This window comes from Arachis hypogaea, chromosome 3 (assembly GCF_003086295.3).
Source record: "Arachis hypogaea cultivar Tifrunner chromosome 3, arahy.Tifrunner.gnm2.J5K5, whole genome shotgun sequence".
Classification (NCBI taxonomy): Eukaryota; Viridiplantae; Streptophyta; class Magnoliopsida; order Fabales; family Fabaceae; genus Arachis; species Arachis hypogaea.
Genome location: NC_092038.1, coordinates 39,150,630 through 39,222,718, shown reverse-complemented (window position 1 = coordinate 39,222,718; position 72,089 = coordinate 39,150,630). Strand labels below are relative to the sequence as shown.

Genomic DNA, 72,089 nt, shown 5'->3' with positions numbered 1-72,089 from the left:
CGCCATTATCAAACAGACAAACACATTGTTAAAAAAAAGGCCCAAATGCCGAAAAGCAAGGAAAACCCAAATATGTTAAATTGAATGTGTTCCCCAACAACGAAAACCCTAACACGCGTTGCCACCACCGTCAAATCCAAAAACGACGATCTGTACTCTGCTCCGGCAACGTTCTGCACCAGCGACTGCTCCGGCAACGATCTGCTCCAGCGAATGCTCCGGCGACGATTTTCTCGGCGTTCTCCTCCGACGAGATTGTGTGTTGTGAACTGAAATGCTGTCTCCAGTGACGATCTCCTCTAGCGGCGCGTTCTCCTCCTTCAGCGAGCTTCTATGATTTGGATTTGATATGAAGATTGCCGCTCATCTCATCGCCGTCATTCATCTCTGTGCCATCGCAAGCAACACCGTTTTCAATCTGGCTCATCTCCTCGACGTGGCAAGCAACGCCGTTGTTGCTGCCTTCAGCAAGCTTCTACAGTTTGGTTTCGCGATCTCTATCACTTCTAATAGGTAACTCTTCGTTCTTTAGATCTACTTCATGCTCTAGTAGGAAGAAACAAAGAATGCTGGTTCTGTTTTTATTATTGTGTTTTTAACTTTCATTGATCTTTTGTGATGTTGTTGTTGTTAGCTTGTTATTGCTGCATTTTCTGTTGCGTTGTTGTTTTTTGCTTCTGATTTTATTTAGTTTGAGACCGAATATGTTGTATTGAACTGATTACTCTGCATCATTTGTCCGAAATTAGTACAAAACATGGCATGTGTGTATTTTCTGATGTAAGTGTTTGAATGATGGTTAAATGCAATAATGAAGAGACACAAAGCACCGCTAATCAGTTCCATGAATGTTGTGTTAATGTTTGAATGATGTAAGTGTGTATTTTGGCTTTCAATTTTTAATTTTCTTGCTGATGGAGAGGTATATAAAAGATCATAAAGGTGTTTGAACAATTTTTCTTCTGGATTGGAGACTTTTGCCCCTCAGAAATTCTAAAGGTGATGTTTACTATCTAGTTAAATAAAAGATGTTGAGAAAGCTTCCTCATTGTGAATGAGAGCACCAGATTTGCATGTAACTGGTGATATGATGAATTATTAATAATTAAAAAAAACCGTTTTGATTGCAGATTTTGGTCCCTAGGATTGAAACCATGACAGAGCAACAAAGGTGTGCCAGGTTTGGAGTACATCATTTCTGATAGGATCTTTGAAGATCTGCCTGACGAGGAGAAGAAGCTTTGGCACTCTTATGCTTATGAGGTTTTTCACTTTCATTCTCTGTTTTTATTTTATTTCCCTGTGTCATAAATATTTTATCTTAGACTGATTTGGATGGTGCAGGTCAAGTTGGGTCTATTAATAAGCCCAAGAGTTCCAGAGATGATTGCCATGCCTGAGCTTGAAAACCTTGCTAAATCCTATGGAAAATTCTGGTGTACTTGGCAGGCCGATAGAGGTTAACAATCTTTGTGTTATTATATTGTAGGAGTTTAATTAAGCTTAGTTTTGTGTGTTATTATTGGTGCAGGAGATAGGGTTCCACTGGGTGCACCAGCACTAATGATATCACCACAACCACAAGGGGTGAAGCCTAGACTGGTGAGGCCAGATCTGGTGCATCAGAGGGATGCAAAGTATCATGTTTCCTCAGACAGCTATAAGACCTTAGTTAAGCGCGTTGCACTTTCAAATATTATGGTGCTAAACATTTAATTTATATGTATTTCTTACACATGATAATGCTTTCTCTGTTTCCATGTTAGATATATCTTAAGTACAAGACACCAACACATTTTGTTCTGATTCTGAATACTGGACATATCACACAATTAACCTAAACACTTATCAAACTTTGACCAGTCATTATCCTTTTGCTTAGTTCTCATTCTGTTAATGTGTTTGAAGAATACAACCTTGTACTAGTGTGATGCTCATAGAGAAAGAGAGAGAGAAAGAAAAAAGAAAAAGAAAATTATGAGAGATAGAGCATTGAAGAGTTGTTGGCATTTGGGGAGGATGCAGTCCTCATTAACGCCATCACTGGTCAACCTCTTCTAACTAACTAATGAGGTCTTACCCTCCACTCTCTCCACCATGGCGCTTCTTATTATCTGCTTCTACATACCCTCCCTCACGCACCTTATTAGTAACAAATCACGCCTCATTTTCCTTCATTCCCATTTCTCATCACTTACCTTGATTACTTATTACTCACACTTTTCATTTTTTATTTTTTTTTGTGTTTGTCTCTTTTGCAGATTTAGCAAGGTAGACAAGTGTTGAAGGAAAGGACTTTTAAGCATCTACTATATATAGGATCGATGGAGGGGATTTAGATCTATCTATGGCGTTGTATGTTTGAGTTTAGAGTTTCTTCTATCACTTTCCTACTATTATATTATAAAAGATATATCTTTAATTAATTATCTACTTATTACTTGTCTACTTTGTGTTTAAGTATTAGCATTAGGGTTATATGAATATGAGTTCTTTTAATTTCGCCAATTTACTTCTACCATGTAATCTTCTTAGCCACCCTATATTAGTCAAATGAAAACTTTCTTAGCTTCTTGCTATGGTCGTATATATGGCTTTAATTTGTGCCTCTCATCGTTCTTATTATTATTCCCAAGGAAAAATGAGTTATTGTATTAGGAGAAGTTATATATAGAAATCTATATAATGCATTTTAATTAATTTTACTTTTTCTTAATGCTACTCGTGATAAAATGATCATAAGAGATAAGATAAAACGTGGATTATATAACAAATGAGAGTTTACACTCCATTTTATAATGTGATCTTTTGTTTATAATATGTTAGTTTAATTATATCAATTTAGCAGGTTTCAGAAAAAGTTGTATTAAGTACAATAGATATTGAAGTATGCTTATACTATAAATTAGATGAATGAATCTTCTAAATAATTTTTAAATTTGGTACTTTCAACTCTTGAGTGGAAGATGAATCCACCAAAATGCCTCATAGCAAATTTGGTACATTTCTGATATATTCCCTTCACTAAAAAACATTTATCATAGCAATTCCAAGGACACGTCCAGTCCTCATAAACTTTCCATTTTGTTGTTATTTTCTGAAGTCATTGACCATTTTGTTGTGACAATAATATACTTGTTGATTTGTAGGTTAGGGACTTAAGCTCTCATCTGAATACTCTAGCAGAGTCAGAAACAGAGGGTGTCCAAGGAGCTGCTGCGGTTTTTAATCAGGCCCCGCTTTATAAACATAAACATAAATATGAAGGCTATGCTATAGACTGGAGTCTTCTTGTTCCCGGAGCCAGAAGGCTTGTATCTGGTAATATTTGGTTATTTCTTTTTCTCTGTTTAGCTACATTTTATAAACATGGAATATTGACAATACTCCATTTGTTGGGCATACTGCTAGTGTTGAAGATCTGCAAGTTATATTGGGGGTTTATGAGACCTCTTAACTATCAAATAGCAAGAGCACATGTTCTTTGTGATGTCATTGTAATTTCTAGTAATGAGAAGAACCGCATTTTCCTAATTTCTTATTAACTTCACTTTGATATATATATATATATAGCCATTTAACTAACAACAAAATTGAGCAGTGTTTTCTCTGAACTTGTGTCTCTTTCTCTTTGTTTCAAATTCCAATTACTTAGTTTCCTTTGAATTGTAGTTTTCATCATCTATTTTTTTTTAATTAAAAATAAATAATAATCTCAATTTTTTTTCCGTGAGACTGAGACTTAGATCCACCACTCTCTGATTCAGGTTAATTTAATTAATTAATTTATTTATAATTAAAATAAAATATGTGAGGAACAGTCACTATCTCATTGGATTCAATACCCTAAAGCAGTAATAGTTCATGCTTAGCGTTTCAGCTTTTATTATAATAATTATTGGTTTGTTTGTTTATTTTAATTATTTTTTGTCTCTCTTCCAATTAGAAGTACTCTAGAGCAATAGCAATAGCAATCTCTATCTTTTTGGCTATGGTTGAGTGATTATCTTGACCATAAATGCATGACTTTTTGGCTGCATCTGAGAAAGAAGTGTGAGATAAGGGGATGAAAATTGGGACAGAAAGCAGTTTCTGATATTGAATGTCTCGTATTCTTTCTAACTAAGCCATTAACCCTAAACCTCATTTCTAGACACATACATTAAATTTGCATTTGAAATTTGAAGTCTAGATTTCTTTTTGAGGAATCTTCTATTGACATATTTCATTCATTGACTTCTTCGATTTTTTTTCTCTATTATAGGAGTCTGAAAGGGCTGTGAGCAGAGAAGAGGGTTTAGCTCTCGCCAAAGAGTTGGGGTGTTTGCTTCTCGAAAGTAGTGCTAAAACTCGAGAAAATGTGGAGCAGTGCTTTGAGGAACTTGCTCTAAAGGTACAGTTTTAGATATCTGGTTCAGTGCTGGTTTTCTTTAGGGAACACATAGTTTAAAGCATAAAAAACAAAAAGTTAAGATTGTCCTATTAAGTGGGAGCGGCTATATCATAGGCATTTGTTCTAAATAATTCAATGAACTTATTTGGATACATAGCATTTACAGCTGTTAATGCAGAAGTACCAAAAAAATGATTGCTACATAAAAGTGACTTTAAAAATGCTAAGAAACGAATGAAAATTGAAATTGCATGCATAAGTGGAAGGGAAAGATCAACTGCTGTGTAATGCTTTTTCACTGCACAATCCTGACAAATAATAATATTATTATCTTGGTTTATGTGTTTCTTTTTCCATTGGCTTTACTATTTCTCTTTAATATTTTGTTTATTATGTTTTCAAATTATATTTTTGTTGTAGGAATTGAATCAAGAGAGTGAGATTTCATCGCCAAATTTGTTAGAAAGTAGGTCTTTTGGAGCAAGCAATAGAGCAGCATGAAATATGATGGAGATTTTATGTATTAAGAGTTACATGTTATGAAATTTATAGTTGAAAAATTATGTTATGTTTGATACTTTGTATAGGAGTTATTATTTTTTATTTTTAATACTAAAAAATCATATATTATGTTTAATACTTTGTTTCTGAGTTATATAATATTTTGTTTATGGATTATGATTTCTAATAATAAATATTATTTGTTTAACACGAAAAAAACGAGGGTAAAAATTGCATTTTTAAACGATAAAAAAGTGTAATTGTTAGGGTTAAAACGGCGGTTCAAAAATGACATTTTAACCAATCAAAAGCCACTCTGTAAGGATAAAAACGGCGGTTCAAAAATGCCGTTTTAACCAATTGAAATGCTACTATTAGGGTAAAAACGGTAGTTTAAAAATGCCATTTTAACCGACTAAAATGTCATTCTGTGAGGGTAATAATGGCGGTTTAAACTGTCATTTTAACCAACTCTTAAACTGTCGTTTTAACCTAGAAATAACGGCGGTTTGAACCGCCGTTTTAACCCAGTAAAAAACTGCCGTTTTAACCTGGAAATAATGGCGGTTTGAACCGCCGTTTTAACCTAACAGAAAACCGCCATTTTAACCTCAGGAAATTGTGGCGGTTTTTAGAAAACCGCCGTAATAACCAAAATGGCGGTCTGAATTATGGCGTTTTTCAAAACCGCCGTACTTGGTAATAATGGCGGTTCAAACCGTCGTAATTACCCAAAAAAACCGCCATTTTTACCCAAATTTTTTGTAGTGTTCCATATGAGTAGCAACGGCAACATTGCTCGTTGTAATAGCTTGGATGCGAAGTCGAAACTGTCTGCCAACTTAGACTCTGGGAAAGAAGGAATGAAGCACTTGATGTCTATTTCAAATAAGAATTTGCATATGATGTCGAAGGAGAATTTTCTCATGATGTCCTAATGTCCAACAATCTATATTGCTTGCCGGAGAGTGGAGAAAGGCGTGCCCTTGGAGTAGTTGTGGAACTTGGTCCTAAGGATGTCGTGGACATTTTCGGGGTTGGAGGTGATGTTATCAAAGACGTGGAAGTGGATGCTTTTAGTGGGTGAAGTGCAGAGGAGGTAGATGTACCAGTCACAAAGATTTTGGAAATGTGTGGTCCATGACATATTGAGGTAGGTGCGCACGTGTGACAATTACACCATGGCTTAATCTTGGAGCTAAAGAGGAGGAAGAAAAAGATGGAAAAGAAGACTATGAAGGTGAAGAAGGAGAGTATGAATGTTAGGGTTATGCGAGATATGATAAAAATTGGGGAAGAACAGTGTCATTTTCGAATAAAGGGGTCAAGGATCATTTTGTCCCATGTTAGAGTTTTCAGGGACCATTTTGTCTTCCGTTAGAGTTGACAGAGCCAATGACCTAAGTGATTGACGGAATTAATTGTTAAGGACCAATCGAGTAATTAATTTTAGTTGGCGATTAAAATGTCTAGTTTAAAATTCTTCGAGGACCAAAATGGATATATACTCTAAAATAAATTTTGGCGAACATTGTTAATTATACTAAAAATATAATAGAGATATGAAAATTAAAAAGAGTTAGTAAACACTTTCAGTCATAAAATACCATTCATTATATATAATTTATAAAAAAAAGTTTTTTATTTATAAAATTGAACTTAAAATATTTTAATTAAATTATAGATAATTTTTATCCTAACTAATTTTACTTTTATTCTTTTTTATACAATTTAATAATAAAAGACTAAATTAATTGACACGTTAGCACCTATTAATATATTAGTATTTATAATTTAAAATTAGAATTATATAAATACCATAAAAACCTAAACATGTATATGAAAAATATGTTTATATAAAATAATAGAAACTTAACGCAAATCTCTAAGTTTAGTGTTAACTCTTAAGTTTGGTTTGGTAATACCATGGATCATAAAGGACTGGCACAAGAAGCAGCAGTGATAACTGAATAAACTTGAGTAAGATCAAGAATAAAGATAAATCTTCTCTACTCTACTATGGTTAGTTATTTTCTTTCTCTTTTACTTTTCATTCTTTCTGTTTTCATTTTTCTTGTTTCTCTCTTTTATTTACTTTTTCTTCGTCACATACATAGCATATTCTATTTTTCTTTTCTCATCTTAAACTTAAAATTTGAATGCTTATTCCTCTAATAATTATTTTTATGGAGGATATCTTGATGAAAAAATTGAACTAAATAATTCAAAAACAAACAGTGGCTGTGCTTAAAATAGGTGGTTATATTTGAAGAAATCTAAAATGCTTGAATCTTGAGAAAACAGAAAAAAAATCCTCAAGAATAAAAATTTTAAAAGAATATTATGAGGATTCGAACATCAATTCCTTGAAGCAGTGATGGGTGAAAAAATGCCGGTTAAGAAATTATGATAAAAGAAGTGTTGCAAGTACTGTCTTAATCGACGAAATTCCACTATCAATTTAGAAGTGTATCACAATTAAGAATAAATAACCGGGAGTAGAATCCCGGGTCATTTCCCAGAGAGTTGACATAATGATGTAAATTATTGGTCAGGAATTTTCTGAATAATTTTGAAGTTTGAGAATGGAAAAATAAATGGCTAGGAATTAAAGCAATGAATAATAGTAAAAGTTTATTGCTTCCACTTAGTTATTCTCTAACTAATGAAGGAAAGTCAAGTGGGTAGTACTAACTCTGATTCACAAGTCCTAGTCACTTCCTAGGGAAGGACTAGAGTTAGTGAAAATTGAGTTAGCCAGCAATTCCCACTTACAAATTGATACTTGAGTATTTCAACTCAACGGTTTCTAATTAATCAACTCCCAAGCCAAGTTGAAATATCTACTCCATTAACATGAATGCCATTTTCATGGACATATAAAAGGAGTAAATAAAAGACATTGTAATTAAAATAATTTGATTAAATCAAAATTGGCACGAGCAATAATTAATACGAATTAAACACATACTTAAATTAAATATAAAATGATTTAATATATTAATAAAATTCAAAATAACAAGATCCAAGCATGAATTCAAAGAAATTAAATGGAAAATTAAAAGAAGTAGAAATAGTAGGAAGGAAAACTCTAAAGACAATGACTCCACTTGAAGGTAGTACCAGCTCTCTCAAGATCTATATCCAAGCAAAACTAAGAAATCAAAATCCTAGAGAAGAGTAAGTGTTTTTCTCTCTCGAATTCAAAAAAACTAAACAAAAAACTAAAGTGAAGTGGAAGTGTCTTCAATCTCAGCTACACCCTTGCCTTTAGTATGCATTTTTGGCCTTAAAACTGGGTCCAAATCAGCCCAAAAATCGCCCCTAGCGAGTTCTGATAAGTGCAGCACGTAACGCTCTGTCACGCGTACGCGTCAGCTATACGCTCACGTCGCTGGACTTCTGCGCTTGTCACGTGTATGCGTCATTGCAAAACGCTCCAAATCATGCGCACGCGTCAGCCATGCGTGCATGTCGCTCTTCGCTTCTTAGCTCTTTAGTTTCTTGTGTTCCTTCCAATTTAACACACTTCATCTTCATCTTTTTAGTCATTCATGCCCTATAAACCTAAAAACACTTGACAAACACATCACGGTATCGAATGGTAATAAAGGAGAATTAAAAATTAACAATTTTAAAGTTTAGGAAGTATGTTTTCAATCATAACACAAAATTAGGACGGAAAAGAAAAACATACAATTTACATGAATAAGTGTGAGAATACTTGACATAATCCACTCAATGTAGTCCAAAATATATCATAAAATAGTGGCTTATCAAGCAGCTGAAAAAAAAAGAGAGATAAAAAATTGGAAAGATAAAAAAAATCAAAAGATCCAAGGCTCTGAGCACCAATGATTAGGGCTAGTTATGTGCTTGTGATGTTTTTGTTTTAAGGATAGACTTGGGTTAGTAAATCTGAGGGGTGCTTCATCACTTGATAACATGGGCCAACTGGACTGGGATTATCGATTGAAAGCTTGCTTAGAAAGTTGAATTAAGACAAAACATTAAGCAGTCCAAAGGACTCTGGGCATCGATCTCTAGATCAAAACTCTAGTTATGTACTTGTGGTATAATTATGTCAAGAAGAAGCTTGGATAATTAGATCTGAGGGGTGCCTTATCCCCGATAACTTAAGGCCAACTGACCCGGGATTATCGATTGAAAGTGTTAAGAGCTGCCTTAAGACAAAGCACTAAGAGTCAAAAGTCCGCAAAAAAATATTTTTCCTAATCCAGTTAAGAAATAAATTGCCTTCAAGTCACAAAAATTTAAAAAGATTTCTCATAATACAATTTGAATTTCAATTTTTGAAATTTCTTAATTCCTAAGTATGCAAGATTCATGAAGGATAAGAGAAGTCGAAGTAACCTCAAGGATTATCATAAATTTCACTTTTGTTTTCAAAATATTAAAATTTTTCTAAATCTTTTTCATTAAGCTAAACTTTATTTATCTTTCTTTTTGCTTGATAACAAGTAAACTTTTATGTTTGGTGTTGTAATGACACGTCATCTTAAGCGATTTTTAAGGTCTTTTTTAATAGAATTTAATAAATAATCAAATATTTGGAGTTGAGACAGTGTTTTTATAGTTTCAGAAGTATTTGGCATAAAAACTAACAAAGAATCAAAGGAAAAACTCGAAAATAGAAAAGCATGGCCTAAGGAATCAAAACACGCACGCCTGGCCAATTCCAAAAATATTGTTATTTGTAATCCCCTTTTTGTTCTTTTTCTCTCCTTGCAAAAACAAAAAAGTATATATATTTTTTATTGATGTTGGAATTTCAAGTTGAATATTCTATGAACTGATGGATTATTTTGATAGTTTTTATCTTATTTGCGTTATGTGGTGTTGCTTTGATAATTGGCATTCTACTTTGGGTTCTTGTACAATTGGACTTCTTAACTTGCCTCTTGTTTAGAATATACACACCAAGTGTTTGCGAAAAAACACCAATGATATCTTGATAAATTTTATATCTTATTCTTGCAACTTAGTGCTTCTTTTTCACAAACACTTACTCTTTGTGTGTTTTGAGCTTATTTTCCATGGCTTTTCATTCTCAAATGCTAATTATTTGTGACTTGCTAATTTGGGTGTCTATCCCTTTGTGTTTAATATTTTTTCTCTCCTTTTTTAGGATGACCACTAAGAAAGGGAAAGAAGAGGCTAATAAAAAGACACCAACAAAGAAGGTAACTAAAAGAGCACCTGCTAAGGCACAAACCTTCTCAATAGTCATGCCACCTTCTACGCGGTTTAACAGGACCATCCGAGTTGATGAAGCGGAGAAGGAATTTTCCGCGAATGGATCCACAAGATTCACAAACTGCTACTGTGAGCGGATGTTCCCAATTCTGGCAGAGAGGAACTACCATAATGAGCACCTCCTAATCCCCCAGAATACATAGCTTAAATTGTGGTACCGCATTGAGAGGAGGCATTGGGGATTCTTAAACTGGAGGCCGAGTGAAGTTAATGTCTCTTGGGTAGTTGAATTCTACGCCAATTATCATTCACCTACCCTTCGGTCGATTTTTGTGCGCCAACAGCAAGTTCCTATCTACGAAGATGCTATTCAGCAAGTACTTGATCTTTTACCAAGTCCGGATAGGATGGATGCCTACCAAGAAGCACAACTGGAGCACAAGAGATTCGCTCTTGACTGGGATCCCATCTTTATGGTCATTGCTCAACCCGGTAGCGATTGGATCTGTGGGACAGGCAAGCATCAATCCAAGTACATCTCAGCACAGGAGCTCACTATGGATTTCGAGTGTGGGCACAAATCATGTCTCACTGTATTATGCCGAGCACTCATGAGTCAACTATTATTGCAGACATGGCTATTCTTGTTTGGTGCATTCTCACAGAAAAAACTCTCAACCTTCCACGACTCATCTGACTAGCTTTGAGCCGAGTGCAAATAGTAGGCAACTTACCTTTTTCCACTTTGATTACGAACTTGGTGTCTGCGGCTGGAGTTTCTTATCAGGCTGAGGATATGAAGACCATGATCCCAAGGGATGGCAAAATTGTCCCGAATGGAAAGTATATTCGGCCTCCAGTGTCACCCGTAAGCCGAAATGAGGACCCGTCCTTCGAACCTCCATCATCTTCCGCTCCACCATCATCGACACCGCATGCACCACCACAATCCACCCACCAGTTGTTACTTGAGATCATCGAGAAGGTAGACTGGCAAGGTCGAAAAATTGAGCAGATAGAGCAACGCAACAAGCGCCGCTATGACTACTTGAAGACGCTCATTGGGTGTTCTAACCTACCTATGGAGGAACCCGATACCTCGAACTCTACTTCCACTGATGGCAATGCAAGCGATCAAGGCGTGGACATGGAGGCGCCCCTGTCCTCCCATCTTTTGGCTATTGGAAGTCGCGATCCCGAACCCACTTTGCAAATTACTGATGGCACGAAGGACCGTGCCAAGCATTAAGTGTGGGGAGGTCCGTAAGTGACTCCCGAAGATAATAACCCTCTTCTCTCTCAACACCAATATTTTAATTTTCTTTTGATAGATAGGATAACTTGCATATGTAGTTAGTTGCTTGCATTTAGGCACTACTTGGTTGAAGTAATAATTCCTTGTCAAGAAACTGTTTTAGAGTATTTCACTAATTTGAATAAAAGTTTCGTTGAACTTGCTTGAATAAATTTAATTTGTAACATGGTTTTAGAGCTCGAACACACAAACCCAGTGAGATTTTTGAACCTATTTAATTGGTTGCATCTTATCTACCAATGTTTTATTTTGGTGTGTGTTGATCTCTCTAAAATTGTGATCTTTGTCTTGCTTGATTCTATATTTCCATTGTGTGATGTATGCATGCACTTATATGATTGAGGCCTTTGTTTCACTATAGCTCACATACCCATATGGCCTTATCCTCTTATCATCCTTTGCAAACCAAAGTGAGCCTGTTTTACCCATTTGTTCTTGATTTTAGCATATCACTAACTCTAAGTGAAAAACAATGAATGTCCCTAATTTGAATCCTTGGTTAGCTTAGACTAGTGAGAACATGCAAAATTTAAGTGTGGGGAAATTGGGTTTGGGCATACTTGGTTTGGGGATTGGGTATTTTATATTCTTATATGAAACTGTGAAAATAGTTTGGGGCACTTGTTCATACATCTAATACCTTAATCATATGCATTGATTTACTATCTACCACAAATTAAAATAAATAAATAAATAAAAAGAAAAAAATAAAAATAAAAATATGAAAGCAATAAAAGGGGACAAAATACCCCAAAGTAAGTGGTGATAGCAATGCATATGTAGTGTACTTAAATTTGGGATGCATGAATATGTAGAAAGATAGTTAATGGGTAGTTAGATTTTGTATTTTGATACATGGATTGTCTTAGGTTAGGTAGGAAGCTTAGGTTAATCAAGGATTTGGATTTTAGTCCACTTAACCAAATACATTCCTACCTTGACCCTAACCCCATTACAACCCTTAAAAAGACCTCTTAATATGTGTATTCGTGCATTAAATTTTTGTTGATTGGTAGAAGAAGAGCAAGCCTTAGAAAGCAAGATTAGTAGAGAACCAAGAGAATTGACCCTCAAACACTAGAGTGATTAGAGTGTATACACTTCCGATGAAGGTTCGGCACTCAATTCTTTGTTCCCGGCTTTCATGAGCTTTCTTCTTGCAAGTCTACTTGTACTTAATTTTTTAGATTTGAATTAGTGGAATCCAGTTTATATGTGTTCTTGGAAGATTGATTTACTTTTAAACAAGTAGGTAGAAACATTTAGCATGTAGTTATATTCATATAGATAAGTTGCATTGTATAAGTCTCACCATTTTCCCTTCACTCTTTTGGTTCCCTTGAGCTTAGCATGAGAACATGCTAATATTTGAGTGTGGGGAGATTTGATAAACCACTATTTCATGGTATATTTTGGACTGAACTGAGTGAGTTTTGTCAACTATTCTCACACTTATTTATGTAAATTGCATATTTTTAAGTTTTCTTCCTAATTTTATGCTATGATTGAAAACATGCTTCCTAAGCCTTTAAATTGCTAATTTTTAATCCTTTTTTATTATCATTTGATGTCGTGATATGTGCGTTAAGTGATTATAGGATTTATAGAGCAGGAATGGCATAGAGGATGAAGGGGGAAGCATGCCAAAGTGGAAGGAAAACAAGAATTTGGAGATTTGAGGAGCTGGAGTCGACATGCGCGCATGGCTAACGCGTGCGCGTGATCAAGCCATCTTCCACTAACGCGTACGCGTGACTGATGCGTACACATGACCAGGAGCGTCGTCGAATGACGTGCACGCGTCACCAACAGCTTCTCAAATCTTCAATTATTTGTGTTCTTTCCACTTTTGCATGCTTCATTTCCATCCTCTAAGTCATTCCTGCCCTATAAACCCTAGAATTACTTAATACACACGTCACGATATCGAATGGTAATAAGAAAGGATTAAAAATGAGAAATTTTAAGGCCTAGGAAGTATGTTTTTAATCATAGCACAAAATTAGGAAGGAATCTTAAAACATGTAATTAATATGAATAAGTGTGAGAATAGTTAACAAAATCCACTAAATTCAATACAAAATAAACCATAAAATTGTGGTTTATCAACCTCTCCACACCTAAACATTAGCATGTCCTCGTGCTAAGCTCAAGAGAAGCCATAAAGGGGTGAAGAGGGATAGTAGAATTTATTAAATGCAACCTATCTATATGCAACTAAAAGCTAAATACTTCTACCTACTTGGTTAAAAGTAAATCAATCTTCCAAGAACAAATATGAACTGGATTCCACTAATTCAATTCTCAAAATGAAGTACAAATAGACTTACAGAAAAAAATCTCATGAAAGCCTGAAACAAGGAATTGAGCATCAAACCCTCATTGGAAGTGTATACACTCTAATCATTCTAGAGTTTGAGGGTCGATTCTCTTGGTTCTCTACTAATCTTACTTTCCAAGGCTTGCTCTTCTTCTACCAATCAACAAAAGTTTTATGCATGAAGACACATATCAAGTGGTCTTTTCAAGGGTTGTAATAGGGTTAGGATCAAGGTAGGAATGTATTTAGTTAAATGGACTAAAATCTGAATCCTTGATTAACCTAAACTTTCCACCTAACCTAAGACATTCCATGTAATCAACATACAAAATCTAACAACCCATTAACTATCTTTTTCACATATTCATGCATGCCAAATTTGAGTACAATCTATATGCATTGCTACCACCATTTACTTTGAGGCATTTTGTCCCTTTTTATTGCTTTCTTTTTTTTTACTTTTTCTTTTATTTGTTTTTTTTCTTTTACTTACTTTTCTTCATATGTGGTATATATATATGAGAGATCAATGCATATGACTAAGGTATTAAATGCAAGAAGATGTGCTCAACTATCTTTTTCACAATACCCAATTCCTAAACCAGATGTTCCATTTTCCCACACTTAATTCATGTACACTTTTACTAGTCTAAGCTAACCAAGGATTCAAATTAAGGACATTCATTGTTTTTCACTTAGAGTTAATGATGTGCTAAAATAAAGAACAAATGGGATAAAATAGGCTCAACATTGGTTTGCAAAGGATGATGAAAAGGTAAGGACATTTGGGTATATAAGCTTTAGTAAAACAAAGGCCTCAATCCTATAAGTGGATGCATACATCAAACAATGGAAATATAGAATCAAGCAAGACAAAGATCACAATTTTAGAGAGAACACACACCGAAACAAAAAATTGGTTGATAAGATGCAACCAATCAAATAGGCTCAAAACCTTACTGGGTTTGTGTGTTCGAGCTCTAAAACCATGTTCCAAAATAAATGTCTTCAAGCAAGTTTAAAAAAAAGTTTTAATTCAAATTAGTGAAATACCCTAAAACAGTTTCTTGAAAAAGAAATTATTACTTCAACCAAGTAGTGGTAAAATATGCATAAACTCTAACTATAATGCAATCTATCATGCAACACAATAACTAACTAACAAAGAAGAGTAAGAATTAGTATTGAAAAGGGAAGTAGTTACCCACGAAAGTCGGTCTCGACCTCTCCACACTTAAAGATTGCACCGTCCTTGGTGCATGCCAAGATGAGCAAAGTGGATTAGGGTTGGTTCAACTAAAGAGGTCCTTCAAAAGATCATGCAGAGGAACTTGTTTGTTGCCCCATTTAGAAGTTTTCCTTTTCCCTCGTGGTGGTCAGCCTGAAAGGGGAAAAAAGGAAGAAGATTAATCCCATAAACAAAGATATGGAAGCAAATAAAATATAGGTGGGCTAATGCCAAATAAGAGTGAATTTTTCAACTGCATGGTAGCTACAACATGTAAGTGAGGAAGCAATATAAGCAAATGGCATATCAACTAACAATTGATGCAAGAGTAAAGTCAGAGCATAAGTAAATAACATCAAGAGAGCACTCGGAAGCATCAAGTTTAAACAGGAAAGAGTGAGTCATGAAAGACAATATAAGTTCATATAAATGCACAAAGAATGCAAGCATCAATAGAGAAGAAGCATTGTCCTAAAAATATCATCACCCAACAATACAAAATAAGTCACAAAGCACCAAAACTATGCAAGAAATATTCAATAGTTGAGTAAGAAAATTCAACACCCATAGAAGAAATAGCAAACATAGGAAAAACGAGAAGTGAAACTTTGGAGAAAAAAAAAACGAGAAGTGAAACTTTGAAGAGAGGGAGGAAAAAAAAGTAAGAAAGGGATGAAAAGAAATGGGAGAAGGGAAGAATAGAAGAAAAAAGAAAAAAGAAAAGAAATAAAGAAATAAGAATAAGGGAGGAGAAACAGGCAACAAGCGTGATGCGTATGCGTCGTCCATGGATACGCATGGTATGCAAAAGAAGGAAGTGACGCGTACGCATCTTCCACACCTACGTGTGGAAGGCTCAAAAGAGAAAGTGACGCGTGAGCGTCGGTCATGCGTACGCGTAATAAATTTTTGTGCTAGATACACAAAACTAGCATAATTCCATCACAACTCTCTGATTTTTGTACCAGCATTGCCGCATCAAGATACGACACGCGCGCATCAGTCACGCCCACGCATGGGAAGCCAGAAATTCAAACGATGTGTGCGTGTCAGCCATGCACACGCGTGGGTTGCGGTGTGCGCTTAGCACCCCACCCGCATGGTTTCAGCACAACTTTTTGGTTTTTATACCAGCAGCGTGCAGCACTCAATATGGCATGTGCGCGTTGGCCAGGCACATGCGTGAGATGCCTTTTTTTACAACATTATTATTATTAGAGCAAAATCAGTAAAAGCAATGATAGTATAAAACAATCGAAGCGAACTCAAGAGAATCAATTAAAGACTCTAAAACGAAGTAAAAGAAAACTGTAGATAAGGAAGATCATACCATGGTAGGGTGTCTCCCACCTTGCACTTTTAGTTATTATCCTTAACTTGGACATTTTGTGGGGTTCTTGCTAGGGTGGCTTATGCTTGAACTCTTCCTTGAATCCTCACCAATGTTTGCAATTCCAATAGCCTCTGAAATCCCAAACTAGGCGTATCAAGCTTCCAAGAAAATTTGCACAAGTGACAAAGCCCCAAGATTGATGATGGTTGAGGTGTATTCCGAGGTCCCAAACCTTGTTTGTCATCACCCTCTCTTCTTGATTTTCATGCTTCCATTCAGGTGACAAGGTTGAAGAATTATCATTTAAGCACCAAGACATCTTGCTAGACCCAATCAATTGAGAACTATACCAACCATTGCACTTAGACCTTGAACATGCAACCATAATGAACTTTGAATGGCATTTCCAACCACTTACCATCTCCCTTTTGCTCTTAAAGCCATAAATAGCTCTAAGTTGCCCATCCGTCTATAGCAAACCATATTCAAGCAAGAAATTAAAGCTTAAGGATAAGAGATTTATCCACTTGAATGAAAGGACAGATGCGGATGGCTTGGAAAAAGGTGTCTCCAAAGGCCTTTCCAATGTATGCTTCACTCCCTTTGACTCCTCTTTGATGATCTCCACCTCTTGACAAGCTTCTTCAACATCAACCTCTTCCTCTTGGTAGTTTTCTTCCAATTCAATCTCTTCTTCGTCATTTACCAAGGGTCTCGGAGGTTGTGCACCTTATTCCCTAACCTCTTCTTCAAGTCCGATGGGAGTGGATTCAATTGTAGATAAAAACTCATCAATTATTGAATCCATCTCTTGATCAACCTCCTCAAAGTCTTCAACCATGATATGCTTTGGAGGTTGTACACCTTCCTCAACATCAAATTCAAACTTCTTGGAAGGAGGCTCTATGACTTGAGATTCCTATGGAGGTTTCACATCTCCTAAATCTTCAACCACTTCCTCTTCTTCACTAATTTCGGCTTTCTCCACTTGCTCTAGTACAAAATCTAACTCCTCCTTAATGACTTCCACCTCTTGACAACTTTCTTCAATTCCCGCTTTCTTGTTAACTTCTTCCAACTCTTCCTCAGCGATCAAGTCATGTATTGGAGGGTGTGTACATTACTCCTCAATATTGGTTTCACATCCGATGGAAGAAGCTTCAACAAGATCCTTAATGTCACTTGGTGTTGTCTTCAATGATGGAACGTCCCTCTTGTTCAACCTCTCCTAATTCTTCAACTATTCCTTCATCTTTAAGGGTCTCTACTTCCTCCACCTTTTGGGCCTCCTCTTGCTTCTCTTGAAGTATAGATGCATGGATCCGATCCATTATGTCCTTAAGACGATCCCTTCTCTCTTGTTCCATGTCACTAGTATAATTGGGATCATGTTGCTCATGGATAGATGGATATGGGTGTTCTTCCATGGAGGGTGGTGGTGGTAGGATGAAGAGATCATTATGTGATTGAAAAGGAAGTGCACTAGAGCTTGAAAGTTGAGTATTGGAGGTAGAAGGGGGTCCATATGGGATATAAAGGCTTGGAGAGTGGAGGTGAGACCGTTGAGGTGAGAGGTAAGTGTGATTTGAAACTCTTCTTGCTCTTGAAGAATAACACCAAGGGTATTGACGATGCCCAAATTGCACGGGTTTGGATTTTCACACTAAAAGAGGATTAACGTTACAAGCATAGACCAAACCCAACAATCAGCCACCGATCAAAATTAGAATTTCACAAGACATGACACAACTCAAAACCAATTTAAAACCAAGAGTAATTGACTCCCGGGTCGTCTCCCAAGGAATCACTTAAGGGCAATGGGTGTGCAAATTCCAGTTGTAGTGATCAAGGGGTTGTGAATGAAGAAATAAACATATAAAGCAATAAAAGAACATGCAAAATTATAATGATTGAACTAATAAAGAAATTAAAGAACCGACTATGTAATATGAACAAGTAAAGTATAAAAGAGATTAACATAGCAATGTATAAAAGATTGAAAGCATAGAAAGGGGTCTTGGCTTGGAATGAGCTAAGGGTCCTTTCCTTGTTGGAATCACAACTATGACAATTATGTTGGATTAGTCTCACTTGATCAACCCTCACATCGGAAGGTAAGTTAAATGAGCATAAGTGTTCTTAACCCACAAATCCTAAGTTGCTTGCTAATTGCCTTAGCAACAACTTAGCGTTAGTGGGAACAAGAACAATTAACAATAAAAGAATTGACACTAAATGTTGGACATTCCAACTCTTGGAACCCAATTGCTCATTTTACCCAAGCCAAGAGACAAAAATTTAGCCTAAAACCATGTTTGACATTTTGTCAAACACTTGGTGGGCAAAAAGCTTAAACATGAGAAAAATAAGAAAAAGCTTGAAACTAAAAGCAACACTTGATCTCAATCAACAAGAATGACAATAGAAAGCATAGAACAACCATCAAACATCAAATTCATCAACAAGAAATTGAAATTGCAAAAGAGAAGTAAAATTGAACTATAACTTGAAATAGAAGAAAGAGTAATGACAATGTAACTATAAAGAGTAATAACAAGAGAATACATACAATGAGATTAGTAAAATCCAAGATCCAAAATGGAAATGGCACTTTGAAAGCAAAATCCTAAGATAAACCCTAATAGAGAAGATGAAAAACTTAGAGAAAACTAAAACTAAAAACCTCTACTCTACTTCTAAAAACTACACTAATGATATCTTCCTCTATGTCATTCATTTTCCCTCCAATATGAGCTAAGAGACATCAGAAATGGGCCTTCAAAGCCTTCAAATCGCGAGTCATGTGCTTCTTTAATGAAGTCATGCGCAGACACCTGTGCGGAAGCACAGGCGTGTGCGTCCGCACACTCTTCGAAAATTTCCTCCTATGCGTACGCACAAGACACTGTGCACATGCACACTAGGTGATGCTTGGCTAGACGTGCGAGGCGCTTGAAATGATCCACGCGCTCTGCTTGGGCTTCTGTGTGGATGCACAGGAGGCTGTGCGCACGCACACGTCTCTGAACTCATCTCCTTTGAGTCTTCATGTTTCCTCCACTTTGCATGCTCTTCTTCCATTCTCTCCACTTCATTCCTACCTTATACACCTGGAATCACTCACAAACACATCAAGGCATCGAATGAAAGGCAAATGAAATAAAATGGATCAAATTGAGCACAAAAGAACATATTTTCATAACCAAGCACAATTTGGGAGGAAAGTTCAAAAGCATGCTGTTTAAGGGAATAAGTGCAAGTTTATGTGATGGAATCCATTAAATTCTAACAAAAAATCATCATCAAATATGGATTCATTAGGTATCATCTATGGGAGCTTGGGGTGGATAGGAGGGTTCATTGGTTGGGAGAAAGGGCTAATAATAAGAAGGTGTTTCATCTTGATAAGGATATGGAGGTGGTGGTTCTTAGGAGTAATTAGGTTGGAATTGGGGTGGTTCTATGTATGGTTCATATGGTTCATATGGTGGTTGGTATGGTGGATAAAGATTAAGGTCATATGAAGGTGTTTGGTGGTATGAGGTTTGTGAGTATGGTTGAGGGCTATATTGTGGAGGGCGTTCAGAGGCATATGGTGGCGGTTGTTGATAGTCACAAGGAGGCTCACCATAGGCATTGGGTTGGTATGCATCATGGAGTGGCTCTTGCTCATAGTGGCATAGTGCACTGAAGGAGGTTGTTACCAAGAAGGTTGATCATAAGCATGTGGCTCCTCCCATCTTTGATTGTCCCATCCTTGATGCAAGCCTTCATTGTAGTTCTTATTTCCTGCAACAACGTTGTAACCAAACTCATAGCTAAGGTGATGAGAATTCATAGTGAAAAGACAAAATAAAATCAAAAGCTAATAAGAAATAATGAAAACAAACTCCTAAAACTAGCAAAAACTAACAGATAAGCAAAGGGCAAACATATTCACAATATATACAATAACCAATAATAAGGCACACATTTGCAATTCCCCGGCAATGGTGCCAAAACTTGACAGAGAAAAATTTTCAGTAAAGAATTTCTCAATAAAATCGCGTTGCAAGTATAGTTCTAAATCGACAACAATCTTCGGTCAATATTTAAATTATTTGTCACAAGTACAAAACCAAATAAAAATAAACCGAAGTATTCAAACCTCAGGTCATCTCTCAAGGAATTGCAGGGAAGTGTGCAATTATTGGCCATGAAAATGTATCTTTTGGGGATTTTGTAATAAGAGACAAGAAATGTAAATAACAAAGAAATAAACTAACGACTAAGAAAAGCCTAGCAAGGGTTGAGAATTGGAATTTATATCCTCATTATCATGGTCAATTGTGATGGTAATTGCTTTTTGCTTTCACTTAGTTAACCTCTAACAAATGAAGGAAAGTCAAGTGAGCAAAATCAGCTTATGTTCACAAGTCCTAATCAAAGACTAGATTTAGTGAACCTCAAGCCAACTAGCAATTTTCAATCACCAATCAACAAGAGACTTTGATAATTCAAGAGTCGTCGGATTACTCAATCCAAGCCAAGTACATAAAAATCTAATTTAAGATCCAACCAAGCATTTTATCGAACACTTAGGAGGCATAAAATAAAAGCATAGAAAATTAATAAGAAATAGTAAAATCTAAGACTAACAATTGCAAGGAATCAATAACCACAATTAAAGAAAGAAGCCATAAACATGAAATACTTCAAATTGCATTAAAAGGGAATTAAATCTAACAAGAAGAGTTCATAAACTAAATTGGAAAAATAAAGAAATCAACAAGAGAAGATAAACTAAGATACAAGAACAATAAAAGCTAGAAAAAAAACTAAACTAAAGCAAGATGAAAATCTAAATTTGAGAAGAAATAAGACTAAAAGAAACCCTAAAACCCAAAGAGAGAAGAGAGCCTCTCTCTAGAAACCTACATCTAAACCTAAAATGTGCGAATGAATGATTGATTGAAAATTGAGTGTCCAACTTCATCCACAGCCTCTTGTATTTATTTTCGGGCTTGAAATTGGGCCAACAGCAGCCCAGAAATCGCCCCTAGCGTATCATGTTTAGCGCAGGACGTGATGCTTGTCACGCGTACGCGTCAGCCACACGTACGCATCATTTAAACTCTGCAAGGTCCACGTGTGTGCATCATCCATGCCTACGCGTCGTTTGTCTTCTACACCGGTCACGCGTACGCTTAAGCCACGCGTACACGTCGCCAACAGCTTCTCAAATCTTCAATTCTTTGTGTTCCTTCCACTTTTGCATGCTTCCTTTATATCCTCTAAGCCATTCCTGCCCTATAAACCCTGGAATTACTTAACACACACATCACGGCATCGAATGGTAATAAGCGAGGATTAAAAATGAGCAATTTTAAGGCCTAGGAAGCATGTTTTCAATCATAGCACAAAATTAGGAAGGAATCTTAAAACATGCAATTTATATGTATAAGTATGAGAATAGTTGACAAAATCCACTCAATTCGATACAAAATAAACTATAAAATTGTATTTTATAAATGAACCCCCCCCCTTCACGTTGTCGCACGCTTGACGGTAGTCCCCTGTGCCCAGTTGCCTTGTCCTGCGCCCGACGGCCTCCAAACACGCCCGGCGGACCCGTTTTGCTCCATTTCTCCACCGGGAGTCCTCCACTACTCCAAGACTCATGCCTGATGTATTTGCATCTCTGGAGATAGATTTTGGGCCTTTTGTCTAAATTTTTCATAATCCATTCCAGCTTAGAAGCAATTACAATTCTCATATTCAATAATTAATGCCGAAGCCTAACTATCAACATCATAAAAAGCCTTAATTACATCTAAATCATTGAAGACTCTAGAAGATTAGCTATTTGGTCGTTTAGATTTTGATTTGAATTATTATTTTAAATTTGAAATTAAAGTCAACAAGCAGTTATCTTGTTTTCCTCTCCGGAAGATAAATGATTATCTTATCTTTCTGTTCGAGAGATAAGATTAGGATAGTTTGAATTTGAATTCTAGAATTAGGATATAAATAAGTGAACCTTGTTCACAGAAAGGGGCATCAAGTACTCGGACTACTTCTTTTCTTCTTGTTTTTCTTTCACTTTTTCATGGGTAACTAATCCTTTGTCAAAGGGTTAGGAGCTCTGTTTATATTTTCTTTGGATTATTAATCTACGTTTATTTTATTTTGAAGTTTTGCATTGATCTATTTCATGATTGAGTTATTCGCTATTCATTCGAATTAGTAGTATCGAAGGGTATGCTAATCTCTTTTGAATTCTTTTATTATAATTGAAAATTTTGATATTTGAATTAAAGTTTGAAAACTTTTTCACATGACTCTTTGAAAACCCTAATATTTAACTAGACAGGTGGTGTACAAAATTGACTCCGCACGTTTTGCACAGATAGACCGGCAAGTATACTGGGTCGTCCAAGTAATACCTCAGGTGAGTGAGGGTCGATCCCACAGAGATTGTTGGTTTGAGCAAGCAGTGATTATCTTACAGATCTTAGTTAGGCGGATAGAAAATATAGGTTGTCACAGAAAACACATAAAACAAATAAACGAATAGACATACCAAATTGATTGTGAAAATAGTAGTAGATAATTAGTTAAGGCTTCAGAGATGCTTTGTCTTTCTGGATTAACTTTTCTCACCGTCTACTTCAATAGCTTTCTGATTCCTTCAATGACAGCCATAAGTGATTAACTCATGCCCTCTCATCAAGACACCTCTAGGTTTCTCACTGTAGCAGAAGATGAAGCTCTAAGCAATCCACTTCCTTTCACGATCCTACTCAAGGTGCCACACACAAGGCAGATCTTCCGGATCAGAAAGTGCTACTTCTCTGACTCTAGCCTTAACGCCACAGAGACCTCAAGCACCCAAAGTTAACGGGATTTCATGTCACGTTATCCAAAGTTGCTCAGATGCTCTATTGGAATCAGCAATGCTCTATTTTGACGTTAGAATTTTTGCTAGTAAATAATTTTATAAAAAAATATAGTAGCGTTGTAAGCATATATCCTAAACCAACAGAAAATCCCTTCGTACAAACAATTGGTTGTCACAAGTAACAAACCCCTTTTAAATTGATAACCGAGTATTTAAACCTCGGGTTGTCTTCTCAAGGAATTGCAGGGAAGTATGATTTATTATTGGTTATGGAAAAACAGTGTTTGGGTTTGAAAAAGGTTTTAAGTAAGAGAAATAGATTGCAAGAATTAACAAATTAATAACTAATAAAACTCTTGGCAATGTATGAAAACTGGAAGTCCTATCCCGGTTATCCTTATCAATTGTGATGAGAATTGGATTTTCTCCCACTAAGTTAACCTCTAACTATGAAGGTAAGTCAAGTGGATGGAATAAGTTTGGTTCCTAAGGTCCTAGTCTTTCCTTGGAAAAGGCTAGAGTTATTGGAACTCGAGTTAATTCTTGAAGAATTCCAATTTTCAGTCAACAATGAGTTTGACAACTCAAGAGTTACCAATTAATCAATTAAAGCCAAGAATATAAAAAGCTATATAAAAATCATAAATAACTGGAATACCTCAAATTAAACTGAATGGAGATGTCAATTCTAACATGGAAAATATTCATAAGCCAATTGGGCAACATAAATCAAACACAAATAAAAGCTTCAGAGTAAACAAAAATAGAAGAGAAACATAAATTATTGAACCTGGTATGAAGAAACAATCCTAATCCTAATAGAAATCCTAATCCTAAATCCTAAGAGAGAGGAGAGAATCTCTCTCTCTAAAAACTACATCTAAAACCTAAAATTGTGAGTAATGATTCAATGATTCCTTCTGCTCCACTCCTAGCCTCTAATCTGTATTTTCTAGGCCGAGAACTGGGTCAAAAACAGCTCAAAAATCACTCCCAGCGCTTTCTGGTCCGTACAAGTCGCGGCAAAGTGACGCGGAGGCGACATCCACGCGTTTGCGTGGAATAAGATTCGCAGATGCGATGCGTCCGCGTAGAGCGCGCGTTTGCGTCACCTATCTGTATGGCTACTATGGCAAATTATATATCAAATCGAAGCCCCGGACGTTAGCTTTCCAACGCAACTAGAAACATCGCATTTGGATCTCTGTAGCTCAAGTTATGATCATTTGAGTGCGAAGAGGTCGGGTTGGACAGCTTAGCAATTTCTTCAACTTCTTGTATTCCTTCCACTTTTGCATGCTTCCTTTCCATCCTCTAAGTCATTCTTGCCCTGAAATCACTTAACACACATATCAAGGCATCAAATTATAATAAGAGAGGATTTAAATAAAAGAAAATAAAAGCCACAGAAGCATGTTTTCAGTCATAGCACAAAATCAGGAAGGAAAATGTAAAACCATGCAAATCATATGAATAAGTGGGTAAAGAGTTGATAAAAACCACTCAATTGAGCACAAGATAAACCATAAAATAGTGATTTATCACTCTCCTATTTTAGTTGTTTTTAATTCTTGAACACAGCTTCTTTTGAATCTTGGCCGTGACTCTAAGCGCTTTGTTTTCCCGTATTACCACCGGATACATAAACGCCATAGACACTTAGCTGGGTGAACCCTTTCGGATTGTGATTCAGCTTTGCTAGAATTCCCAACCAATGATGTCCAGAGTTCTTAAGCACACATTTTTGCTTTGGATCACGACTTTAACTGCTCAGTCTCAAGCTTTTCACTTGATACCTTCACACCACAAGCATATACTTAGGGGAGGAGTCCTTTTGAACTGTTAGGCCAAGATTTTGTTTCTTTTAGGCCCTCCTAACCATTGATGCTCAAAGCCTTGGACCCTTTCTCTTGCCTTTTGGTTTAAAGAGCTACTAGCTTTTTCTTTTTCTTTTTTTTTCTGCTTGCTTTCTTTTTTGCTTATTTTTTTTCTTTTTGCATTTCGCTGCTTTTTCTTGGTTCAAAAATCAATTTTTGGATATTTCAGGTTACCAATAATACTTCTCTTTTTTCATCATTCTTTCAAGAGTCAACATTTTTAACTCCAATATCAAATATGAACTGTTCATTCATGCATTCAGAAAATAAAAGCAATGCCATCACATCAAATAATTGAACTATTCTTAATATATAACTCGAGTTTCATGCATCTTACTTTTCTTTTTCAATTAAAATTTTCTTTTAAGCAAGGTGAGAGATGCATGGAATATTTCATAGATCTAAGACATAAATAAAGATGATCATGTACTAAAAACAGAAAATAAGACAAACACATGGAAAACAAAAAAAATAATATAAGCAAGGTGATTTAAGGAAACGGTACCACCTTAGTGACAACGGCTGCTACTCCCTCTAGTGAATCCAAGGGAGTGTTTAAGCTCTTTTATGTCACGCCCCCTGTCTCTGTTGTTCTTCCCTCATAACTCTTTGTTCTTTCCTCATGGCCCTTTGATCTTCTCTTATGTCATGGAGGATGGTGGAATGTTCTTGATGTCCCATCCTTAGTTTATCCATGCTGGAGCTTAATTCTGCTAGAGAAGTATAAAATTGGTCCCAATAGCCTTGGGAAGAAAATGCATCCCTTAAGGCATTAGGCATTTCAGGGATGTCTTGTTGAGGCAGCTCCACATGATTTTGCTGTGGTCCATGTGCTGGCTCTCTAGTTTGTTCCATCCTTCTTTTAGTGATGGGATTAGCCTCCTCCATGGGGATGTCTCCTTCTATGACAATTCCAGCTGAATTGCATAGATGACAGATAAGGTGGGGAAATGCCAACCTTGCTAAGGTGGAATACTTTTCAGCTAACTTATACAGTTCTTGAGATATTACCTCATGTATCTCCACCTCACTTCCAACCATGATACAATGAATCATGATGGCTTGGTTAATGGTCACTTCTGACGGATTGCTAGTAGGGATGATAGAGCGTTAGATAAATTCCAACCATCCTCTAGCTATAGGCTTGAGGTCAAGCCTTCTTAGTTGGACAGGCTTGCCTTGAGCATCCCTCTTCCACCGAGCTCCTTCCACACAAATGTCTGAAAAGACTTGGTCCAGCCTTTGATCAAAATTGACTCTCATAGTGTAAGGATGTGGGTCTCCTTGCATCACTGGCAACTGGAGTGCTAACCTTACACTTTCCGGGCTGAAATCCAAGAGTCACCCTCGGACCATGGTATGCCCATTTTTGGGACTTGGGTTCACGCTTGTATCATGGTTCTTCGTGACCCATGCATTGGCATAGAACTCTTGTACCATCAATATTCTGACTTCCTGAATAGAATTGGTTAGGACTTACCAATCTCTCCTCCGGATTTCTCTTCGGATCTTTGGGTACTCATTCTTTTTTAGTTTAAATGGGACTTCAAGAATCAACCTCTTCTTTGCCACTACTTCATAGAAGTGGTCTTGATGAGCTTCGGTGATGAATATTTCCATCTCCAGAGATTCGGAGGTAGAAGCTATAGCTTTTCCTTTCCTCTTTCTAGAGGGTTCTCCAACTTTGGGTTCCATAAGTGTGAATGGAAAGAAAAAAGCAACACTTTTCCAATACTAAACTTAAAAGCTTTGCTCGTCCTCCAGCAAAATAAGAAGGAAAGAGTAGAAGAAGAAGAGGAGAGAATGGAGAAAGAGGGAAAGATGGTTCGGCCAAGGGGGCTTTAGTGTATGAATGGTGTGTGTATGACGGGTAGGAAGAAGGGGATTTATAGGGATGGGATAGGGTAGAGTTTGAATGAATGGGATGGAATTGGGTGGTAAATTTTGACTTTGAAGTGGGTAGGGGTTGGTGGGAGTTATGATGATTTTAGGAAGAGATATGGGTGTGATTGGTTGAAGGTTTATGGGGAAGAGTGGAAGTAAGAGAGAAAAGAAGGTGGGGTAGGTGGAAATTCTGTGGGACCCACTGATCCTGAGGGGCTATGGAATTCGAGTTCTCTGCCCCCTTGTGAGCGTTGAATGCCCATCTCCTGATCTTGGCTGGTGTTCAACGCCAGCAACGTGCCTCTCATGGGTGTTGAACGCCCATTGGGGTGTTCCTACCTAGCGTTCAACGCCAGGTCTCTGCCACCTGGCTGGCGTTCAACGCTAGCTCTGTGCTCCCTGGCTGGCGTTCAATGCCAGCACCGTTACTTCTTTTGGGCATTGAATGCCCACTCTGGCCTCTCTGGTTGGCGTTCAACGCTAGTAAGGTTCCTGCTCCAGGGTGTTTTGTTTCCAACTCTGACCATTTCTGTTTCTATTCTAACTACTGCACTAGATCACAGACTTAAATAGACTTAATGAAAAATAGAAATAACTTTAATTATGGTTAGCTTGCCTCCCAACAAGTGCTTCTTTGACGTCACTAGCTTGACGGTTAGCTCTTTACGGAGATGGATAGGGGCTCATAATTTTTCCCCTTTCAGTGAACTTCTTACCAGTAATCTCATGGATAAGTTTCACATGTTCCAGAGACAGGATCTTATTCACAGTATGTGGAATAAATGGATTGTCAGTAAAGACAACTCTCATACCAGGTGAGAGGCCTTCAGTGGGAATTTTCTTATCCCTCCAGCCCTTGAACACTTTCTTACTGCCCTTCCTCTCAGAGATTGATGATGGTTACCCCACACCAAACTTAGAATTGGTGTTTGGGGGGCTCTGTTAGGCTCTGTACTGAGAGGAGTGGTTGAAGCCCTTCATGTTTGTTAATGGTGCTTCCTTCAATTGAGGTAGAACGAGGTTTATGAACCTTAAACACAAGATAGTCCTCATCTAGTTGCAGGACTAGTTCTCCTCTGTCTACATCAATTATAGCCATGGCTTTAGCTAGGCAAGCTCTTTCAAGGATGATAGATTCAACCTCTTCCTCCCCAGTATCTAGGATTATAAAGTCAGCAGGGCTGTAAAGGTCTTTAACCTTTACCAAGACATCCTCTACCAGTCTATAAGCCTTTTTCATAGACTTGTCTACCATCTCTAGTGAAATTCTTGCAGATTGTACCTTAAAGATTCCCAACCTCTCCATTACTGAGAGAGGCATGAGGTTTATCTTGACCCTAGGTCACACAGAGCCTTATCAAAGGTCATGGTGCCTATGGTGCAAGGAATTAATAAGCGTCTGAGATCCGGTTTCTTCTAAGGTAACTTTTTTCTGAACCAAGGCATTGAGTTCTTTGGTTAGCATTGGAGGTTCTTCCTCCAATGTCTCTGTGCCAAATAGTTTGGCATTCAGCTTCATCAGAATTCCTAGGTACCGAGCAACTTGTTATTCCCTAGTTTGCTCTTCCTTATCAAAAGAAGAGTAGCCTTCAGATTTTATTATCTTCAACCAAGCATTCAAGGGAACTTCAATAGGATCCTCATGAACCTTGGGTTCTATCAATTCGGGTATCCAACTACTCCTATTGTGGCATTTAATGCCAGGACTTGTGTTTCTTTGGGCGTTGAACGCCCAGCTTGTGTCCCTTTGCTGGCGTTTAATGCCAGCTTTTATGTTGCCTTGGGCATTGAACACCCAGTAAGGACCTTCTTACTGGCGTTTAACGCCAGGAATAGTGCTTCATTGGGTTTTGAATGCCCAGTAAGGTCTTCCTTCCTGGCGTTCAATGCCAGCTTGTGTGCCATTTTGGGCGTTGAAGACCCAGTAAGGTCTTCTTTGCTGGTGTTCAACGCCAGAGTATCCCCTTCAGATTTGGCCTCAGCTTCTATCGCGATGGCCTTGCACTCTTCTCTTGGGTTAACTTCAGTGTTACTTGGAAGAGTGTTTGGAGAAGTCTCAGGAATCCTCTTACTCAGCTGACCAACTTGTACCTCCAGATTTCTGATGGAAAACCTAGTTTCAGTTATGAAAGTGTGAGTGGTCTTAGAGAGTTCAGATACTATAGTTACTAAGTCAGAGAGGCTCTGCTTAGAAGTCTCTATCTATTGCTGAGAAGGTGGGAATGGTGGTCTATTATTGAACTTGTTCTGGGTTTTTCCACTTTGAGTATTGTTGAAGCCTTGCTGAGGCTTCTGTTGATCCTTCCATGAGAAATTAAGATGATTTCTCCATGAAGGATTGTAGGTATTTCCATAGGGTAATTTACCTCTTCCATTGTAGGTTGATCTGGATCATAAGCATCTCCTTCATAGGAGGTGTCTTGAGTGCTGCCAGTTGGAGCTTGCATTCCAATAAAATGCTGAGAGATCATATTGACCTTTTAGGTCAAGATCTTATTCTGAGCCAATATGGCATTCAGAGTGTCAACCTCTAGAACTTCTTTCTTCTAAGCTACCCCATTGTTCACAGGGTTCCTCTCAGAAGTGTACATAAATTGATTTTTTGCAACCATTTCAATGAGTTCTTGCACCTCTGCAGGCTTTTTCTTCAAGTGGAGTGATCCACTAGCAGAATGATCCAAGGACATCTTGGACAGCTCAGATAGAGACCATCATAGAAGATGCCTAAGATAGACCATTCTGAGAGCATGTTAGGAGGACATCTCCTGATCAGTTGCTTGTATCTTTTCCAAGTTTCATAGAGGGATTGACCCTCTTTTTGTCTGAAGGTTTGAACTTCCACCTTGATCTTGCTCATCTTTTGAGGTGGAAAGAATTTTGCCAAGAAAGTATTGACTAGCTTTTCCCACCCTTTTTTGTCTGAAGGTTTGAACTTCCACCTTGATCTTGCTCATCTTTTGAGGTGGAAAGAATTGTGCCAAGAAAGCATTGACCAGCTTTTTCCAAGAATCCAGGCTTTTCTTAGGTTGAGAATCTAACTATAACCTAGCTCTGTCTTTAACAGCAAAAGGGAAAAGCATAAGCTTATAAACTTCAGGATCCACTCCATTGGTCTTAACAGTGATACAGATTTGCAAGAATTCAGATAAGAATAGATGTGGATCTTCCAGTAGAAGTCCATGGAATTTGTAATTCTGTTGCATTAGAGAGACTAAGTGAGGCTTTAGCTCAAAGTTGTTTGCTCTAATGGCATGTATGAAGATACTTCTTCCATAGAAGTCAGAAGTTAGTGCAGTGTAGTCACCAAGAACCTTCCTTGCATCTCCTTCATTATTAGGCTCGACTGCCATGTTTTCAGCTTCTTGTTCAAAAATCTCTTAGAGATTTCCTCCGGAGTATTGTGCTTTAACTTGTTGTAAATGCCTCTTTAGAGTCCTCTCAGGTTCAGGATCAGGATTAAAGAGAGGTTCTTTATCATTGTTCCTGCTCATAAATAAGAAGAAAGAATGCAAGAAGAGAAGAAGAAAAAGATTCTCTATGTCAAAATATAGAGGTCCTTTGTTAGAGAGAGATAGATCAAGAAAAGAAGAAATTAAAAGAATATATCCTTTAATAAGGATAGTTTTTGAAAATTAATAGAGAGAGAAGGGAAGACATTTTTGAAAATAGAGAGGGAAAGAGATATGGAAGTTTTAAAAAAGATGAGAGAGAAAGTAGTTAAGATATTTTGAAAAAGAAGAAAGAGAAAGGAAAATAAAAAGGGAATAAGATAAAACATGAAACTAGACAATTAATAATAATTAAGAATAAAAGAGAAACTAGAATTAAAATATTTTTTTTGTTTTATTTATTAATTAAATTCAAATAATAAAAGCTAATTAACTAAAAAAGATTCGAAAATTAAGTAGATGATTTTCGAAAAAGAAGAGAAAGAAAGAAGTGAGAAGTTTTCGAAAATAGAAGAGAGAGGAATTAGTTAGGAAGTTTTGAAAAAGAAGAAAGAGAAAATAAGTAACTAATTAAGAAAGATTTGAAAATAAGATAAGATAGAAGATTTGAAAAAGAATTGATTTTAAAATTTGGGATTAAAATTGGAAAGAAAAAGTCAACAAGATACGATAAGAATTGAAAAGATTTGAAAAAGATTTGATTTTGAAATTGAAATTGAAATAAGATAAGATAAAGATTTGAAAATAATTTGAAAATGTAAGATTTGAAAATTGAATTTTGAATTTTGAAAAAGATTTGATTTTGAAAATTGAAATTAAGATAAGATAAGATAATGATTTGAAAAAGAAGTTAAGAAAGATAAGATTTAAAAAGATTTAAAAATCAAATTTGAAAAGATAGTAAAGTTTTAAAAAGATTTGAAATTAAAATTTAAAAGAAGATAAGATAGAAAAGTTTTAAATTAAAAAGATATGACAAGATTTGAAAAAGATTTAAAAAGATAAGATTTTGAATTTTAAAATTTAATTTCACTAACAAGAAAACACCAAATTTAAAAATTTTTGAACTCAAATAGCCAAGATTTTCGAAAATTTTGATTAAAAGATAGAAAAGATATATTTTTTGATTTTTTGAATTAATGAAGAAAGAATAAAACAATCAAAAGACACCAAACTTAAAATTTTTAGGATAAAAAATAGTGATTTTCAAAAATTGAAGAGAAAAACACCAAAAGACACCAAACTTAAAACTTTTAAGATCAAAACAAGAAAAGAAACAAGAACAACTTGAATACCAAGAAGAACACTAAGAACAAGTTTTCGAAAATTTTTAGAAAAGAAAGACACAAAGGACACCAAACTTAAAAACTGACACTAGACCCAAACAAAAGATACAATTTTTGAAAATTTTTGGAAATGAAAGCAAGAAAATTCAAAACTTTAACAACAACAAGAACGAAAGACTCAAACAAAAGATAAAGATCAACAAAGAAAAGAAAAGATTTTTGAAAAGTTTTTTATTTTTTTTTGAAAAAGAAAATAAAAGACTCAAAAAAATAGTAAAAAAGTACCCAATCTACGCAACAAGATAATCCGGTAGTTGGTCAAATCCAAAAAATCTCCGGCAACGACGCCAAAAACTTGGTGCACGAAACTAACTTCGCACGTTTCATACAGATAGACCAGCTAGTATACCAGGTCGTCCAAGTAATATCTCAGGTGAGTGAGGGTCGATCCCACGGAGATTGTTGGTTTGAGCAAGCAGTGGTTATCTTGTAGATCTTAGTTAGGCGGATAGAAAATATAGGTTGTCACGCAAAACGCATAAAACAAATAAATGAATAGACATACCAAATTGATTGTGAAAACAGTAATGAATGATTAGTTAAGGCTTCGGAGATGCTTTGTCTTTCCGGATTAACTTTTCTCACAGTCTACTTCGATAACTTTCTGATTCCTTCAATGACAGCCGTAAGTGATTAACTCATGTCCTCTCATCAAGTTAACATCCTATTCTGCAGCAATCCACCATGTTGAAGTGACTCATGTCCTCTCATCAAGCCACTTTTAGGTTTCTCACTGTAGCAGAAGATGAAGCCTCTAACTAATCCACTTCTCTTCATGATCCTACTCAAGGTACCACAGACAAGGCAGATCTTCCAGATCAAAAAGTGCTGCTTCTCTGACTCTAGCCTTCACACCACAGAGACCTCACGCACCCATAGTCAATGGGATTTCATGTCACGTTATTCAAATTTGCTCAGATGCTCTATTGGAATCCGTAATGTAATCTCTAGCTTTAGTTCAATGCTATCCTGGTCAGGACTCGCACGGAGCCCATGTAGAACAAGGGTGATTGTCACGGGTCACCCTCAATTCATGAGATGAAGAACGACAATGCATAAGAGAATAGAATCAAAATTGTATTGAAAATAGAACAGTAATATTATTAATTCATGAAACTCAGCAGAGCTCCTAACCCTAACTTAGGAGGTTAGTGACGCATACTGTACAAAAGTGATAAATTCAAATGGGCAAAGATCCACCTGGAGATCAAAAGTTTTTCTCCTATATATACTAATCTAATAACTTCAGAATTATAGAAAATAAGATAAACTAGTCTTGTAGTGTGAAAATCCACTTCTGGGGCCCACTTGGTGAGTGTTTGGACTGAGCTCAAGTGAACTCCACGAGCTAGTACCCCTTAGGGTCATTGAACGCTGGCTAGAGACCCCCTTTTGGGCATTGGACACCAGCTACTCCCCTGTGGGTGTTGGACACCAGGAATGGGGCAGGTGACTGGCGTTGAATGCCAGTTTTGGGCCTTCATTTCTGAATTAAAGTATGGACTATTAATATTTCTAGAAAGCCCTGAATGTTAGCTTTCCGTATCTATTGAGAGCGCGTCATTTGGACTTCTGTAGCTCCAGAAAAGCTCCTTCGAGTGCACGGAGGTCAGATTCTGACAGCATCTGCAGTGCTTTCTCTGTCTCTGAATAAGACTTTTGCTCAAACTCCTCAATTTCAACCAGAAAATACCTGAAATCACCATAAAACACACAAACTCAAAGTAGAATCCAAAAATGTGAATTTAGCACTAAAACCTATGAAAATATAATAAAACTTAGTCAAAACATAATAAAAACTATATGAAAATGATGCCAAAAAGTATATAAAATATCCGCTCATCAATAGGACTAGCTTGAATATGTGACATATAATTCGACCTAAGGACTACTTTTAAATCTTATTTGAAACTAAGAAACCAAGGAATTGGAAATCAGTTACTAAAGATTTGTCGTCAAAGATCTTTGCAAACTTTAAGATAAGTAAACAAGGTTTGATTTTTCTAAAAGCATAAACATCTCCAAAGCCCTTGGCTCTCACTATCACTATCTTTTCTCAAATCAACATTCAAGCTCTCTGTCTATAAGCATTCAAACATTCAAGCATTCAAGATTCTCAAGCTCTCGGCAAGATACAATCTTGCCCCCTTCAAATTAGGTTTTATTATTCTAATTAGGAATTTAATCTGATATTTTCTTACTCAATTTTTTACCTCGTGAGAACGATATCCACTCACCGTGGTATTATTTGAACGATCCGGTTCACTTGCTAGTATCTGTGAGCTTTAATTTTTGCTCATCAACCCACTGTGTGTTACCAGAATGCAATGTTTAACTAAAATGTGTTACCATCGAAACAATCTGACGGTAACTCTGACAAAAAAATTTGTGCCTATTTTATACATTTTTCCTCCAAATATTACCCACTAATTTACCGTCAAATAAGTAAATCTGTCGGTAACAATTTGACAAAATAATATTCACAACAAAACCCTCCAAAAATCTGTCGGTAACTTGAGATGCTAAATTCAAAGGTACTCAGCATTTTTCTTGTAGTGCAAGGCCACTTTCAATATGTTATTGGAAAGATATTGGATTCATGGAGTAGGGACAATCCCCTCAACTCTGCATCAGAAGTTGGTGCTTTGGGATGACTATCGCAAGATTGAGGAGATTGAAGCTGACGATAGCCTCTGTTATGTCGAATAGAAAAATGTTAGTTTCAAATAATATTATGCTTGTGTTCGACCACTAGACATTGATATGAGCACCTTTGACCCAAATATTATCAAAGTTTGCTATGTTGTGGCCCATGACATGATGCTGGTCCTAAAGGCCAGGGAAAACTTGGCCACTTAATCCACTTGATGGATATATCGAGCCATTAGGCTCGACTCTTAGCCTATATGGCTAAGAAGAATGAATGTACAATGGAACGTGCACTGGATTGTATATATGAACTCAACCCGTTGGGGTTACAAAATCAGATTTATCTTCAAAAGATTTGCACAATAAAAAAATTGAGGTGCAAGATCCACTCGAGGAGGTCGACATTGTTGGAGAGGGTTGAGTTACATATATATGTAGCTATCTCGATCCTCCTTTCAAAGGTAATTTAATAGAGGTGTTGAACGAATATCAAGATTTATTTGCCTGGCAGTATAAAGAAATGCCTAGGTTGGAAGGATCATTGGTCGAGCACAAGCTCCCTATCATCCTTAATGCTCAACGCATTAAATAAGCTCCTAGACGCTTTGCACCTGAGATCATGGTCAAGATCAAGAAAAAGATTGAATGTTTTCTAAGAGTAGGATTTATTCGAACGACCCGGTATGTTGAACGGATTTCTAATATCGTACCTGTAATTAAGAAAAATAGAAAACTAAGAGTGTGTATTGATTTCAACAATTTGAATAAAGCAACACCAAAATATGAGTATCACATGCCAATTGCAGAGATGTTGATCAACTTTGTAATAGGAAGCAAACTTTTGAGCTTCGTGGATGGATACTCAGGATATAATTAGATATTCATATCCCAAGAAGATACGTCGAAAATAGCTTTTCGATGCCCGTAAACTATCGGCACCTAAGATTGGCTAGTCATGCCATTTGGATTAACGAATGAAAGGGCCACTTACCAAAGAATAATGAACTCTATTTTTCATGATTTTATCGGAAAGTTTATGGAAATTTACATTGATGATGTAGTTATGGAGTAAGAATCGAAACAGTCTCATTTAAGTATCTTTGAAACAACTTTCAAATAAATGAGACATCATCGACTTAAGTTAAATCCATTAAAATGTACTTTTGGTGTATCTGAAGGAAACTTTTTGGGATTCATTGTACAAAAAAAGGAGTAACCATTGAGACCAACAAGTGCAAGGCTATTTTCGATTCAGCACCTTGTAAGAATAAGAAAGAATTTTAATATTTCTTAGGTAAAGTATATTTTCTTTGACGTTTCATTTCGAACCTTTCAGGTAAAATGAAGATATTTACTTCTTTATTAAAATTGAAATAGGGAGAAGAATTCAAATGGGAGGATGAACACCAAGAGGCATTCAATCAGATAAAGCGTACTTGACTTTACCACCAATCCTACCACCTATCAAGCAAGACGACCATTGAAACTATGTATAGCTGCATCAGAAACGACCTTAAGGAGCATGTTGGCCCAAGTAGATAAAGATGGTAATGAGAAAGTTGTTTACTATCTAAGACAAACATTGACTGATGTAGAAACTAGATACATCATTATCAAGAAGCTTTGCTTAGCCCTCTATTTCTCTTGTACTAAGCTTAGTTATTTAATTGGAAAGAATGTTTATGTTGTTTCAAAATTCGATGTTATTAAATACATGCTTTCTTATCTAATTTTAAGAGATCAAATTGTCAAATGGATGTTGGGTTTAATCGAATGTTCTTTATTTTACATCCTTGCTAAGGCTGTCAAAGGAGAAGTGATTGTTGACTTCCTAGCAGATCACCCTTGTGTTAACATAGACGAGAAAGCCATCAAGATATAGTTGGATACTTAGAACTTAAGCCTTGAAATTTATTCTTCAATAGGTATAGGCATCAACATGGAATGAGAGTTAGGATAGTAATAATCACTCCTAATGACATGCCAACTAAGTTCATGTTTCGACTAGAGCCAGTATTGTCAAATAATGAAGCAAACTATGAGGCCTTAATTTTTTGTCTAGAGTTATTAATTGAAAAAAAAGCTCAAATAGTCAAAATCATGGGAGATTCATAACTAGCAATTCAATAGTTAGCTAGAAATTATCAAGTTATAAGTCAAAATCTAGCTAAATGTGATAGCATCTCGACTACTAGCTGAATTCGACTCGGTTTCAATAAAGCATATATTTAGAGAGTCAAATCAAGAAGCTAACAAGTTAGCTCAAATGGCTTTGGGCTATACAGTATCTCCTAATTTGATGAAAGAGTTCAGTGAAATCAAAACTAACTTAACTCCTTTGGAGTTAAGAGGGGTTTGTTGCATGAATACACTTGATCCAAGTGATTGGAGATTTAAGATCATCGACTTTCTCAAAAATCCCAATCAAAGAATATATCGAAAGAATAGATACTTAGCATTGAGTTTTGGATTACTTGGAGAAGATTTGTATAAAAAAAGTGTCGATGGCTCTTTGCTCCAATGCATAGGTGCGCAAGATTCCTATTTGGCTATGACAAGAGGTACAGGCGGAGTTACTTTAACTTCAAAGTTGATTGATAGGTCAACTTCTCGGTCAGATTCACTATCTGCTTCGACCCTAACTTTTGATCCTCTCTTGGATTGTTTGGACTAGATAAATGATAGATAAACTGCTAAGTATACATTAAAAGTCAAAGGGATAATAAACTAAATTATAATGTGTACCTTGGAAGAAGCAGTGGATTTTGTTTTTGGTATTTTTCTTGGGGCCAGCACCCATAAGAATGTCGATTGGATCTTGCTTCTTAGAAGAGAGCATAACATCATTTGAATTCCCTTTGCCTCGTCCAGCACCTTATTTGCATTTTGTCTTCTTTGGAGCAGCATCCTCATCTGAGTCCCAGTTTTCTTTGATTGGTTGAGGGTCAGCAACAACGCTAACAATTTGAGTTAGTTGAGCAGCTGAAAGCACATGAAAAATATAAGATGAGTAGAAGATATGAATTGTTAAGACCCAAGGAAACACAAGATACCTGGGGTATATCTAGTGATCCTTGTTCAACCATGGATTTTATCATTGGTTCCTCGATAGTAAACGGCACCAATTGTGTTTATACCTAACGTTCTTGGGTCGCATTTTTGAAGGTGGTAATTCACTTCCAAAGCTCCTTTAAGAGGGTTAGGCAGCCGATCAACGAGGCCGAAATAGGCATTAGAAAAAGAAAAAAAAAACTTGAAAGGACCCATAAAAGATTTCTTTTATGCTAAAGGATCTTGAGTAAAAGCTTGTATATAACACTGGAGACATTTGCATAAGTGTGTTTCCTTCTTTTTTTCCCCATACCTCTAAGACCTCGTTGAAAACATACCTTATCTTCCAGAAATGTCATTTAACCTTGTGATACTTCTCAAATTTAATAATCTCTTTGACATGCTCACCTTTGGTTTTTCTTAATGTTGTGATAGTCTGCGCAGCAGGAAGGATCAGATTAGAAAGGGTTTAATCAATCAAAGTGTAATAAGATGCATAATAAGCCGACCATCATTTATGGAAAGAATATGTTAAAAGGAAACAGCGAGTAAGGTCAAGCCTATGATATTGAGAACTCATTCTTTGAAGATTCATGTTGAGAATTTGGTCAAATTTCTCTGATCCCGACACTTCGTAATGAGCAATTCGTGCTTCAGAGTCGATGGCATAATAATGGAGAAGGTAGTGCCTGTGCAAGCCCAAATTGGCGTGACACATACTAAGGAGAATAAGTTACTAATTTTTTTTCAAGGCCATTGTCGATTCATGTGGAAGTTCTATTGGGAGGATTTGAGGAGTTAAGATGCGAGACCATAAATCATCGACAATAAATTGATTCTTTGGTTTGGAGCTGGTGAAAGAATGAAGAAACTTGACTGAACTTCGATGATGGGTGAAAGAATTGGGATAATAAGAAGTGTGATCATCGGTTTTGATGTCAAGTAGAAGAGTAATGAAGTGACAAAAAGCATCAACGGCAGACATTCTTTAGTTTCGACCAAGATAAAAAGGATAGTCGAATACCATCATAGGAGTTTTTGGAATGTCAGATGATGAAGTTATAAGACAAGGTTTTAGGTAAGCTTTTAACTACAAATTCACAACCCAAAGTGAACCAAGAGGGTTGGTTGAATTTTCACCTTGATGGATCTCATTCACCACTAAAGAAAGAGTTTCATACAATTGACCTAAGATAAGGGAAGAAAAGTCAATGTATTTCTTATGGTGGAGCATGATAGCTAGAGGAAGATAGTTATTTTTTTAATTTGGGTAGATTTAGGGCAAAAGAAAAAAGCATTGAGCCATAAAAGCAAAAAGGCTATATGATCACTATCGGTGATGGATCGCCATCAAAACTCATATTGTTCTGAATAAATTCTGGCATAAAGGTCAAGTCAAAGTTGATGTCGAAAGCATCATCAGGGTACTCAGTAGTCCAAGATACACACTTTCCATCAAGGGCATGCCAGTCAAAGCAAATATTTCCATTAAGGTGGGACCCATCATCCCATATGAAAAATGAAAATTGTTGGTAGTTGGACATCAAAAGTATAAACTAGCTCCTAGGAGAGGTGCAGTGCATGACAGGTCAAAAGTAGCTAGTTTAAGAGCAAAGGTAATTCCTATTGTTTTCCAAACAAATTTATAAGGAAAAGCTAGTTTCGACATCCAAGTCGAAAAGAGAGAACATGACTCTTTAAGGGGAGCAATCCTAAAAACTTGACTAACGAAATAGGAAGCTTTAATATTCTTACAAAAAATCAAAGGAAATTGCTCAGGTGGAGAAGAAAAGAAAGAAGAGATATATTCAATCTGTTCTTGAGTAGAAAGGATCCCTAAAAACGAATATAAAGGCCAATAACCTTAAAGGGAAGGAATACCTGGTTCCTCAAGAGTTTTGTGGTTTCAACATTTCGATTAGGGGCTTTCAAGCTTCCATCGTCGTTATAAAATTGTGCAACGTTAGCTACCAAAGGAGGAAAAGGAATAAGTTTAACATCATCATCTTTCTCATGATGCTGAGAAAGCTATTGAGAAGTAATCGCTGCACAAGGTGCAGACACTGCTATAGTAGCAGCAATAGCCGGAAGGAAAGAAGATACAGAAGCCATAGTTGCAGGTGCCATGGAGGAAGCAATATGGTAGTGGCAGCAATAGTTGCAGAAGTAGAAGAGGCAACAATAACAGAAGGTGAAGCAGATTGATGATGAGTTGATTGAGAATTCATGGAAATGGTTGAAAGAAATGACAGAAAAGAAAGAAATTTTTTCTTAAGGAAATAAGGAATGATAAAAATGATAAAGGATGTATGGAGATCAACGAAATAATGATGTTTGATATGAGTATTACCATCGGTTAAGAATTTTACACAAATAATTCCGTTGAAGTATAGTTTCCAACTGACAAACAATCCTCAATCAAAGTTTAAATTTTAGTTGTCACAAGTCCAACCCAATAAAAGTAACCGAGAGTATTAGATCTCGGGTTGTCTCTCAAAGGAATTGCAGTGAGGTATGCGTGATATTGGTTATGGTATCCAAAGGGTGGGTTGGTTGATAAAAGGGCAAGAAAATAAATGATAAGAAAATAAAGCAAACAATTAAATAAAGCAAGTAATAAAGAGAGACATTCATGGCAAGGATTGAGAATATAGGCTTTCTATCCTAGTCATTAATTATCATACGATGATTATCAAGAGCTAATCCTATTAAGTCATCTTCAACATCGGAAGAATGTACAATGTTATCTTCAACATGGAAGAAAGTCAAATAGGATTAGTTAATCTCAATCCAAAAGTCCTAATCAACTTACTAATTGAATTAGCAAGAGAGTCAATGAAAATAATATTAACTAACAACTCTAGATCACCAACATAAGTTGGGTATTGATGACTCAAGATTACCTAATTTTTCTTTCCAAGCCAAGAATGCTAAAAAAGTTACTCTAATATCCAACCAAGCATTTTGTCAAACACTTGGAAGGCATAAAAGGAAAGCATCATAAAATTGTAAGAATAATAAAATCTACTACTACCCAATGCAATAAATTAACAATAACAACTCAAATAAACAACGATAAATAAAGAAACATTAAATTGCATTAAAAGGAAATCAAAGTAACAAGAGTGCTCATAAACATATAAGTGACATAAAAGGAAAATTAACACCATAAACTAAGAGAATAAAGATGTAGGAACAAGAAATTATAAAGAAAAGTAGATGAAAACAAGAAATTAAACCTAGATCTAAGAGAAATTAACCTAATTATAACATAATTCTAGAGAGAAGAGGGAGTTTCTCTCTCTATAAACTACCTAGAGCATGTTCCCTACACTAATTAATTGCTCCCCCCACCCCCTTGATCCATCTTGAATTCAGCCTCTAATAGCTTCAGAAATAAGTTGGACTCGGGCCTGAATAGCTCAGAAATCGCCCCCAACGAATTCACTTTAATGAGGTCACGTGACCAGCGTCATGCGTGCGCGTCGCTGTCAAATTTCCTCCTCACACGTACGCGTGGGTGACGCGTGCGCGTGACCTTCAATTCTCCAAATGCTCACTTCTTCATGAATTCTCCACTTGCATGCTTTTCTCTTCACTTATTCCATCCAATACTTGCCTAATGAACCTGAAATCACTCAACAAACATATTAAGGCATCAAATGGAATTAAAGTGAATTAAATTTAACTATTTTAAGGGCTAAAAAGTATGTTTTCACTCTTAAGCACAAATTTAGGAAGAATTACAAAAGCATGCTATTTCATTGAATAAATGTGAGAAAAGTTTATATAACCCACCAAATTCAATACAAGATAAACTCCAAAATTGGGGTTTTTCAATGTTCTTAAGCTGTGAAAAGCCCATTAAAGTTCCAGAGACGTTGCATATTCCCAGGAAAATGCGTGCGAATTTTTCAGAAACTGTGTAACTGTCTTTTCAAATTCTGAATTTGAAAAGTAACATTTGATCAGCACATGACACGTAAAATTTATTATTTTTCTAAAATGATAAGTTTAAGGGGCAATTTGTAAGTACAAAATTTTGACTAATTGTGCAATTCGACCATGATAAAGCAGAATGTCAACTCATCATATATGATATGAGTCGAATCGAAAAGAATCTCGATCGAAAGTTATTAATCACACGTGGTTTAATCTGGTAGCACAATACAAAATATGGGGCTTGGAGACCAAGTTAAAAAGAAGACGTGGGATGTCCAACTTAGATGACAAGGTCCTTCATAGTCAAGATAAGGTCGTGGATTGTGCGAGCCCAAGAAAAAGGGAGAAATTAGATCGTGAAAAGAGAGAAGCATTCTGCAGTCCCTCTTGTGATCTATAAATAGAAAAAACTTGTAAAAATTAAGGACTTCTATCTGAACACTTCATAATTTTATTAAAACTCTACAATTTTTTAGTCACACTAGCGCAATGGAAGATCATGAAAATATGGAATATAAATGCATGTGAGTCGTCAACTTTCAATTTATTTTATTTTTATTTTTTTCTTTACGTATTTTACTTTTATTTCAAAGTTTTTACTTTTATTTTTTTTTTCTTTAAGTATTTCACTTTTTTTAAGCATTTATTTTCTTTCAATTTTAATTTTATTTTTTTATCTATTTAAAGTTTTATTTATTTTTTTATATTTTCATTTATTGTTGTTATTTATATTATTTAATTCAATTTATATTTAATATTTTATGTATAAATAATCATTCAACACATGCACTAAATAAATTTTAGATCAAATTCATTTTTTTAAGATAAGTGATATTACTCTCTGAATTAAGATTTTGATACAAAATTAATTCCACGCCCTGTCGAAATTATTAAAAATCAAGCGAAACAAGAATAAACTCATATTTGTTTCAATATGTTAGGATCGAGTGAAAGCCTGAAAGGTGTAACTGCTGATTGGATAAAAGGTATAACTATTTCACCTGTCTAGAGCTTGTAATCTCTTCACATAGTATACATATTTTTTTTTTTAAAAGTACACTATAGTGCTATCATTAGTGCATGTCAACTCCACCTATTCTACATTGCGAGTCGAATTGTCAATCTGCTCTAAGCGGATTGGGTACCCACAGCCGCAAGACTGAATAATATCCGCAAAAACAATAAAAGAAAATAGATGTTCAAACTTTATTTTTTTTATGCACAGCTCTACCTGCTCCATAACCAACTTTATTTGATGCGGGTTGAATTACCAAACAGATTAAAACGAGTACGAATAGTCTTGCACTAGCTAAACCCTTTATTTATAACTTAGAAATTCATGAATGCACGAACTTACGGGGAAATACTCCTAATTGTCAATGATTTTGAGTGAAACTAGGAAATTATTTCACGTGGAAGGGCATCCTAATATTGGTCGTAGTCAAAGAAGAAGACCTTAGAACCCCCAACCCCAATATTTGAAATAGCTGGCTATGAGGGACCCATCCCCAATAATAACCATTGACCTGTTCCTTCTCCCACTACCACCAACTTTACACTGCTCAATATTCAATTAAAGTTATTATTATTCCAACTCCACCTCTCTCTACTGGGACCCTCATCTTGCAGCATCCTACACAAGTGCTCCTTGACTTTTTCCTCAAATAATGCCTTCTTCTTCAACGCAAGGAATCTAATCTTTGAAACTAGATCTCCCAATATTATTATTAAATCCATACATTATTATGCACAACGCAATAATAGTGGGCCCAGCCAAGCACCAAGCAAATTCAACTTCTTCGTCTAATCAATTTCTTACTTAGTTTTATGAAAAAATGAAAAATAAATAAATAAATCCACAAAAACAGCAAGGGAGAAAAAATAATAAAAGAACAAACAAAACTATATTTAATTTTAGAGGTCCTACAATCTTCTGTCTATCAGAATTTTTTACAGCAAAAGTCTTCGCCAATTGTTTAGACGAATCCGTCAAAAGCTACTATAATGCAAACGTTGACTTCAACATTAGCTTTTGACTATACCGTCAAACACGTTGATGCCGCCGTTACCGTCACGTCACGGACAGTTTCAAGGTTGGATGCAGCCCGGCGTAAGTAGTTTTCCAAACGGCGCCGTTGCTTGATTCAACACGACCGGAGGCTAAAACCACCAGCAGAGGTGACGGCGGGAGTGCCGGCAGTTTCCGGCGAGTGTGGCTGCGGATTGTGACGGTGTTCCCCTTCGTACGTCACTATTAGCATCTTCGGATCGTCTTGTGCTCTCTCCACATGCTTCCTGGCCGGACATCCTCTCACGGTGCTGCACTTATAGTAACCACTGCAAAAACATAATAATATTAGTTTAATTACTAGATCTTAACTCAAATAGATCTCAATTAAGAAAATTTTCTTCTATTCAATAGATCCATTGGTTATTAATTAATACCTCAACTAACGGATCTTAATGTGAATATGATATAATTAATTGATGCAAAATGAAGACTCTGGTATAATGAATTGTTAGAATAATACCGAGGGTAAGGTGAGCCCTTGATCGGTTTCTGACCGTACTTTCTCCACGAGAATTCGTCAGGCGGTATATCGGCGATCTTCGAACTTATAGCCGGCACACGGATCGTTCGTTTCACACGTGATTTCCTGAAACAACAAAAAATTATATTAGATTTTAATTTTAATTAATATTAATATTATTCGTTTGTCCTTTTAGCATGTTCACAAGATATACCTTCTCTTGGAGCAATGGCAATGAGCGGAGGAGGAGGCTTTTCCGGAGAGGGTTGCGTCATGGCACCTTTTCCGGTGAGAAGAAGAGAGAGGAGGTTTTCCGGAGGCAACGGGAGGGGGAGGCGGAGCTGGAAGGGTAAGGAAGGGGCCAATCTTGCCGTCGGAGACGCTAGCATCGCCGGTGATGGAGGACATGAAGGTGGAGGAGGTAGTGGTGGAAACAGGAGGGGAAATACTAAGTTCCATTTCTTGGTCGACATCCTTGTTGACGGCGGGCTTGGAGTTCAGAATGGTGGGCTTGTGGAAATCTAGTGTGAAGGCGGTGGTGGTTCCAGGCTGGGCCTGAGGGGGAGGGGAAGGCTGTTGTTGTGGTGGTGCGCGGCGGAAGCGGGCGTGGCCAGTGCGGTTAAGGATGTTGATGACTTGCTTGAACTTGGAAACTGTGAAGTCGGTTAGTTGGGAGCAGTTGAGGTTGTTATTATTGTTGGGGAGAGGGGAAGAGGAAGTAGAAGGAGAATGAGATTGAGATTGAGAAGAGAGGAGGCGAATGAGATGCTCCATGCTCTTCAAGCCAGCCGAAGCAGCTTCTTGAATTGCAACTTGTTCTTGTTGTTCCATCCTCATCCGTGGAACTCCTACCAGATCCACTGCCATCAAAGACGACGGAGAGAAGAAAGGGGGGTTTGGTTTTTGATTTGATTTTTTGTGCTTGAGGGTAAGGAAGAAAAGGGGGGAGGGAAGAGGGGGGTTATAAAAGAGAGAGAAAGGAAGGTATGAAGGGGTGTGGGAAAGTCAAAGGAGTTAACGTGGATCCGAGGGTAGAGATTGGGTGGAGGAGGGATGCAATTGGGGAAAGTACACCACGACAAAATATGAGTTACTGTAATGGTCCAAAAGAGGAGTTCGTGGTGGGTCCCTTCTTCACTCATTCACTCCGTAGTGGGTAACAGAACAGAGCATACAAGGGAAAAAAATACACAACCCCCTCTTCCTTCAACATATTAGTTAGTCTATGAAGAGAAAATATGATTGAATTATTAATTAACTAATTAATGAATATTTTTAATTTTTTATTTTAATAAATATATAAAAATTTAAAACCTATATAATTTCTATAAAATAATTTTAATTCATAACTTTATCATGAATGTTAAAGTAAACCCTAAGTTATAACTATTGGTATTGAGTAATGTCTTTAGAATGATTCTTTCCTCGATACGTCCAAACCGTATGACAGTCAACGCTGCAGCATCTACTTTACTTTTTTCTTTTTAACTCTTTCACAACCGTTGCCCAGCAAAATAAATCAATGGCCTAGTCCTTTTACTTTATTCTATTTTTATCAAATTAACTCATCGTAATATCGTATACCAATTACGGACACTGTAAATTTTATCAATATTATTGTATTTTATCAATCTTAGATATATTTTATTTTATGAAATGATCAATATTAGACATCAATACTATTTTTTGTTACTCTTTTCAGATATATTAATCATTACTTGATCATTTGTTGCACGAGAGAGATATAAAATAGGAAGATAGAGAAATAATCTTGCCTTAAAAAAATTAGCTCCCCAACTTATTAGAGTCTAAATAATTGAAACCCTCACTATTTTCAGTTTGTTCCCAGTTAAATCATTATCTTTGTAATGGAAGTTTTAGTTTTCTTTTTCTTCTTCTTTCTTCATTATTGCCTAGTACTATCACTTGGAATTTTTGTCACTTTCAAGCGCATTCATGCATTTACTATAGTTTATATCAGTTTTTGAAAAGACCACGGATGTTTATCAACAACTACTACTTCAATTCATTTTTATTATAATGAAATTTGTGAAAAGTATATTGACCTTGATAACCTGCTAATTACACCGAAAGAAAAATCAACGTCAACTAGTTGGCAAGTAGCGGTATTAATTAATATATTTATTTATATATTAAATGTTAAATACTTCCTACAACTGCCTTTTCAATTTTTTTAAAGAACATTGTTCCCTCACAATTAAGGAGGTTAATTACTTCTTGTTTTAACTACAGTAAACTTCACTTCTAGTTTTAGGTTTCGAGCTATATTATCGTAGATATATTATCAACAGTTCTTCCACTCTATTGTTTGATGATATGCAATAAAATTTCAACAAAATAAAAACAACAAAGCAGCATTTTGTTCATCTTAGATAAATAAATTTTATTACTTTATATAGTTTAACAATAAGATTTAAATTTCACTGCAATGTGCCAAAAAAATTTTCCCTTTTTATTTACTAATGCATACATAAAAATATTTTTACGCAATGGATATTGAAACTTGAATGTTCATAAGAGAGAAAAATAATTAATTCATAATAAAATAAAATTTATTTAACTAAATACCAGTAAAAAAAAATAACTTATACCACCATAGTAACTATTTTGTTGCGATTTCATCGAAAGTTTCGCCATTAGTTTTCATCCTTTTGTTTTTGTCCCTTTCTTTATGGTTGACCATAAGCTTGATAGGTATGGGATGGTGGAAAAGCAAAAATGCAACTCAAGGAAGTGGAACTTTAATTTTTGAATTTTTGGCATGGATTCTCAATACGATGTGAAAAGCAACGTAACATATACAGTGTTAATAATTATGAAACGACGTAAAAGGGATTACAGCATTTGATGCCTTTTGCGAGGTCAAACCCTAATTTGGCCAGCAACAACAACGTGGGATAAAGAGAAAAAAGTCCTGATAATATATTTGATCAAAAGAGTGGAACTTTAATTTTTGAATTTTGAAAATAACGCATTTTAACGATTAATTTAAACAAAAAAAAGCAACATATGTGTTAGATTAATTAAATGATTAAGATCAATTAGTAATTTTTTAAAATAATTATTTATTTATATTTCTTTCAATTTAAAATACTTTTAAAATAATTCATTTATTACTATTGTTATTATTATATAACAAATAATTATCTCAATATTTTTTATTACAAGAAAATTCTTACAACAACCACAATAATGTAGTTATAATTTTTTGTTGTACTCTACTAAAATTTTGTGTTGTACTTGCTAGGGTTTTGTGTGTTGTCACTTTTTTTTATTTCAAAATAAACCTTGTTTATGTTGAAGTGATCGCATTCTCTACTAATATGTGCTTGTGTGTTAATTCATAATGAACGAGATAGGTAGGAATAAAGGGAGAGATCAAATTGGTGTGGAGATATGGAGGAGATTGTGAGTTTGGAGGTAGATAATATCAAATTGGGACTACAAAATTATTTAAGGAGTTTAGTTGAAAGGTTGACGGCGGATAGAGATTTTAGTATTCGTATGATGGAAGTGGCTTTTTCTACAATTTGGAATATCTAAAAAAATGGTAAAAATACTTACTAATTAAAGCAATATGTAATTCACTTAAGACACTGAAATATGGAAATGAATATTAAAAAAGATGATTACTAATTAGTTTCTACTTAGATTCGGTTATGAAGTATGTCGAACCATTGCAAAATAAAAGAGGTTGTTCGAAAGATTGCGTGAGGTGCTAAAGGTGAAAACTTTTAAGATGAGAGATAAGGAGGATTAGATTATAAAGGTGAGGGTCAACATGAATGTTACTCATACGCAGAAACAAAATATTAGATTGGCTAATTTTGATAAGAAAATTTTTGAAGTTCAACTAAAATGTGAACCTCTTTAGATTTGTTGTAGTTTCTATAGTTTTATTGGTCATGATTCCAGAAATTACAGTAAATTTTAAAAAAAATTCAGCTAATCAGAATCTAAAAAAATAAGATTTAAATTTCACTTGCTAATTAAAGCAATATGTAATTCACTTGAGGTACTAAAATATAAAAATAAATATTAAAGAGAATGATTATTGATTAGTTCCTACTTGGATTCATTTATGGAATATGTCGGACCATTACAAAACAAAAGAGGCTGCTCAAAAGATTGGAGACAAAATACGTGAGTTGCTGATGGTGAAAACTTTCAATATGAGAGGTAAGGAGGATTGGATCATAAAGGTGAAGGTTAACATGAATGTTACTCATACGCAGAAGCAAAATATTAGATTGGCTAGCCTAGATAAAAAAAATTGTGAAGTTCAGCTAAAATGTGAACGTCTTGGGATTAATTATAGTTTCTATGGTTTTATTGGCTATAATTCCAAAAATTGCAGTAAATTCTTAAAACATTTAGCTGATTAGAAACTAAAGGAAGAAAGGTGGAATTTTCAATTAAGAGTAGAATTAACAGGGTGAAAGTTAGAGGATAATTAGGAGAATTTAAACCTAAACATTAATAGAAAAGGAAGAGGTAGGAGAGCAATTAACCAAAAATTTAACCCCTGTTAGCCTTGTCAAAAGTTTTTTCGAATTATCCTGCAATGACGTCAATAGAAAAATCATGATCCACAACAAGCCTAATCCAAAAAACCAAAATCTTCCAATTCTAGACCTGCACAATCATAATCTAAATCAAATATCACCAATTATCCTATCCCAAAACAGTAGTAGTGAACACATTCCTACAGGCGCTGAGGAGGTAAATGGGAGCGATTTTTCATGGAAAAAATAGGCATATTTCAGTGTGGCAGCAAAACTGGTATAGTAGGTAGGAGTTACAAGAGGTAGAAGATTAAGCATTTAGCGAGAAAAAGCAATAGGGTTGGATACATCAAGAAGGTTATGGGGATAAAATGTAATACGGATGTTAAGGATGAAGAAGAGGGGGTCAAATTGAGAGAGAAGAGACAGTTGAGAGGAATGTTGATTGGGATGAGGGTGCCAACCCATTAAAAGTACCTACGGGGATATGAAGATAGCCATGTGAAACTGTCATGATTTGGAGAGACCCTTGACAGTTCACAATATCAAAAGGATTAAGAATTTCTATTCCTCCGAGGTTGTGTTCTTATGTGAGACCAAGAACCAATCCTTATTTGTGGATAGGCAGTTAAAAAATGTAGGTCTCATGAAATTATTTTGTGTTAATCCTAATGGAGTGGCAGGAGGTTTGGCTCTTGCATGGAGAAAAAGAGTGAAGGTGAAGGTGAACAGCAATATAGATTTTTATATCGAATCACATGGAAGATGTTAGAAGTTCATCTCTACAATACTGACCAGTTAAAAGATAATCAGTAGGGTTAAGTACGATTTTGGTCCCTAAGGTAGGGGCTAAAAATTTGTTTCGTCCCTAACTTTTTTTTTTCTTATAAAATTATCCCTAAGGTTTATCAAAGTTTTAAAATTGTCTTTTTTACTAAAATTTTTATTTTTATTCCAAAAATACCCTTAATTAAAAAAAGAAAACATGTTAAAGAAAGGGGGGATTACCAGGGCAGGGGGAGGGAAGAAGAAAGGGGAAGGGATCACAAGGGGAAGGGGAAGGGGGGAGCCGTCGTCGTAGTAGGCTCGTCACCGCCATTGAGCCGCTGACTACGAAGAGAGAGAGATGTGCGAGCTGAAGGAAGAGAGAGAGAGGGATACGCCGTTGTCGCCACTGCCGCCGGTCCTCGCCCTTCACTGCTCGTTATTGTTCCTCCCTCCTCGCCGCTCGCACTGCTACCTGCATCCTCGCTGCTGCTCCACGACCCTCACCGCCCGCCTCTTCTTCTTCTTCTTTTTCTTCTTCTTTTTTGAACTGGATTTCGTGTGGAACTTCTGAATTTTTTGTGAAATTTGTTGTGCAATATCTGAATTTTTTGCTTTGTGATTCTGAATTTGTTGTGGAATATCTAAATTTGTTATGGAATTTGCTGTGGAATATTTGAATATCATGCTCTGTTGATGAATCTCTACTTTTGATTTGGCTTGAATTTAGAATATTGTTGCTGCTAAATTTTTTTATTATTGTTCAAAGTACAAGTTGCTTGAATTTCTTTAAATATTTTGGTCTGTTTTTTACAATCTGAAGAAGATTAAGAAGATGAAGAAGCAGAGCATAATTTGAAGAAGATGAAGACGCAAAGCAAGAAAAGAGAGGTCAAAATTGTGATAGAGGGTAAGGGTATAAATGTTCAAAAGACAATTTTAAAATTACGTTAAACCTTAGGGACGATTTTGTAAGCAAAAAATGTTGGGGACGAAAGAAATTTTCAGCCTTTATTTTAGGGACCAAATTCGTACTTAACCCTAATCAATATCAGGCCTTGTTGAAGATTATTAGGTAGCTAGGAGACAGATATGTGGTTATTGCTGATTTTAACGTCATATTGTCAACAGATAAAAAGCAGGAAAGAAAGGAGAAATCGGTTCAATCTATTCATAAGTTTCAAAAATTTATGAACTATGGCAGCTTAGTGGATATGGGATATTAAGAAAAAATTTACATGGTAGAATCAAAGTTGTCAAGAGAGAGAGAGCAGTTAGAGAGACACTAGATAGAGCTTTAGGTCACTGAAAGTGAGGAAGGAATATCCATTGGCCACACTCACATATTTAGAAGATATTGGATTTAACCATCACCCTTTCTCTTAAAATCAAATTCAGCAACAATCAAGAATAAAAAGATGTTCAAATTTCAAGAAAAATAGTGTAAGGAGAAAATGATTGATACAATTGTTAATGAGGTATGGCAAACAAGTTTTTCTAGCTCTCCAATATACCAATTATTTAGAAATTGAAACCCTATAGATCTGAAATAGTCAAATAAAAAAACTTCGGGGGTTGAAATTCAAGAAATGGAGAAGATTGCGACTAAACTCTTAGCCTTGAAGAAAAAATTTCAGCTCCGCTAATAAAGTAGAGATCTTAAAGCTAGAAGAAGAGTTTAGTAACACGTGCTATAGAGAAAAGGTTTTGACAAGAGAAATCAATGATTAATTAGCTCAAATGGGGAGATCAAAACACAATTTTTTTTCACTCCAAGTGTCAAGTCAAAAATAGGAGAAATAAGATATCAAGGTTAGAGGACAAGAATGAAGAGTGGTGTACTGCTCTAGATACAATTAGTGCGAGAGCACATATGTATTTTGAAGAGTTATTTATCTTAGGAAATCCACAAGACCCCTCCCGTTTGCTAGTTGGTTTGAGAAAGAAGATCTCCTCTGAGACTAATCGGCACCTAACTAAATTGGTTTAGTGAAGAGAAAATAAAAAAGTGATTTTTCTATTAACCCGAGGACTATCCCAAAAGATGATGAATTCATAAATAATTTTTTTGAGTTCTACTAGAGAATTATTAGAGGGGATGTGTGCAAGATAGTCAAGAACTTATTTAGAGGAGAAGGAATTCTAAAGAGTTTCAACCATACACAAATTTGTCTAACTCCAAAGTCTCAGAATGCAAAAAAATATGTTGCAAATTTGGTCCATCAACCTAAGCACCATATTCTATAAGATTATTTTCAAAGTACTGGTCATCATTTACAGCCATTTATGAATAGAATAATTAGTGATAACCAGAATGTATTTGTTAGAGGGGGACTTATTAGAGATAATATTCTTGTGGTTCATGAATGCATTTATTTTTTTAAAAAATAAATCATTTGAGGGCATTGATTTAGCACTAAAGGTGGATGTGAGCAAGGCCTATAATCGGGTGGAATGGTATTTTCTGTGGTTCATAATGGAAAAGTTTGGTTTTTGTTAGAGGTAGATAGAATGGATGATGGAATGTGTCACTACTATTTCTTATTCTATTATGAAAAATTATCTTATTGGTTTCTTTAAACCAAGTAGAGAGTTTCGGCAACAAGATCACCACCCACCCTACCTTTTTCTATTATATGCAGAAGAACTATCCTTTCTTCTCCACAAAGAAGATTAGAATAACCTATTCCAAGGGTATCGGTTGAACAATAAATGTCCATCCATCAACCACCTTCTATTTATTGATGACTTTTTACTATTTTGTAAAGCAACACTACAAAATCGTGCAAATTTACTTAATATTATTTAGTAGTATGGCTCCCTAAGTGGCCAAATCATCAATTTCAGTTAGTCTGTAATATTTTTTAATAAAAATACTCCTCTGCCTATAAAGGAAGAACTAGCTATTTTCCTCCAAGTTCTCAATATTGGTACATAGAAAAAATATTTGAGTTTTCTATTGATTATTAACAGATCTAAAAGTCAGGCATTTGCTTATGTGAAAGATATAGTGTTAAGAAAGTTACAAGGTTGGAAGTGCTCTTTATTGTCAGCAAGCGAAAGAAAATTTTTAATAAAAGCTGTGGGGTGTGCTATACGTAGCTATACTTGAACCTGTTTTAAATTGCTCAAAATTTTACTAGATGATATTCATGATGAGCGAAAATTAAAGCTCACAGATACTGGCAAATGCACTGGATCATTCAAGTAATACTATAGTGAGTGAATATTATTTTCACGAGGATGAAAGGATTGAGCACGCAAATATCGAGTTAAATTTCTAATTAGATTAATTGAACCTAAATTGATGAGGAATTGTATCCTTTGCTAAAACTTGAAAGTGCTTGAATGATGAATGCTAAAGAGTAGTGAACTTGAATCTTGATTGAGAGAGACAATATTGGTGAGAGTCAGGGGCTTCGACGATATTTAATCCCTACGAAAATCAATCCTTGTTTAACTATTTTAAAGAATGCAAAGATCTTTTCACAACAAATCTTAACTAACAGATTTTCAATTCCTTAGCTCCTCAGTTTTTCTTCAATTAACCAATTGCCAATTCCTCGGTCAACCAATTAATTGAAGAGGTTAAGTACAAAATTGATTTAGTTTCTAATAAGATTCAAAATAATCATTAGGTCGAATTATATGTCACGTATTCAAGCTAATCCTGTCCGATTGAATCTTGTAAGAAAACACAAATTTCAAAAGCTATTCTAATCTGAATTATATATCTAGTATTTAAAACTGGAATGATTGAAAATCATGTGGTGTTGCACACTAAAAGATATAATATTCCTAGTCAAATTCAAAAATCCATATGAAAGAGTTTTCAAACTATAATTCAGAAATTGTTTTCCAAAATAATAAAAAATTTAAAAGGGGATTAGTATACCTTCTGATACTACTAATTCTTTGAAGAATGAAGAACGAAGAACTCAATCATAAAACAAATTAATGGAAATACTTTAAAATAAAATAAAACTTAGATTGATAATCCATAGAAAACATAAACATAGCTCCTAATCCTTTAATAGAGGAGTTAGTGACTCATGAAAAATTGAAAACAAAGATGGAAAGAAAATATGCGGTGGAACCAAGATGTTCCTCTGTGAATAATCTTCATTTATTTATATCCTAGAGTTACTTGAAATTCAAATTCACCGAACTAAATCTTATCTTTATCAGAATAAGATAACTATTATCAATAATTCAAATCGTAAAAATAAAACTGAATTAAATCAAATTCAAATCAAGTCCTAACAGTGGGTCGTGTTGAGATACTTGTTGGCGTGGCACTTGGGCTTAGTGGTGTGTAACGTGGGCATGTAATTGAGCTTAGTCGTTACACACTCTTAATGGCATTACACACCACTTTGTTTCTTGGGTCAGGGTGTTACATGCCCTTAATGGTATGACATGCCATTCCTTGTGGTTGCAAAGGCATTGCACGCCACCTTCAAGGTCTTTCAGGGGCGTTGTAAGTCCTTTAAATGGCGCTACATGTCATGCCTTCTTGGGTTCCAGGGGCTTCATGGTTTTCAAGGCATGGCACGCCCTTAGTGGCATTGCACGCCATTCTCATTTTTCCTCTAGGGTATTACACGCCACTGATTGACGTTGCACGCCAGGCCTAGATTTGCCCCCCAAGTGTTGATGGTATTGCACGTCACGCCACCTTTCTCTCCTTCCTTGGGCGTTGCATGCCACTGCATGGCATTACATGCCAAGCTTGTCTTCTTGGAGTGGCGTGTTTTAGCATTACACGCCATTAGTTGCTAACTTGAAGGGCGTTACATGCCAATGTTTCTAAGCTGGAGGGGTGTTACATGCCATTACTTCTGAGTTAGGGGGTGGGGGCATTACATGCCCATAGAACTGGCGTTACATGCCACTTTGCTTGCATGCTACTCCAATTGCTTGGCCTTTGAATATACTTGGTTTCCTTCTTTTTATCCTATATTTTCTTGAAAAACACTTAAAAACCCTATAGTAGTAAATGATACTTAAAGCACTTGGTTCAGATGAAAAAACTGTAGTTAATTCTATAAAAACATGAAAATAATATAAGAAAAACTACTAATGACACGAATACATCAATTCATAAAATGATGATACAATTCTGGTGGGATCAGAAACATAATGAAAAGAAGCTTCAGTAGATCAGCTGGGACACAATGAGCAAGACTAAAGAGGAGGGAGGTATGGATTTAAAGATCTCAAAATGTTTAATCTAGCTATGTTAGCTAAACAAGGGTAGAGACTGATGACTAAACCACATTTTCTGTTTTATAAAATCTTCAAAAGTAGATATTTCAGACTTACCTTTTTTTTTGAAGCAAAACTTGGTTTCAGACTTTCTTGCGCCTGGCAAAGCTTACTCGAAAGCAGAAAAGTCCTTGAATAAGGTACCAAATGGAAAGTTACAGAATAGGGTATAATGAAATTCAAAGAAGATCCATGGTTTGGTAACTTACCCCATTCCGGTTACCAGAAGGAAATTGTAGTGACGAAAATTTGATTTGGTTAAAACAACTATTAAGTAAGACAGAAAGTTGGAATATATAGCTCATTCATAATGTGTTCAGGCCCAATATATAGCACAACAAATTTTCCAAATAAAAATAAAATAAGGGAAAAATTTAGTCACTTGGATAAAGCATGATTTTGGTCATTACAATGTTTGAGTAAGATATGAAATAGCTTACAATTTCTTCCATAAACTAATTGATGTTCTTCATGCCAGATTAAGAAGAAAACAACTATGGAGAAGCATCTAGGAGGTTTAATGTCAGCCAAGAATCAAGGCCTTTTTATGGAAGCTTGCTTATGAAAGACTAGCAGTAAAGACAAATTTTCATGAAAGGATAGCTCAGATTCCTGATTTGTGCCCATGTTGTACTTCACTGCCAAAAACTCACCTTCATACCTTGTTCTTCTATTCGAAAGTGATGCAAGTTTGGAATAACTCACTAGTAGCTAGTGTGATACCTAGAGATCCAAATATGCAACCATGGAAGTGGTGGTATCAATTGATAGAAGAGTTGAGAAGAAGAGGAGATTCAAGAGAAAAATTATTTCAAGTGAGCTATCTTCTATAGCAAATCTGATTGTCCAAGAACTCTCTCATATTTAAAATTGCTGAATTGAGATTGGAAATATTCTATCCCAAACTCTGAAACTAGCCGAAGAGTATGGAAGACTTAGTAGCTATAGTAGCTGAGGTTGAAGATGGAAGAGTGACTTTTTCTTTTGTCTGAATTATTATTGTTTATGCTTGTTATTATTTTTTCTGGGAGTCCCCTTATTTTTGTTTATTGCATTTGCTTATCCTGATTTTTGTGAAAATTGTAATCAAACTATTTGATGGTAATAAAAGTATTAACTTTGGAAAATAAAAACCACAATAACGGTAAAAATAGCAATAACAACATTATCATAAGTGCAATAAAACAACAATAATAATAAGAACAATAATAATAGTATCAACAACATTAACAACAATAACAATCACAACAAAAACAACAACAACAATAACAACAATTGTAACAACAAATGCAATAAAAACAATAGTACTCTATATCCATATATCTATACAATACATAATATAGTTCTTTTTTTCTTATTACTTAGTGTCTCAATTTGACTTATTAGTACACAATAAAATTCGACTAGAGGTCACTACTAGAAAAAGCGTTTTTTTTTTCAACATAAAAAATTGACGGTTATTTCTGCCGTCGATATCTTTCAACGACTTGCTATCGATATTGCTAAAATATAAGTCAAAAATAAAATATTAAAATCGACAGCCAAGTCATTGATAATTTTATGATGCATTAACATTTGCCCTATTATCGTCATATTGTCGACAAACCAAGGGTTGAAAATATTTTTTATTTTAAAATCGACGAACATGGTGTCGATTTTATTAATTAAAATATCGATAACAATTATCGTCAATAAATTTGAACGGTCTAGATCGGTTTCTAAAATCAAATAAACAATGTAAATTTAATATATAAAATAGATGCTTAAAGTGTTTATTTTTTTAAAAATTAAACTCGATAAATATGCTATTGATTTTTATCACTAAAAACACACATGGGTCCACTTACCACATTCAAACTGCAGAAACACAATTCCCTCCTTTTAGCCCAAATTCCCCATTTCATCACCAACTCACGTCATTTTCCGCTGCCATCGTCGCTCCGTCACGATTGCGCCACCGTCACTCCTTAAATACCCCCTCAACTTACACACACACACACACACTCTCTCTTAACACCCCTTCAAATCAAGAAAGCAGTGACCACAAGCAAACCATAAACCCTACCCAGTGGCCAGTGCCTCTGTCACACCCACTACTTCGACGCCTTACTCAGTAGTCCGGCACGGTAGCTACTCACATGAGTAAGGGTTTTTTGTTTGAGTTGAAGTGTTGAAATTAGATGATAAAGAAAACTAATGAGGACTTTTGTTGTTAAAGTTGATAGGATTTTCCGAGTTTTGAATTTTCTTGTGATATGGATACGGGATTTTGAAATTATGAAAATTTTTATGATTATAAGTTATAACTAATTATAAACACATGCTACTACAAATTTAGACTTTTACTTTTGGATGCATGAATGTAATAGACTGTAATTACATTGATTGAATTTGATTGGAATAAAAAATATCAACTAAATTTAAAGAAACCATAACAGAGGAGCTATGCTGGATTCTTTTTAACATTAGGTGCGTGTGTTTCTACGTAGAAGATAGCCACAGGGAGAATATATTGGTGACATTCTTATTTGCTTTGTCTTTAAGGCTTATATATCTATGTATATATATTGATAGCTCTTTTATATCTATGTATATATATTGATAGTTCTCATTTGCTGGTAGTGTGGCTAATACAATTTAAAAAATCATGGATAATTTAATTGTCTTCTGTTCTGGGTAGAGGTCCTAATGAGCCAATAGATTAGTTGGATGACTGCCATGGTTAAACGGATAAACAGTTGAAAATGTCTTCATGAACTTTGTTTTAGACAGTTATGATATGTAATGTATGCTCAACTATTATATTCTTATTATTATTAATTCGTTTGACATGCTTGTAGGCCTTAATTATTCTTGAGGTGTTGAGTTATCCAATATTATTCCAAATTATCTTGCCTTATTTTCCCTTATGCTAATAATTCTCTTGATCATGTGACTTGTAGATCTATGAACAATTTCATGTAGACTCAATAGTATATGCTGATGATGCTCGCCTTGATTTTTTTTTAAGAAGGTATGTGTTTAAGAATTGCAGTTTTGAAATTTTATATGTTGAGTTGAACTATTTTTGAAAAACTAATTATCTAAATATTTTTCTGTGTGACTTAGCTGAAGTCATATGTCAAATAAACATCATTTTTATTCTGTTAGCAGCAAATAAACTAATTATCCAAATATTTAATTGTATGAATGGATCACTTTTGCTCTTGAATTTATTATGGGTAGTGAGAGGCAGCTTACGGATTAGGCAGCATGCTCCACTTTCTCCTCACAATGAATACCAAGTTTTCCCACGTCATTTTTTTTATACACAAATAAAGCATGTCACACACATATATCTTCTCCTTTATATATCATTATCATATACCAAGATCTTTATGTAACCGAAAGCACGACTTCGCTACTTCAATTCATGTTATCAAGGTCAAATACTAGCTTAGAACATATCCTTGAACATAAACTTACCTTTAAGCCTTGTAGCATATAGATCCATTAATCTTCCCTTACCAAAACCCACCACTAGTCACGTTTATTTAACCAGTTAATTTAACGATGTCAAAATTAAACGTGATAAATGCTTTCTTGAGTCATTACGGTTGGAACTCAATTCTAGAGAGTGTTGTCCATAGTGTTCCCATTATTGCATGGCCATTGTTTGTTGAGCAAAGAATGAATGCATTGTTGCTCAAAGATGTACTTAAAGTGACAGTGAAACCATAGAAGGTTGATAATGATGAAGATGGGACAGTGAAAAAAGAGGAAATTGCAAGAGTTATAGAGAATGATGGAGGAGAATGATAAAGGTTTGGAAATGAGAAAGAGAATCAAATAGTTGAGTGATGATGTTGCTGCTGCACTCACTCAAAATGGTTCTTCTATTAAGGCATTCTCTATTCTTACACAGAAATGAAAAATTATTTAGTAGCATTTATATAGTGTATTATTATTCTATAAATGAATAATGCATGTAACTTGTCAAAACAACCTAAGTTTGTGATCTTTATTTTTTTATATCAATAACATGTGTGAAAGCTTTTGAATGTTAATGCAGTGGCTTATTCTAATTTGAGGTTACTTAATGACTAATCTTCTTTGGTTTATTTTTAGAGTACAGTATCTGTGGTATTAATAAGATTGTTTGCTTCCTTAAAATTAGTTAAGAGAATCTTGGCTGACCATATCTTCTTATTTTTGGGTGTTGGAGAGATTAGTATCTTTGGAGAATTTGTTTTATTATTTCTATCTTTCACAAAGTCATGTTACTATTTCAGAAGGAAAATAAGATTTAGTATGTATTATTATCAGTATAAAAAATTTTTATACATTCCTTTGAGGCTCTATTCATTTTACCTTAAAATAATAAACTAATAATGAATTTTCACAGGACAAGATTATAATAATCTGCTTAACCCTTGTTATTGAAGGTAAATTTCACAAAAATAATAATTTACTTAGTTTGATATCTATCATTATTTGAGATTTTTCCTTCGTTCATTTAAATATAATACTTCATATTATTATGAGTCAAGCCATCATTTTCTGAGGGAGTGTGACTGTGACCCTTACCCTACTTTCTATCTAGATTCATATTAGTTATAATCAAGAATCCGCATCCCCATACCCAATTTAATATTTCAGAGGAATTTAAAATCTCGTGTGCTTTAAGTTAAAAGTTTCATTTTCAATATTTTAGTTGTTGTATTTAATATCCTGTCTGTGTAGGTATGTGCTTCAATATGAGTCGCAAATTTTGATTGCACTAAGCATTGCCATCCAGTACTGGATCAGATCAAGTAGCTCTGTTGAACCCTGTATTTTATTTTTTTTATTTTTTACTTAAGAGTCAAATATATTTGATATATTCTAATTGAAAGTATTTACTAGTCAATATTGTAGAAATTAAGTTCGAGTTGATGAAAGATGGTACCATGCTGACAGTACTAAGTATCCTTGTGTCAGCATTAGCATGGCCTGCAACTTTAGTTACTACATTTGATTTTATAAACAGCAGATGGGCAATTGCAGTGGAAAGGTTGGTTATGTTTTTTGGTTGTAACACTTCTATCAATAGATAAAATATATTCATGCGTATAGAAATGCCATGATGGCTGTTCAAAAACAGCACACACAGTTAGCCTAGAAATTTCTTACAAGGACAGAAGCTCAGTTGGTTTGAATTTTCAGTTATAGGCTTCTAGCGATACTCATGATCTTAACGATTCAATATTATGGTTTCATCATATCTGTATCTACTAATCTATTTTAGTCCATTCATCTTCTTTGATAAATTTGTCTTCGCCTAAGGAAATTGTTTCTTTTATTTAGGTTAAAAAAATCTCCTTAACATCTTAGTGTAATTACTTTCCCCTAGTGATCTGACCTTGTGAATATTGAATCAACTTTTATTGATTCTTTAAAATTTGTACATCATATTTAGCCTAGTAATTTTCTTTGTTGGAACAGATCAGACAATGCAAGTAAGTTGCTTGTTGATGTCTTACTGAAAGGCTTGTAGGGAAACAGGTAACACCAGCTAATGTCACAGCAAAAGGATTGATTATGTTATTGCCTCATTATATAATTCGATATATTTTGTAGCTTTCTATTTATGATCCAGGCTTGTGATACTAGTAGATTTTTCATTGAGAGCCCGCGCTATTTTCAAGTGTCTCCAATATTTTGCTATCGCCGAAAGAGACAATGGTAGTTTGGAATATCATCATTTCTTGATTTTCATAGTATTGGAAAATTAGATTAGTTTTTGGTTTATGAAACCTTCATACTGTGCTAACTTTTACCGTCAGACTAGGGAAAAGGGTTGTTATACTTGGAGCACCCATCTTGATTAAAGATGAAAATTGGGAGGCAGCTAGAAGGGCACCTATCTATAACATCCCTACAACTTATTTTTAATTCTCCATCTATATTAACTTTTTATTAAGTATTTAGTGATCCAACCCACATACATATGGTAGCTGGAAGGTTTGTGAATGCTTACTCTAAGAATGACTGGACACTAGGCGTAACTTTTTATATTACCATAATTTTATTTTTATAAAATTTTATTTGTCTTGTTATCTAATATTTTGTATAAATTTTATTTCTATATTTAAAAATTTATTTGCATTAATTGCTTATTATTTTTCAAATAAAAAAATAATACAAAAATATAGCTATTAAAATCGACGGTAGCGTAGTCATTTTTTAAATTTAAAATAGAAAAAAAACAAAACATAGACAAAGAATTTGTCGGTATCTAAATAATTAAATTGACGCCCATTGTGTCGATTTTATTGAATCAAATATCGACAGAAATGTTGTCGATTTTACGTAATAATATCGACAGCAAGATTGTCGATTTTATTAAGCATGCAAAATTCTCAAACTCGTATTATACACGAAAATACTGTCGATTTTATTAAATTATTATGGATGGCTTAGCAACCCGTTGATTTTATTAGAATTTTGAAAAATCAACAAGTTTAATAGCGACCACTTCCACCGTCGATTTTGTTGTTGATTTTAAATATTATTGACAGTTTAGCCGTCAATTTGGTTGTTGATTTTAATGATGTTTCTTATTGTGAGTGTGACCATCGATTTTGACTGTTTGTTCTGATGCCACCATGTTTTACATCAAGTATAAGAAGTCAAAGAAAATACATGTCATGACCTTACAAAATGTCAACAAACATGAATGACACTAATGGTAGGAGCTGAAAAGGTAAAAAATATATAGCAAAATTTAAATGATGTGAAAAATTTGCTGATCGAAGGGATGAGTAAAAAGTCATAATTAACATGTGTTTAAAATCAAATATGATTTAAATGTGTAAACTGCCATGGATGTAGGGTATATTACTTGATTCTCAAGTTGGAGTAGAATGTGGGCGTATGTCTTTGAAAAGCAAGTAAAAGATAGAACGTGGGTGATTTTACGTAATTGCTAAAAGAGCTCTCATAAACCAATAATTTTCTCTATAAGTAGTTGAAGGAAAGAATTAAGGATGCACTTTCATTCAACACCACAAAATCATACTAAAGTTCTACGAAATTTTCATTCATATTGACACAATGGAAGATTATAGAGTGTAAGTGCATGTGAATGTTAGGAACCGATTTTTTTTGTTTGTTTATTTCTTTTGTTTTGCACTGTGTTTCCAGTTTAGTTCCTTTCAGATTTATTCTATTGTTAAGCTTTACTCTTCATTTATTCTTTCATTTTCAATTCTCTAGTATTTTCCATTTTTTTAAATTTAATTTTGTGAAGTAATCCATCTTTCATTTTTGTTTGTGTTAAATATTTGTTTATATAACTCTATTATTAATAATACGAGAATTTCTGTATTTTGATTGTATGTAAAGTTTATTTTGACAATAAATCAATAAGTCTCGGGTCAAACTCTTTTTTAATTTCTTATTTTATTTTCTAATTTTTATAGTTAAAATTTTCAAAAAGTAAAAATAAAAATAAAAAGACACTATGATAACATTTAAGATTACCGATAGGTGAGAAATTTACAAATAACAAAACATGACTTTTTTTTTTGCTTATAAGAAGTTCTAGTCAATTTTTTAAGCATATTATACTGAACATAATAGAATAAATTATAGAGATGAAAGACAAGAAAAAAATTATAGAGTTGAAATATTATAATATTACATAAATGACCATTTTTAACTATCAAAGATTAAGATGATGACAAAGTAATCATAAAAAAAATTAAAACTAATGTTGTAATCATAAAAGATTAATTTTATTTGACAATACTACCTAATTATTAAATTTATAGTTGATTCTATTAAATTTATTTTTAAATTCCTAGATGATCCTTTATATCTTTTTCATTCTAGCCATTTATCTTCTTCAAGAATCAAAACTAAAATCAATCTCAACCTACAAAAATCCTTCCAAAATCAACCTAAAACTATGAAAATTCTTCCAAAATCATAATCAACCTTAAACTATAGAAATTTTTTTAGAATCAAACAAAATCAATCTAATTTTTTTTTGAGAATCAGAGATGTACATATTAGCACTATGTGCTACAACAATGATGGCATTCTTGTCATCCTCATGGAGAAGAGAAAGCAAAGAGTCTCTCACAACGATGCCATTTTTGGCATTGTTCCTTCACATCAATTCCTCTCATGTGAAACATAATCGAAGGTTTACAACGCGATGGCAGAGTCCGATGGCAATAAGTTCAAGTTACATGCAAAAGGCAAATGAATGTTTAAGTGCAAGGAACGTTGTTATAATTAATTATTAGGGTTATAATAAGGTTCGAGAGAAGAAAATTCATATAAAAGGAGAAGTAAGAGATTGATACGAATATCTTTGGTGGTGATGACGACGAACATAGGGTTAGCAGCGACAACAAAAAATCTTCAAATCAGTAGTGACTCTAAGTTTTTAGATTAGAATCTTAGAGAGTTGCAAGGATTGGTGGAGAGGGTGGCGGGGTTGTTGGTATTGGTGGGGAGAGGATGATGGAGAGGTGGCGGTTAAAGGTTTGAGGAAGGGGAGATTTCTCTATCCTAAGTTTGCTCTGAAAAGAAGTTGAAAAAGTGAAAGTGTGTACACGAACGGAGAGAACATGGTGGAGTATGGTTTGGAAAAGAGGGGAGAAGAGATCAAAATAGTAAAATTAGGTTAATGGCTGGTGGTAGTGATGATGATGATGATGATGGAGAATAAAAGTTACTCTTCGATTTCTATGACAAAGGGGTGGATAATGTTGGTGGAAGAAGTAGAAGGGACAAAGAAAATGATGTAGAGTGTAATCTAAAAAATTTTAAAAAAATTTAACAGAGTCAACTATAAATTTAATAATTGGGTAGTATTGTTAAAAAAAATTAATCTTTTATAGTTGCAATATTAGTTTTAAGTTTTTGTAGTTAATTTTGTTAGTGTATAAATCTTTGATGGTTAAAAATTGTTATTTACTCTTATAATATTTATTAATTACTAACAACTTAATTTGTAACTATTATTACAATAAAATAGATAAACTCAATATTAATATAAAACATCAATAATGTTATAAAATAATGTTAACAAAACAAACATCACACATAGTCTTTGTTGATAAATTTGTTGTCATCGACAACAAAATCATTCTCATGGGCAAATGATCGTCTAGGTGGTGGTGAAATTGTGGTTGTTACTGTCGTTAGTTGTCATCCATGAAGAGATTTAGAGAAGGCATCTAAGCATTGCTAGAAAAATAACTGTATAAACTTTAAAAATGCGCACAATTGGATGAATGTAATCTCAATCAACGGCAGATGATATCTTAAAATTGAAATAAAGTAATCTTTTTTATTATTTTATTTTTAATTTTCAACTTTTATACCTAAGAGTATCGTTCTAATTTAAAAAAAAAAATCAAAATTAAAAAGTTAGATATCCAATAACTTAAATTGAAAAATAAATCTGAGATATTGGTAAATTTTAGAAGACCAATATAAATTTCAAGTTAGGCTTTAAAGTGATTTATGAAGTTGCACTTGAGTCTTAAAGCAAGGTTTTGAAAACTAGTTCAGACCAGTCGGTTGAACCGTAAACCACACAGAAAAACGATTCGGTTAAACAGCAAAATCGTAGAATTTAAAAACCGAAATTGAACTGGTGAACCGGCCGGTTATCAGTCGGTCGAACCGAATCGTGATCCGGCCGGATTTTTTGCTGGGCAGCGAAACGTTGCTGTTTCAGCCTCTGTTTAGCCAGTTAGCCCTAAATCCCTGAATCCCCATTCTCATCGAGCTTCAGAAGTGAGAACGCCTCTTTGACTCTCACACGACAAGGGTTCTCATCGAGCTCGTCGTTCGGTCGTCCCTCACCTCCGTCCAGCCACCGCGTCGTGCCGCCGCCGTTGTTCCTTCGAACAGTCACCTAATCGCGCAGCAGCCATCGTTCCTTCGAACAGCCACCTCCATTGCGCAGCAGCCGTCGTTCCTTCGAAGGTGCTCCACCACTGCTTGGTCACTCAGCGTCGCTATCTCCCGCTCTCCCTATTGTATGTTCTGTTGAAGGTGCCTTCGAGTTTCCAGAGTTTCAGGTAATTTTTTTCGTTGTTTGATTTTGTGAAGCTCTGTGAACTGAAGTCACTGAAGTGTGACATGATGAACTCTGAAACTGTGAACTTTGTCTCTCTATTTTATTTTTCTTTGAACTATGTAGTGTGAAACTATGAACTGATTGAACTGATCCTGCTAAACTGAATAGTGAACTTTGGTTAATAATTGTTGATTAGTGTTTACTAAACTGATTTTGCTTTGTTTACTGAACTGGATTTTGTTGTTTGTTGAATAATTGTGAATAATTTTGAATAATTTTGGATGTTGTTTGTTGTGAACTTGAGAGTTGAGATTATTGGGTTGGAGTGGGCTGTTGTGATATAGAAATTAAAAAAAACCATTATTGGATTGCTGGTAATGTTTAGGTATGGATGAAAGTATCAACCAAGAACTACCTAGGAATAATAATGCTGAAAATAATTCTGCTCCGAATGAACCTTCTCTTCCTCCCGCATCTAACAAAAGTCAATCACAAACTTCTAATGTTCAGAGAAAAACTTATCTTGTTTGGAGATACGTTGCTTTACAAAATATAAATGGAAAACCGCATTACCAATGCTTACAGAGATTGAAAGGAAAGCTTTGATAGGCCTGAAGCTTTTCGAGCTGCAAAAAAACTTCAACCTAGTAATAACATCTATTTGATAATAACTTATTTAGTTATTTACTTATTTTATGTTTTCGTTTCCTTAATTTGATAACTAATACTTGAGCTATGGGATTGTAACTTGTAGATGAATGGTGGAGGTTGTTTGGTGGTTCTGCTCCATGTTTACAAAATATGGCAGTTCGCATTCTTAGCCAAGCATCTGGTTCTTCAAGGTGTGAAAGGAATTGGAGTCTTTTTGATCAAATTCATACAAAAAGAAGGAATAGATTGGAGCATGATAGGCTAAGTGACATTGTGTATGTTACATATAATTTGCGTCTTAAATCCAGGTAATATATATTTCATCCTTTCATTTCATATCATTAGATTTTATGTAGTTAATATACTAGCTAGGCTTATCATATATTGTATTTAATTTGTTAGGATGGAAAGAAGAAAAAGAAAGCAAAAGGTGCAATATGATCCAATCGATATTGAAAGTATTGATATGGTTGACTTTTGGGTGACGGAAGATGTTGTTGAAAAAGAGCCTGATCTTTCAAGTAATATTAAAGACTTGCTTGGTGAGTATTATAGTTTATTGATCAGACAATAAATTACAATAGCTTTGATCTTTAATTTATTGATAATGTGTTATATTTTGTTAGACGAGATTGATGTCGATTTAGATCAAGTCGGTGACGGTGGTAGTACGTAGTAGTTCATTTTATGCTGCACCACTTGCTTTTTCTGGTCCAAGTACTAATGAAGGTGATGATATCAACAACGCAAATCTGCAGCAAGTTATGGAGGATTTTGATGATTGATGACAAACTTGGATCATTTTGATGTTGCCATGTTATGTTTGATTGGTTGTTTTGTTTTTTGACTTTTGAATTTGTATTTGAATGAGATTATAACATTCTGGTTTATGTAGTACTTTTAACTTGAATGATATTTTAAAGTTTACATTAGACTATAATTATATTTTAATGTGTTTATTTGTATTTTATTTATTATTTTATTATAAAACGGTTTTTTCGGTTCAACCACGGTCGAACTAGTTGAACCTATGAACCAGTAAATTAGTAGCTAGAGCGGTTCGATGACCAATTTGGTTCTCAGAACCTTGCCTTAAAGTGATCTCGAAAATTAAGTTACTCAAAATTATTTTCGTAGTTACATTTTAGAATTCATAATAGTCCTTAAGGCACCTTCTGTCCATCGTTTGACATTCTCAAATTGCAATTAAAATTGAAATATAGCTATATTATATTACTAATTAACAACCAAAATGTGTCACATAACACACTTTCATTAAAATTGAGATGAAATATTTTTTTCCAAAATTAATAAATCTCCTTCTTCCATCCTCTTATTTATCTCTCTCCCCTTCTCTATTTTTTTTACCCTTCTCATTAAAATATTCTTTCATTATAATTAAAATAAAATATTTCTCTCCAAAATTAACAAATTCTCTTTCTCCTTCTTCTTCATTATCTTTCTTTCTCTTTTCTCTATCATTTTTTATTTTTCTCTACCTTTCTATTTTACAAAAATAAAATTAATAAAATATTATAATTAAAATAAATTCATAAAATTATAAGAAATTTACTAAATTTATACTAAGATATAATTAAAAAATGATCTTGTAACATTATTTAGATAAAAAATATATTATTATTATATACATAATTATTAGTTTTTATCTATTATATATTATTAATTTTACAACTAAAATTTGTTACATTTCATTTTTTCGTTGCAATTGAAATTAAATCTTTTTCTTAAAAATTAAAGAGTTTTCTTTTCCTCTTTTTTCTTTCTCTATCTCTCTGATCTTTTCATCCATTTTATGTCTCTTATATATCATTATTAATGACTAATTACAAATTTGATAATCAATAAAAGCAACATGATATTCTTTAATTATAATTAAAATTAAAATATAGCTATATTATATTACTAATTAATAATTACACTTGAATAATCTTTTCTTGAATGATATTCAAGAAAATTTCAAGTTGCTTAGTATTCCACCAATTAGTAACCTAAGATTCCAGATTTTTTTTTAATTTTGAAAAAGATGTACGAGGGCAAAAAGACTATAGGTGTAAGATATCGAAGGGGAATGAACGCTTTCTTTTTTGCCATTTTTCGTCTTTATTTAATCATTAAAATGGAGATAGAATATTTTCTTCCAAAATTAATAAACTCTCTTCCTCCATCCTCTTATCTATTTCTCTCCTCTTTTCTATTTCTCTCTACCATTCTCACTCTATATATAACATATAATTTATATTTTATATTATTAATTTGACAAATTAAGTTGTGACGCAAGATATTCTTTCACTACAATTAAAATAAAATATTTCTTTCCAAAATTAACAACTCTCTTTCTCTTTCTTCTTTATCTTTTTCTCTCTTTTCTCTTTTATTTTCTATCTCTCTACTTATTTTTATAAAAAAAATAAAAATAATAAAATATTATAATTCAAATAAATTCATAAAATTATAAAAAATATGTTAAACTTATAATTAAAAATAATTCCGTAATATTATTCACATGAAAAATATATTATTATTATATATATTTTTTTATTTTTTATTTAGGTTCAAGATTTTATCATTTATCTTTTTAATTTGTATTTTTATTTTTTTTCAAATATTTATTTTATATAATTTGAAAAGAATACTAATCTTGTGATTAATAATATAATCAAGATTCAATTGTTTAAAAAAAAATTAATTTTATAACTATCAATGTAAATTTTTTTATACTAATATCTAATTATATTTTTATATATATAAAGAAAAAATATTATTTTTAAATAACAAGCATAAAAATTATTTATTTTTATTAAATAATTTTAACGCCTAATCAAATATAAAAATATATAGATTAAGTTCTTTTAAATTTTAGATAATGAATACTAAAATTAATTATTAGTAAAAAATTAAACTCTTTCACATGAAAATAATAACTAAAAAAATTTATTATTTAATTTTTTTTACGAAGACTCTAGTATTCTTAGTTGATACGATTTTTTTTGTAAAAATAATTTAATTTAATAATATTTTTGTGCCATAATCTATAATATCAAAATAAAATTAATATAATATCAAAAAATTTATATTCTCGTAATATTATTATAAACAAAAAATACTAATTTTCTATCAAATTTAAAGTCAACAAGTTATGTTTGCTAAGGATGATTTTACGATGATTATTCATTTGGATATATCTTTATCTAAACATAATAATTAAAATATCAATACATATTATGTGTTAAATAGTTTAATTAACTATTGTTACATTATTAATTTTTAATTATTATTTTTATATAAATTTTTTTTCTATTGAAGTAAATTCTACTTCAGCTTTCATATCGAATTTAGAGTTTGAGAATCTATTCTACGTTAGGCAATTATAAATTGTCACTAAGTTATGTTATTTTTTGTTATTTTATATGTTTATTATTAATTATATAATAAAAATATATAATAATTTTATTAATATTATTTTAATTTTATATTTATTTATATTTAAATTAATTATATTTTTATTATTTATAATTATTAATATAAATATTATTAAATATATAAATAAAAATATCAAATATTTTTATTAATTATAATATTATTATTTTTTTATGATTAAATAATATTTATTAAATTTTATTTTTTAATAAATATATAATATATAATAATATAATAAATATAAACTAATTAGTTAGTTATTAAAAAAAAGTTATTTTAGTATAAAAATAAAATAAAAAATATTTATTATAAAAAATATTAAATTTTATGTACTTATTTAATAATAACTAAATTATAATTTGTTGATTATAATTTATTGAAATTTAATTATTTTTAAAATATTAATAAAAATATATATTTTAAATTTTAATTTTAAATTTTTAGTTATTTTATATTTTTTATTTACATAAAATCAATTTTATTAAATCAACTAATAATTTAATAATTAAATTAATAAATTAATAGATTAATAATCTGATCAGTTTCATCACCCATTTGATTCTAACATATGACTATAGCATATACCATATATATATATATACTGTGCATATTTATATATGTAGTAGTCCTGTAGTACTACTAAAATTATTAAAATAGAGTTAATAATGGAACGAGGCATAGGGCAGGTAGCTGCGGTGAGCAGGTAAGGCCCAATTAAATTCTTTTAAAAAAACAAAGGTTGGGTTTTGACATTTATCATGCTTCTTTTGACAAAATAATAAATTGTTCAACGTTTCAGTGCAACTACGCAGTTGACCACACCACAGCCAAACAAACCTGAACCTCCACTTTATGTGAGAAGTTATATCGGATCCTTTGAAAATATATTTAATAGTACTTGTTTTAAAAATATAGATTTATTAGCTAAAAAATATTTTAAGAGTTATTGTTTAAAAGAATAACAAAAAAATATTTTAATTTTTTCAAAACATTCAATATATAAAACTTTTTTAAAAAATAATTTTCGTTTTTTATTAAAACTTTTTTCTTATTTAATAAGTGTCGTTATTGATGTTTAGTTTATAATAACTACACCTCCTTTATTTTATAGTGTTTAATTTATGATAACCATTAGAAACGAAAATGTGCAATTAATTGAAAGGTTCTTGAATAACCAATTAAACATGCTTCTAGTTTAAGAAAGAACACTCAATAATTTCTCCCTTTATGCAAAACCATTGGGTTTTTTGCACTAATAGTAACATCCACTGTCAGATGAAGTCATCATCATCTAACGGCTACAAGTTATGGTGGCTATATGGTGGTTGACCTAGGGTGTAAGATTTGAATATTGGCAAAGCACATGATGCTCATCTGTGGTTCGGGTCAAAACCATTTGGCCAACAAATAAAGTAATCTCAATTAGTATATAGTAGTTTATTTAATTTGTTGACCCAAAATAAGTGTTAATAGTATTTTATTATTGTTTCTTCTCTTTTTCTTATTTCATTCTCATATCGTAGCTAATTCATACCAATTCACATCCAATCCAGCTATTTGAGTTTTAGGTCAGCAACAACTAAACAAAGGAAGAGGAAGAAGTGCAACCACAACTTTTTTTTCTTACCTTATATTTATGGTGGTTGACTTTTGTGGCCACGGTGATGAACTTGTCATGATGATGAATAATCAACTCCACATACTAATCAAAGAAAGAAATAAACAAATTCCACATTAGAAAAGTCAATTCCAACCATGTATATTTTCCACTCTCTGTGATCTCAACAGATTGAATTAAAATATCAAATAAAATAAAATAAGAAAAATAATATTAAAAGCCATCAGAATTATTTATTGTTTTTTATCATCATTTAGTCATCAACTCAATTTTTTTAATCTAATTCTTTTAGTCTAGTAATCCAATAATTTTATCCCATACTTTTAAATATTAATGATTAACTAATAACCAAAAAAAAAAAATTTTGATACCCTATAGCATTCTTCATAAAATAAATAATAACACACTTTCAACCTTTAACACATGCAATTTCTGTTGCTTAGATATTATAGTACGGTTGTCATCTTTTTTGTTTAACAAATTTTCCATGCCTGATGTATGTGAATTCATTTATTATAGATTCATTTTGCACTAACATCCGAATATAGAGTCATATCTATAGCATTTGAAATTATTGATACATTGTGTATGCATCTAGAATCTTACGTGCATGGTTGGTTGTATATTTTATTATTTCATATTTGCGTGCAAGGAAGCTAGATAACTCTAAATAGTTATTTTTGTTATCCCAAACAAGTTCTCCAATTAATGAAAGAGAAGACCTTATTTTGGCAATCCTCCCCGTATGATCTAGACAAACCTTGAAGTTGAATCTCACACATAAAAGACTAATTAATAAGCACGTTGCAAGTTGACTTTATAATGAGTCAAATATCATATCCTTAGCCTCTTCCTTTCAAAGACAAAATGTGACGATTATGTATCAAGATGCTAAGTTTAAATAATTACTTTCTTCTATAACGGATTTTTAATTTATTCATCTTGAAAATTATGCTGCGTCGGCATAATCAGTATCGATTACAACAACATTTGGGCTTTGGCTATTATTACTAGTGTTATTGGGCTTCTTTTTAACACAAACTTTGGCAAACGCATTGCTTTCGGAGTTGTACAGTTTTAAAAAAGAATTGCTTTCAAAAAGAAAGGCAATTGCTGGCTTCAGATGCAAACGTTTTTTCATAACCTTTTTTTTTTTTGTATTAGATATGTTTTTGTAAGTTATTCGTGGATCCTCTACCTTACTTTAACAAGGGCTGGCTTTGTCTCAGACTAAAACTAATGCTGACAACTTTTATTGACAAAAACTCATATATGCCCTATTTTTGGTGTAGCTGTCAAAATATTAGACTGGGAAAAGAAAAGACAGGCCTAGAGAGTTTTAGAGCACCCTGCCAGGTTTTTTTTCCTCTAGCTGGGAATATCTAGGACCATAGTTGTCAACCTAGATCGAACCGGTGAGTCATTGAGTCAGTAATAAATTATTGGTTAAACCGATCAACTTGATCTCACATAAATAAAAATGAAGTAATGTTCAAAATAATTTTTGAAATTTTTAATTCATTTCAGATTAGTCCTTCACTTTTAAAATGACCAAATAAATTTTTCACTCTCAGAATCGTGAATTCCCATTAGTCAAAAAATTATCAATATTTTAACGGTGCTGAAGGGCACTTAACTGCACACTGATGTGGACACACAATGAACTCAACTCAAATTGATGTCCCAAATTTGATTAAAACACCCAAATTAATCCATTCATACTTATAAAATCTTAACCCCCAAATGTGTATCTTTTTCGTATAATCTTCTTTGTCTCCTCTCTTCTTCGCTGCTGTTATTCATAATATCCTCTTGTAAAGCTCTAAAAAGTCGTTCTTTTGGGT

General features: G+C 34.0%; 2 protein-coding genes across 4 annotated transcripts; one reads left to right on the top strand and one right to left on the bottom strand.

Moving 5' to 3' along the window:
* Nucleotides 1-20: 20 nt before the first annotated feature.
* Nucleotides 21-5,071, top strand: LOC112790329 (oil body-associated protein 2C-like). Of its 3 annotated transcripts, XR_011879830.1 has the most exons (9): nt 58-513; nt 934-999; nt 1,131-1,263; nt 1,345-1,459; nt 1,532-1,671; nt 2,262-2,355; nt 3,150-3,321; nt 4,265-4,393; nt 4,814-5,071. XR_011879830.1 is itself a non-coding variant. In XM_072232864.1 (8 exons), the coding sequence occupies exons 3-5, from the start codon at nt 1,384-1,386 to the stop codon at nt 2,265-2,267; spliced, it is 252 nt and encodes an 83-aa protein (XP_072088965.1). In that variant the 5' UTR covers nt 21-513; nt 1,131-1,263; nt 1,345-1,383; the 3' UTR covers nt 2,268-2,355; nt 3,150-3,321; nt 4,265-4,393; nt 4,814-5,071. The 3 variants fall into 3 exon arrangements, 1 of the variants encoding a protein (XP_072088965.1); XR_003817723.2 differs by lacking the exon at nt 934-999 and having other exon boundaries at nt 21-513; XM_072232864.1 differs by lacking the exon at nt 934-999 and having other exon boundaries at nt 21-513; nt 1,532-1,701.
* Nucleotides 5,072-43,267: 38,196 nt separating this feature from the next.
* LOC112790328 (probable WRKY transcription factor 17) lies at nt 43,268-45,115 on the bottom strand. Its single transcript, XM_025832665.3, has 3 exons — nt 44,131-45,115; nt 43,917-44,042; nt 43,268-43,722 (listed from the first exon to the last, which is right to left on the bottom strand). The coding sequence occupies exons 1-3, from the start codon at nt 44,781-44,783 to the stop codon at nt 43,530-43,532; spliced, it is 972 nt and encodes a 323-aa protein (XP_025688450.1). The 5' UTR covers nt 44,784-45,115; the 3' UTR covers nt 43,268-43,529.
* Nucleotides 45,116-72,089: the final 26,974 nt, after the last annotated feature.

Excerpts from the sequence above, each read along its gene's own strand:
- LOC112790329 (XM_072232864.1), top strand. The coding sequence starts at position 1,384 with ATGATTGCCATGCCTGAGCTTGAAAACCTTGCTAAATCCTATGGAAAA. Across the intron at positions 1,460-1,531 it reads TACTTGGCAGGCCGATAGAG|GAGATAGGGTTCCACTGGGT; the intron begins GTTAACAATCTT and ends TTATTGGTGCAG.
- LOC112790328 (XM_025832665.3), bottom strand. The coding sequence starts at position 44,783 with ATGGCAGTGGATCTGGTAGGAGTTCCACGGATGAGGATGGAACAACAA. Across the intron at positions 44,043-44,130 it reads TGCCATTGCTCCAAGAGAAG|GAAATCACGTGTGAAACGAA; the intron begins GTATATCTTGTG and ends TTGTTGTTTCAG. Across the intron at positions 43,723-43,916 it reads AAGGGCTCACCTTACCCTCG|TGGTTACTATAAGTGCAGCA; the intron begins GTATTATTCTAA and ends ATGTTTTTGCAG.